Raw genomic sequence first — 72,089 nt, forward strand, 5'->3', positions numbered from 1 at the left:
TCAGATGGATGTTTTTGATGACAGGGGTTTTGAAGTCTGAGTGGCCTTCCGGGGTCTTGCCGCTTTTCCACCTCTTCTTGCGTCATCTACAGGTGCGTCTGGACTCATGAAGTCAGGAGAGAACCAGATGGTTTCCTTGGTGTGTTGCTTACCTGAGGCTTTCTTAAGGCGAGCCAGTGTTTTGGTGTGTCTCGGTAGTGGTTGCATGCTGAGGTATTGGCTTCTGTGGATGTCGTTGGTGAGGTTTTGCTGTGGAAGGCGGTGAGCTATTCTTCAGTGACCTTGATCCAACTTCTGCAAGGGTCGCAGTGGGTATGGTGGTATACTGTGGGTTTGGTAAAGGAGAAGGGAATGCAACAGTGGAAGGGCCAAAGGGGCTCAAAGGTATGGCTGAAGATGATGTTGTTGATGGCGAAGTAGATAGGGTCCAGCATTTGTCCTGCTTAGTGGGTTGGGGGAAAGCGCCAGTTTTGTGAGTCCGACGGTGGCGAGGTTCTTCAGCAGGGAAGAGGTGTACTTATCATTGGGGTTGTCCAGTTGAAAGTTGAGGTCACTGAAGAGGATGAAGTTTGTCTAGGTGAGATTATGGGATGTGATGAAGTTAATGATGGAGACGTTGAGGGGTGGGCGAGCTCCAGGGCATCTGAAGATAAGTGTGCTGCAGAGGGTGGTGTTCGGGTTACTCTGGATCTGGAAGTGGAGGTGCTCCATGTTGGTTGAGTGGTTTTCCATTTGGGTGGTGAGGCGGAGGGTATTTTATATACGGGAGTGATGATTTCACCTGGTTTGTTGATGTGTTCCTTGTGAATGATCTTATAGCCGTCTAGATGGAGGTGAGGATGTCCGGGGCAGAGGTGGATTTCATCCAGGTTTCCATGAGGTAGGCGATGTCAGGGTGGACAGAGTCGAGTAGGTCCCAGATCTCCACAGAGGGTTTGTAGAGTGAAGGGAGAGTGTATTAAGCAGGATACAGCTGAGGTGGTCTGGTCAGGTGTTTGTTGGTTGTGCGGTAGGTGGGGCTGGTGTGAGCTGGCAAGCGAAGGAGTAGCTGCAGTTTTAGCAGGAAAAAAGGGTCCTGGGTGTCGTTTGGCCAGGTGAGGCGTCAGGCTGTCTGGTGACTGGTGTTGAGGGCATGTAGGCTGCTGGCGTTGTAGTGGTGGATGGTGTGAGGCCCAGGGTCTGTAATGCTAAGAGCAGTCCAGGCACAGATGGGTTTGCCTTTGGTGCGCCTTTGGCAATCCGGTTGAGCAGCCGCACAGTGGCTGCAATTAGGTAGAGTGAGGGGGAAGGCTGGAAAGCTGAGAGGCAGGAAAGTGGTGCTAGAGGGGGACAGCAGGACAAAATTAGACCGAAAGGGCCTAGATGGATTGCCTCCTGCGTATTTTAGTACATATTAGGTTATATAAGTGTGTGTGTGTGTAACTGCTTCCATTAGCGCTAGATACATATCAGTTCTGCCTGTCTCTGTGAGTAAATGTTAGGTGGTTCTCGTACTATCTTACTGGCTGTTTTATCATCTTTCTGCTTTTGTTTTTAAGTATGTCAAATGTTACATTCAAAGTGACACTGCCAGTAAGACTCCACAGGGGCAGCCTGCAATGGTAAACCTGACCGATGTCTAACACCTTGACCGCAGCGCGAATTCAACCGAGGTGCTGGAGAATTATTGAGTGGGTGGTGTTCGGACGGCCCCCGGCCGTCCTCCTGACATTCCCACTGTGACGTTGGATGGCCGGGGGCCGTCCCACGCATGGAATGGGTTTAACAGTGCATGTGTAACTTTGCCGAGAAGCCTCATACTACACATGTGACTTAAAGAACATAGGCCAACTGCCTAGCATACACAAACCTGTTTTATAATTTAGAAACAGCTTCACTAAATATTATTGAATATTTAGCTAGCAAGTTCCATAGGTTAATCTTTCAGATTAACCTACAGTACATTTATTCCTCTTTCAATTCTAAGTGTTTGTGTCCTCTTTTACAATAGAAAAAATAGGACTACAAGTCCCAGAATGCAAACAAAAACAAAAAGACCATCACATCATGCCAACACAATCTCAACATCATCTCCTACGCGGATGACACTCAACTGATCCTTTCACTCACCAAAGACCCTAACACCGCCAAAACCAACCTACATGAAGGAATGAAAGATGTAGCTGAGTGGATGAAGCACAGCCGTCTGAAACTTAACTCAGACAAAACAGAAGTCCTTATCTTAGGTACCTCCCCCTCCACCTGGGATGACTCTTGGTGGCCAGAAGCCCTTGGAAAAGCACCCATCCCGACGGACCACGCACGGAACCTGGGCGTCATCCTGGACTCCTGACTCTCTATGAACAGACAAGTCAACGCCGTTTCATCATCTTGCTTCAACATTCTTCGCATGCTCAAAAAAACATTTCGCTGGATCCCCACCGAAACCAGAAAAACGGTCACCCATGCACTGGTCACCAGCCGCCTGGACTACGGAAACACCCTATACGCCTGTATCACTGCAAAACTCCAGAAAAAACTCCAACGCATCCAGAACGCATCAGCCAGACTCATACTAGACATCCCACATAAAGACCACATCTCTAGTCACCTGAAAAACCTCCACTGGCTCCCCGTCAATAAGAGGATTACTTTCCGCCTCCTAACCCACGCACACAAAACACTTTACGAACTTGGACCCGAATGCCTCAACACACGACTTTCCTTCTACACCCCCTCCCGCCAACTACGATCCTCCAACCAAGCGCTTGCTACCGTACCTCGCATCAATAAAACCACCATGGGAGGTAGATCCTTCTCCTACCTCGCAGCTAAAACCTGGAACTCACTCCCCACTCACCTTCGTCTCACTCAGAACCACCTGGCATTCAGAAAGCAACTTAAAACTTGGATATTCGACAAGTAATTCCCCACCCTTTTTCAAGCGCCTTGAGACCCTCCGGGTATGTAGCACGCTATATAAATCTTTGACTCTCTTTGACTCTTTGACAATTACATACAACTTTAAACATGGGAGTATAGTGTTTTTTTCTATCAATTGCAAAATACAGTAAAGCAGCACAGGGGAGTATGGAACTCCAAAGCAACACATTGTGAACTAACTTCACAGACAACTACTTTGCACCTGACACAAACTGTATCTTTCTCTCCTATTATATAAAAGCATTCATACTACCAGTCATCAACCATTTTATGTACTTTAAATACTTTTATATCAATGTCACATGGTACAGGAGCTGGTAAGAAGGCAGACTTTGTGCTGTCTAGTTCCTGAAACTTTAAAAGTGTTTTTCCTCTACTTGTGACTTTCTTATTTCATTACAAGAACGGAGGCTGACTTTATGCATATTTCTTTAAATGCAGTCCAAGCAGCCGCATACATCACAGTATTAAACGTTTCCAGAACAGAACATTAGAAACACATAAAAGGCATGAGCCATCAATAATCTGCCTCTTTTAAATGCGGCTCTGAGCAGATAAATTGAACTTTACTTTCTACCAATAACTGTCCCTTTGTCACCATCTTAAAGACCTCTGTATGTGGCTTATCTCCACCCCCCTTCCCTCTGCCTCCATACCGATCTCCAATTTACGGTGATCTCCTCCTCACCTCTACCCTAGTCCCACCCCTGCGTGAGCATTCCCCCCGTAAATCTATCTGTTAATCTGTTTATCTGTTAATTGTACCTATTGTTCAACATTTATAGTTTTTTTTTGCCAGATGACTTCTTTATACCGATGCTCCTTTTTCACTAAGTGTTAATTTTTCATTGTACGGTTTGCCTTTTCTGAATTACCGCCATGCGCGTACCTCGCAGTATTGTACCCCCCTTTTACCCTCGTGACGTTTTAGGAACCCAAATCTCATCTCCCACAATGCAGGCCGTGGGCTCTAGAGCGGCCCTGCATTGTGTCGGGGATTAGAGGAACGCTCCTTGGCAATGGGGACACCACGTTTATCCATGGTCATGAAACTTTCTTCTGCATTTTCTCCCCGCCTTCACCTGATCACTTTGGCGATCACGCTCAAGGCTGGACTTCACCATGCAAACGTCGCTGACCGCGAGCAGACTAGTGTCAGTTTCTCGTTTCAACCGCGATCAGCTGTTACTGCTCCAGATTACCGCAAGTCATTGTTTTAATTCTTGCATAATTTTTTTTTAAACAGAATTAAGGAAGAAAGGTTCTCTAGCTGTGCTTTACCTTACTACACCCCCGCCTTTTAACGGCATTATCACTACCTTTAAAGGGTATTTGCCTAACTTGGCATAACTTTAATCCTGCTCCACTTTGGCATAACTTTAATTAACCATATGTCATTCTAAGGCTCTACTACTGATCTAAAAAGGCATACCTGTCCTACTCTAACAACTTGATTTTTAAAGGGGGGCTCTTGCTAAATTACAACGTAATCTCCCTATCTGCGCCATGTCTGACCCTGACTCAGATGACGTTTTCACCCCTACTCCTAATATTGATAATAAAGCCCTTATTAAAATCTTACATAAGAAAATGAGATCCTGTATGATTGAGACCTTCACTCAGGTCATGTCCTCAAAAGGATCAATCCCATTGAGGAGGACGAGATCACAGCAATTTTGAACCCACACTACTCTGATGATATCACCAAATTAAGGGGCAAAAGATTAATGAAAAATAAAAATGTTGATAAAGTGACCCCTAAGAGCACAATGGGAGGTCCTAGTACCTCATCAAGTTGGGGCGGTCTTAGCACCTCAACTACTATTGGAGGTCCCCACATCTCAAACTCCCTGGGTGTCCCTAGTGGCACGACTTACTCCGGTGTCCTTGGTGGCACAATACATTTGGGTGTCCCTAGCATCACAAAATATCACAGTGCTCACTACAATATATGACACAACACGTTTAATGATGATGAGTCCTCAGACATTCCTGATGAGTATGTCCTTGGGCTTGATGAGGACGATCAAGAATTTTACATTTCCGAGGAAGAACTCCCATCCTCCTTAAAGGACATTATCTTGACTGCTTGGGGGAAGAAATGGCTTCCCAATTAAACATCAAACATCGCAGAAGTTCAGAGTGGTGACCACAAGACCACTTTGCAAAATTCATCAAAAAATGGCTAAGAAACCTCTTAGAGAGGGACACTTGAACATTCTTAGAGCTGAATGCTCTAGACCATCTACTGAGGACAAGACCTGCCATATCCCCAACTTGGACCCCAAGGTGATTAAATTCCTCTTCAAGCTCGTACAGGATCTTAGGAAAGGAATGGAAAGATCCCTGAAAGGGTGCCAGGACAGTCTTCTCGACGTCCTGGCACTGTTCACCAGAATCATAGATTCTGCTGTGGAAAGCCACATCAATAGCACTCTTCTTAACACCGAGGTGGAGCCAGAGGGAACTGATACTTCTGGGCAATGCAAACGCAAGCCTCAACGCAGAATGATGAAGAGTCATTCTGACTAAAATAAATCCCAAACTCAGTGATATGGCGGACAGAGAACCCTCACAAAACCTAAAAGGATTACTTTTTGGGGAAAATCTTATAAAATCCTTGGGGAAGTACGTGTCTACATTCACTGCCTTGGCTAAGGCCCAAATGTGCGCAGAGTGTTTAATCCTAACCTTTTTGACCGGGCATAAGAAGAGGCCCCTCTTCCAGCCGCTTTAATCAAAGGCCCTAGTCGAGAACCCATGGCTACAGAAGAGGATACCAGCAGTGCAACGCACCTCAATTCTACCCCCAGAGAGAGAGAGAACCCCGCAACAGAGGGTATAGATCCAGCTGAACCACCATCTCCAACAACCCTACAAATGAGTACTCTCCCCCCCCTCCTTCACCTTCTTTCCCTCAAAAATGTGAGGCAGACTCAAAACTTTTATCAGAATAGGAGATTGATCACTCAAGACCCTTGGGTTTTAAACACCGCCAGGGGATTTATGATAGATTTTACACAAACAACTACACAATGCTCTTTCCTGAGAGACATGCCTCTCTCTCTAGAGCAACAAAAAATTGTAGAGGAGGAGATCTCCTCCATGCTTCAGAAAGGAGCAATAACAGAGGTCCCCTTGGAAGCATTAAGATTCATAAACACATTCTTTCTTGTGGAAAAAAGACAAGGGTTTGAGAGCTGTGATAAACCTAAGAGAACTAAACAAATATTTGGTTTACAGACACTTCAAGATGGAGAACGTCCACCTCCTGAGGGATCTACTATTAGAGGGAGACTGGCTAGTCAAATTGGACCTAAAAGATGCTTATTTCACCATTTCTTTGGCCGAAATTCACCAACATTTTCTTCAATTCATGTGGAAAAACCACATTTACCAATTTCAGGCACTCCCCTTCGGACTATCTTCTGCCCCTTGGTATTTCTTCAAGGTCATGAGAACTATCGGCTCATCCCTGAAAGAAAGGGGTATTTATCTGATCATATACCTAGATGACATTCTCATTATGTCACACGACATCTCACAAACAGTCCAAAATCTGAAGACTGTAATGGATCTCCTAGAAAGCTTAGGATTCATCATAAAGAAAAATCAATCTTGACTCCTTCCAGAAGTCTTGAGTTCCTAGGTTTCACCATAGATACTTTGAGATGGCTCCTTTTTATCCTTCTAAGAAAATTGCCATAATCAGGAAGGAAATAAGACATGTCCTGAAACAACAAGATTTATCTCTGAGGGAATTACCCAGATTACTGGGTCTCCTCTCCTCCCCCATACAAAGCTATCTTTCCCGGCCCCCTAAACTATCAGGCCCTCCAAAGGGAAAAAGCGAGAACCCTAAGATCCGGCCTCCGTTATGGACATCAGATTACTTTGGATCATGAGGCCCAATTGGAACTAGCCTGGTGGCTCGAGAACCTAGAAGCGTGAAATGGCAAAGTGATTGTTGGGTCAAAACCAAACTTTGTTTTAGAGTCAGATACGAGCCTCCTTGGCTGTGGAGCTTGCCTTCCCGATCAGAACATGGGTGGTATCTGGTCTCAAGAGGAATCCTGTCACCACATACACTAATTGGATCTAACAGCTGGTCTTTACGCATTGATGAGCTACAAACACTCTCTCCAGGGCAGGTCAGTCATCTTAAAGATGGGCAACATGTCTGCGGTAGCCTATATAAATCGTCTCGGAGGCACCAAATCTGCGGACCTCTTGAATTTAGCCAAGAAATTCTGGATGTTCTGTCTGGAGCAGAAGATCGCTCGCAGAGCAGAACACCTCCCAGGGAAAACAAACATCTCTGCAGACTGAAAATCCAGATTTCTGTTACATCACAGCAATTGAAGATTCAATGTTTCTGTGTTCAGCACACTGAACAGGATTTGGGGTCCACTAGAGATAGACCTATTTGCGAGCAGACTAACATTTCAATTGGAAAAATATTTTAGCTGGATGCCCAACCCGGTGTTCTGGCAGTGAATGCCTTTCTCCAGTCCTGGAAAGGAGTCAAAGCGTTTGCCTTTCCTCCCTTTGACATGATCCAAAGAGTTTTACAGAGAGTGAGACAGGACCAGTTCTCCATTGTTCTAATAACTCCCACCTGGCCATATCAGGCCTGGTTTCCCACCACTCTGTAACAAGCTTGCAAACCCCTTCTTAAATCCTACCCAAGAGAATCTTCTAACAGACATAGATAGAGGAAGTCACCCCCTAACCCAGACAGGGAGTATGAACCTTCTTGCTTGGAGAGTGTCAGGAGATCCAATGAAATCTCTGGGCTTTAGTTGACAGCTTCAACTCTCCTTGGAGAGTCTTGGACCCCAGTCACTCACTATAGCTATAACAACATTTGGAGAAGCTGGGTTCATTGGTGCATGGAAAGGAACCTGATTCCTTGGAGGCACCTATGTTGACATTGTAAACTTCCTTGTTGAACAGTTTGAAAGGGGTCTCCGAATTATCACTTGCTATAGATTGGCTAGCTATGCTGGCCATGTCCTTTTCAATGGTAAAAAGGTAAGTAAAAATGTCATTGTTTGCAGAGTGATGAAAAGTATTCGTTTAGGAAGGCCTCCTAAACCCAAATACAAAAGTTTCTGCACGTTAAGCTAATTCTAGATCTTTTCAATCCCTGGCCGGATAATACTCTCCTGACTAGGAAAAACCTTTTCATTAAGCTTGCTACTTTGCTCGATCCGACAACTAGACTTGCAACTAAGAAATCAGTACAGTGGAAATTTGGGCTTTATAGTGTTGTTGTGTTTTCCTGGTAGCATAAGAGTGGCTTTCTTTTGTCTATGTGACGTTACAATACAGTCACCATGTATGTAGCCTATTTTGTGACACATTTTTATTGCATAATGCGTTTCAAAAACTAGTTGTGGTAGCGTGCTTTTAAATTAAACTGTGAAGCCTGCTTACGAGTTTGTTGAGTGTGGAAGTATATTTTTTTCTATTTTCTATTCTATTATAATTGTGCTGACTTTTCTCCTTTAGCATGCAGTACTATATTATTTTATAAAATGTATAAGTGTTGAAATCATCTTTGAAAGTAGAATGGAAGCATGTAAGCTGCTGTCTGTGACAAAAAGCAATGCCGGTTCCCGCAGGAAGTGGGGAGCCGGCTGGGACCCCGGAGACCTTGGGGCTCTTCCCACGGTCTGCAACGTTACATTTGAGCCCGGGGGATGGAGTCCTTGGGGATTATGAAAAATTAGTGATAAAGGCTATTTTTTTATGGTTGATTTATCGAACGCCTACCAAGCATGTATGGACGACGTATGGTGCGAAGATTGGAAGTTGTCCCATAAGCATACTGAAGGAAGAAAAATAAGAATATTTTTCAGATATTTATGAAGTGTATGTGTTTAGATGTTGGGTGGCTCTAAAAAGAGCCCTTGTGTTTATTGGGAGATTTTAGTACCTACAAGTAAGTACCAATACAGAGTCTAAAGTTCAAGAGTAATACTCTGTTTCCCTCATTTGTAAAATGTACACCGTCTCTCCTATAGATGCCATCCATATTGAAACGTAGCTTGTTGTGGTAGATGGACTCCATTCTATAGTCTCGGAGAAAGGCAGAAACAGATTTATTCACATGTTTCCTAGCTTTTTCAATCTGTGGACAATAGTGGTTGGACCACTTCCATTTCTGCCTTTGGCATATTTTAGAATATACAAAGGCTGTTTTGGGGAACAGTGTCATCAATTGTTAGAAGGTGTCCTTCATAAGCATTTCCAGACCTACCCCTGTCAAAGTGCCTAGGTCATTGCCACCACAGTGCACAATTATGAGGTCAGGGTGTAAGAGATGTAAAACGATTTTACCAATGGCATCAATTGATGGCACTTTAATCCTCTCTGTCCAATCCATTTAATGTCTACATTTGGTAAACGTAGGTCTTTGTGAATTCTTTTCTGTTGTGCGTACCTTTGGCTCCAGGAAATATTGCTGTGTCCCACAATCCACACTGTAAACATCTTTAAGAGAGATCTGGATGCACTCTGAAGGTCTCTGTAAATGAAATGGCAGTTTGAAAAGTAAGATTTTTCTAAAATGGTGGACAACATGTAGTTTACAAAAAAGAAAAGAAATGATTTGTTGTTCGACAATATTCTACACTTAGCTAGGATGCATGTTTCTGTTTTTTAAAAGCCTGATTCTTATTGGTTAAGAAAAACTGATAGAAAAGAACGTTACATAAGATAAGCTGGTATATTCTCAAGTCAAGCACAGTTGCTGTTTTAATTTGCAGCAATGTATGATGAACTTTTCACCTGTGTGCTAAGTTAGATGTTTTCTGAAGTGTTTCTATGGTAACTGGCAGATTGTGGAATGGGGAAGGGTTGACAGTTTTGTCAGTTGGAAAGGGTGCAAAGGTTCAAGCAATATAAAAGTGTGTTTCGTTTTGATTTAATGTGGGAATAAATGTGATTTTTTATTTATTTGTATATGTGTGTAGATTGAGTGTGTAGATTGACAGGAAAACTTTGCTTTTTGCTATAGGACTTCCTGTCCCCCTAGGACTGCTTAGGGGAGTTTACAATGATCTGCGAGGTCAAAGTCTTGGATGGACTTTGTTGAGCCTTTGATGGCCGTCGGGACTTCCACCTAACTGTGTTATTTGGTGCCTATCCCTGGACACTGCTGTTTGCTATGGTAGGGTGAGAGTTCTCTTTCAAGTAGGAAAGCAGATTGCTTTTCGTCTGAGAGAGCAGCATGTAAGCTGGTCTCTCTGACAAAAAGCAATGCTGGCTCCAGAACGACGCAGGGAGTCGGCTGGGACCGTGGGAGTTTTCGGGATCTCCCCACGGTGCTGGGAAGACATGGCTTGGCAGTTCGGGCTGGACTGTTTCCCTGAGGCACAGGGTCAGACTGATTTGCATATGGTCATGTTTGAACTGGGGTGGCGGAGTGAGCTAAAGAACAGTGATGGATTAAACCCGGATCAGTTGACTGGGGGTGAGTGTTTGTATTGTCAACGCTCCGTCCATCATCACCTTTGGTTTTTCTTTGTTCGCCCTAAGTTGGCAGGGTATGCTCAAACGTGTGTCCCTTGCTCACTTTGCCACTGGAGTCAAGCAAGCCCGGCTGAAGATGGCTGTAATGCCAGAAACCGGTCCTGGGAAGCTTGATTCCGGTCCAGGGAAGACATGTCTTGGCAGTTCGGGCTGGACTGTTCCCATGAGGCACAGGGTCAGACTGATTTGCATATGGCCATGTCTGAACGGGGGTGGCGGAGTGACCTAAAGAACGGTGATGGATTAAACCCAGATCAGTTGACTGGGGGTGAGTGTTTGTATTGTCAACACTCCGTCCATCATCACCTTTGGTTGAACTTTATATTTGAGCACCGGGGGATGGGGTCTCCGGGGATTGAAAAAAATTAGTGATAGAAGCTACTTTTTTTTACGGTGTATTTAGTGTACGTGCACTGTGCAAATTCTGAAAGTAATTTCACATAAGGGTACATAAGCAAGAAAAAATCAATAAAACATACATATTTTACAGATATCTATCTAGTTAATATGTCGGTTGCTTGTAATGAGACCTTTTCCCTTTATTGGTACTTATAAGTAAGTGCTTATGCATAGTCTAAAATTGTTGAGGAGCAGTGTTTCATACAGTGCTGAACTTTTGACCTCTGTTGACAGTTGACTTTTGCATGATCTGTTGGGGGTAGGGTGGAAAGTTATGTCATTTGGAAAGGTTTGCAATGTTAAAGCAATAGAAATGTGTGTTTCGTTTTGAATTAATCTGTGAAGGATGGTTATTGGTTGTTTATATGTATGTATGTGTAAAATGAGAGGGAAAATGTTCCATTTCATGGTTTTTTTTTTTTTTTTTTTTTTTTGGTGTTCAAATCTGCTTTATTGTGTAATTGGAGACATGTCACACAGCTTGTCGTGCCCACAACCCGGAGGCCGGCAGCAAGAAGAAACGGAAATGAACACAGCCTTGTTACCGGCATCCCGGGGGCCCGGTGGCAATGTACGGGGGAAATAAAGTGGGAGTAGCGCCACCAATGGTGCACAGTAAGGGAGAATGAACAGCAGCAGAACAGGTTTTCCATTGGAGAAGAAAGGAAACCCGTCCCTCTCCATTTTTTGGTGTTCAAAACAACTTAACAAAACATCCCAACAGTGTAGTAACGAAGAGGCAAGTCATGACTACATGGCAAATGAAGCGTCAGTGAGTCGGTGTGGCGCCCTGCGTGAGCGGGGACGTGCATAAGTGTGTGTACGAGTCATAGCCGTCCCAGCAAGAGGGCCCTCATAAGCCAGAGGCCAGGTCAGGTACGGAGCCCCAGAGAGTCAGCCATCCGAGGGCGCTGTGACATACTGCAGGTGGGGCATAGACAGATCGCGTGCAAGTAAGAAAGTGATGTGGTAATCTAAGAGAATAGCGCCATGGTGCGGGTATAGCTCGGGGTCCAGGGGGGTGGGGGGTTCGGCGAGTGTACAGTGGTCGAACCTAGGGGGGGGGCCAGCCAGGTCCAACCTTGGAGCAGTGTACTAATCTATGATGGGATGTGTATCTGTCGGGCCTGCATCATCTGAACGCGCGAGTAGGTAGCGTACCAGTGGATCCCAAATGTCGCCGGGGCGGCTCGACATGGGCAATAGTTCAGCAAATGTCGTGTGCTGGTCCTGGCAGTAAGTTAAGTCACCCAGCCAGTCCTTAAATTTGGGCGCTCTACCCCTTCCCCACCGGCACGCCACACGCCTCTTGGCCAGCAGAAGCGCAGTGTCAACGAATTTCCGACAGGATCTGGGAAACAATACAGAGTCTCCGAGGAGGGCCACCAGTGGGTCAAGGGGCACGGTCTCCTCAACCATCTCCGCAAGGGCGTCCAGTACTTGTTGCCAGTAATTCGCCACCTGAGGGCATGCCCACGCCAAGTGAAGGAAGTCGGCACCGGCGACACGGCAGCGTTCACAGTGGTCGTCATTCGCCAAGCCGAATCGCTTCTTCTTCGCCGGCGTGTAATACACTCGCTGCAAGAATTTATAATGAATGATCTTTAGTCTGCTGCTGGCAGATATGCGGGAGGTGAGTGCGCAGCAGCGGTGCCACTGCTCATCAGATATGTCGATATTGAGTTCGGTAGACCAACGCATGCGCGCACTGGATTCAGGTACCGGGGTAGCGCCCCTGAGTTGACGATAAAGGCCGGAGACCAGGTGGGCCCCATCCTGTGAATTCAATAAAAAATGTAGCGGTGGCAGTGTGTCGGGCTCGCTGGGAAAGTCTGGCAGGATGTCTCTCATCCCCGCCCGCAGCCGTACATAATAGAAGAGGTCAAGGGGAGTGCGGTCATGTTCAGCAAAGAACAGGTCCGCTGACTTGAAAGTGCCACTGGAGAATAGGTCTCCCCAGCAAGACACCCGTAGCTTCGCACAGAGGTTGCGAAAGCCCAGTTCCCCCAAAAGGGTGAGATTAGGGTGGTGTACGAGCGGTAACTTGGGCGAGTAGAGGAGTGCGCAAGCCAAGCTCTTGGTGATGCGGCGCCATGCATCTAATGTGCAGGAGACCGACGTATTTGGTGTGGTAATGGCAGATTCAGGACAGTGGAGTAAGCCATTAAGCGGGAGAGGATGCGCGATCCAATCTTCCACCGCTACTTGCGGCATAAAGGGAGTAGGGGCCATCCAGTGGTAAGCAAAATGTGCCTGCGCACACTGATAGTAGGCCTCGAAATCAGGGACATCAAAGCCACCCTTCTCGTAGGGGAGGGTAAGGACGGACCATTTGAGTCGGGGATTCTTGCCGCCCCAAAAAAGCCGTCGCAGCTCCGACCGCAATGTTCGAAAGAAATGAGTGCCAGGAAAATAAGGTATATTGAGGAATAGGTAAAGAAAGCGGGGGAGCACCACCATTTTTATGAGCGACGCTCTCCCGGCCATGGATAGCGGCAGGGTGATCCAGCGGTCCACTGAAGCAATCAGTTTGGTCACCGCAACCCCGTAGTTGGACCGTAGCGTCTCATCTCTGTCTCGCGAAATGCAGACCCCGAGATATCTGAGGTCAGACCGACACCACTCGAGGGGGTAATCGAGGGGGAATTCAGCCACCGCATCTGTCAGGGGGAAGAGCTGCGACTTGGACCAGTTGATATGGACACCTGACATCCCGCCGAACAGTACAAATTCCCTGAGTAACGGATTAAGATATATTTCGGGATGTTTGACATACAATGTGATGTCATCCGCGTAGAGGGACACATCAATCTGGCGCTGCAAGCATTGCACTGCGCCGCCGCGATGTAGCTGGCGTAATCGACAGGCGAGAGGCTCAACAGCTATGGCGAATAATAAGGGGGAAAGAGGGCACCCCTGCCTCGTACCTCTGGTCAGTGCAATGGGCTGAGATAAATGGCCATTGATCAATACTCGTGCCATAGGGCGAGTGTACAGCAGGTGAACCCAAGATATAAACAGTTTGGGGAATCCCATACCAGCCAGCACCGAGAACAGGTATGGCCATTCAACAGAGTCGAATGCCTTGGAAGCGTCAAGGAAAACGGCCGCCACGGGTGTGTCGGGGTGCACTGTGCGGAGCAGGGAAAACAGCGTGCGAAGGTTGTGGGAGGTGGACCTACCCGCCACAAAGCCCGATTGGTCGGGCAGTACAAGTCTGGTCATCAATAGCGACAGCCGGGTGGCCAAGACTTTGGCAAGTATCTTTACGTCACAATTTAGGAGGGAGAGCGGGCGATAAGAGTTACAGGATTTGGGGTCCTTATCGGGTTTAAGGAGCGATGTAATCACCACTTCGCGCATGGAACAGGGGAGCACCCCATCGCATAGGGACTCTGAGAAAACTTCGCTGAGTACCGGGGCCATAATGTCAATGTAAGCCTTGTAAAATTCGGCTGGTATGCCATCAAGTCCTGGGGCTTTGCCATTCTTGAGGGACATAATGGCCTCACGCACCTCATCAAGCTCGAATGGCGCTGCAAGGAATGCCCTATCGCCGTCACTAAGCCAGCACAGTGCGACGTCGCCAAGATAGTCAGTATAGGATACATCGGGCCCCACCGTGGAGGTATAGAGTGAGTGATAATGTGTCACGAAGGTAGCGAGGATCGCATCTGAGTCCCTAACAGTAGTGCCTGCGGCGTCGGTGAGTTCCAGAACAGTGGTGTGGGCTCGCGGTGGTTGTGTAAGCGCAGCAAGTGCCCTCCCGGGTCTGTCCCCTTCACAATATGTACGGGCCTGCCAGTGCTTGCCCCTGAATTTTGCTTCTCGCGCAGCCTCCTCCTCATATTGCGACAGCTTTTCCCTAAATGTGGCCTGCAGGTCGGGGCTGCGACTGGATACCATCCTCAGTTCCAAATCCCGCAGTTCTGTCTCCAATGTGCTAAGGGTTGCAAGGATAGCGCGTAGTACGCCATGGCCCTTGGAAATGCAACACCCCCTGATCGTTACCTTGAATGCCTCCCATATATGCTCAACAGAGTCCACCGACCCTTTATTTCTAGTGAAGAAATCAGCAATCTCCTCCCCCAGTTCAGTGTGAAATAGGTTATCTAGAAGGATATCGGGGCGAAGACGCCATTGCGGGCGAGGGCTGTCCCAACCTGGTGTGCGAAAATGAAGCAGTACAGGGCTGTGATCAGAGTATGTCCGTGGTAGGTGACGGACCCCCACCAGTTCGGCAGCAACAGCTCTTGTGATGAGAAAGTAGTCTAGGCGTGCCCAGGTCCCGGTATATGATGTAAAGTGTGTGCCCTCCCGTCCCAGGGGGTGCAAGTGTCGCCAGGCATCCATCAGACCGCCCTCCTCGACGATGCCCTCCAGCGCCTCACGTGCCCTGGACTTGTAGGTACAGACCCCGTCCGCTCTATCGAGATGTGGTTGCATAGCCAAGTTAAAGTCCCCTCCCCATACTACGTGTCTGGATGCAATAGAGAGGATTATGCCCCATAGAGTAGTGAAAAAAGCTGGGGTGTCGACATTAGGCGCATACACGGTTACAAATGTGAAGGTGTCGCGGCCTATCCTGCCCCATATCAGCGCATATCTGCCCTCCCCGTCAAGGAAGTCCCCATACTTTTGGAACGGGATCTTGCGGGCTATGAGGATAGCAACTCCCCTCGAATAGGTGGAATAGGAGGAGAAGACACGTTCTCCAGCCCACCTACTCGCGAAAGACGCCCCGCCCTGTGGTGACATATGTGTTTCCTGCAACATAGCGACCTGCACGTGGTGTCTATCAAGATAGGCAAGGACATTTCGACATTTTCTGGCATTATTCAACCCTCTTATATTCCAGGATAAACAAGTTAATTGCGTGGTGACTGCAGAGGTGGCCATGGACAGCACAACAAGAACCATAACAGTGCCATCATGGGCAGCATGGATAGATCACCTCCGCCCCACCAGCACCGGCGCTCACACCAAGGTAAAGTCCAAGCATACAGTCCAAGAAATGATTGCCTCGAAGAACAAGAAAAAGACCCAACCCTCCCCCCCACCCACCCCAGCATCCCAATCATGCCAGCAGCCAAGTGTTCCCACCCAGTAACCCACCCCCCTCCCTCCCTCCCCAACTCGAGCAACACGAACAGCTGAAACGCCAGCAAGTCAAAGGGGATCTCCCAGTGGGGGTGAGACATAGAGTACGCACAGCCACTTCCTAGGTCCCAGCTCCGTATCGGTACCGCCCTCGGCGGAGACTCAGGCCAGGAAAGTGGTCCTTGGGTTACATTACCACAGGGATGGGGAGTCCATGCGGGGTCGCTGCCCATCCGGTCTCACGGTTCTGTATACCAATGTTTGGGAAACCCACATGCTAAGGCAAGCAGGGTACAAAGTGCAGTGGTTGGCATCAGTCAGTCTTCATGTGGTGCCGGGGACAAGTCTGCATCGTCTTGGACTTCCTCCGCGTCTCGGTCCTCCCTGCGCGCTCTCCGGAGCGATTTGAGAAAGTCTTCTACTTTCTGTGGATTGGTGAAGAACCGTTGCTTGCCCTGGTGGGTGATTCGCAACTTTGCAGGATACAGAAGTGCATAGTCGATCTGGGCCTCTCGTAGCTTTTTCTTCACAGGAAGAAACTTGCGCCGCTCCTCCTGCACCATTGGCGTGAAGTCTGGGTAGATGGAGAAGGTGACTCCATTATATTGCAGTGATCTTTGAGACCGGGCCGCTCGGAGTGCAGTGTCCCGGTCGCGATAGTTCAGCAGACGAGCAATTATGGGGCGCGGCGGCAGTCCAGGTTTGGGCATAGGCGCCAAGGAGCGGTGCGCTCGTTCCACTATGAACTGCGGTGAGAAAGCGTCCTCGCCGATGGAACCCTTAAGCAGCTTCTCGACGTATAGCTCCATTCTGCCCGTATCTGTGGATTCCGGCACATTGGTGACCCGTATGTTATTCCGGCGACTACGGGCCTCCAAATCCTCATTTTTTGCTGCTATGATCCGGAGGAGGTTGTCCATCCTGGACAGTTGAGTGGTGTGAGACGTGGCAACGTCTGAGGTGTCAGAGATACGTTGCTCCGCAGCCGTGATGCGTTCCTCGTGGCGGTCTACCTTGTGTACCAGTGCGTCCAGCCGAGCGGTGACACCATCAACTTTCTCCACAACAGTGGCGAAGCCCTGACGTACCTCTTGTATCAGGCTGGCCAAGTCAGCATCCTTAGCTGAGGAGACGGTGGCCTTCGGGGACGATGTGCTAGGGTCCGGGTCTGGCTGCGTCGACTTTGTGCCTTTCTTCGCGGCATCGAAGCTGAGCTTGGTTTGGCGGTTCTCCGGCCGCACCATGATGGCGCCGGGGCGCGAAATCCCAGGATCGTGGGCTGGAGAGGCTCCGCGGAGCGTCAGGCAAAGATACTTTCGCCAGGAGGTAGGGCCACAGCGGGAGCTTGGCAGGGTAGCGTGTAAGTAGCCCAGCGAGGACCTAGGCGAGAAAGGCGTGGGGGCTTGGTGAGCCCATGCAGGTTCTGTGCGGCTTGGCAGCCGGGAGGGGGGCAGCAAATCTCAGGTAGCGATAATGGCGAGGTCCAGCCCTGCACCCCTTCAGTGTAAGGTAGCTGCACGACAAGCCCAGAGTAGTGGAAGCGGTGGGGCAGTCGAGCTTCAAAAAAGGCGTGCCCCGCAGGTTTGATGGTCAGTCCGGGGTAAGCACAGCATGTCCGTCCCGCTCAGCACAGCTGTTCATGAGAGGAGTGGTGCCAGGTGAGTCAATGGGGAGCAATGAGGGTACCAGCTTCCCGTACCTAGGAAGTGTGGCCAGTTGACAGCAAGGGACAGCTTCTCGATGGCAGGCACAATGCAGACGGCCGGGGCCGGCCAGAGCTCGAACCAGCAGCAGCTACGGGCTCGAGGGCTCAGATCCGACAAGCAGCCCTCCCGCCGAGCAGCTCATTCACCTGCGCCGCCACTCTCCAGCCAGGCCAGCGCTCCTCGGGGATCAAGCAGGCAGCGCGGCTCCCGCCCCCCGGCAGTCCGCCACACAGGACGATAACGGCCAGCAGCAACGTCTCTTCTTTAGGGTGGGCAGCGAGGACAGTGGGGGGGGGGGGGCCTCCGCAACGCCGGGCAGTCCGCCTCTCACCTCTGCCGTGCGTCCACCGGCGATGTCCTGTCAAGGGGTCTGCCAGCCGCACAGGGGAGAGGCCTATTCCCTCGTGGTCGTCCCCGGCCTGTCACAGCTTGTCACAGCCGGCCGCGCGCACTCCTCCGCTCCAGGTCAGGTGCCGGCAAATATTCACGGCGGGACAGCTCCGGCTCCGAGCCTCCCAGCGCCTCCAAACTTGGACCGAGTATAGGAACAGAAGCCCCGCTGCAGATCGTCAGGAATTCAGGTTAATATTGAACCCGTGGTGAAGGATAATGTCAGGATAGTGTCCCAAGGAGCGGGAGCTGCGAGACTATGCAGCCATTCCACTCGTGCGCCCTCTAGCGCCCCCTCCATTTCATGGTTTTGCTGGAAACACTGAACTAGAGAGATTCTGTATAAGAATATCTACTGTGTGAGTGGTATTCTTCTTTAATCTAGAAATCAATTTGAAAGGTGAGTTGATAATTTGTATGGGAATGTGTGTGGTGCATCTTTGTATATGTGAATAAAAAATCCTAGGCCGTAAAACTAATGAGATGAACAATCAACCAGCACCAGTTGTACAGGGAAGAGTCAAAGATATACAAATTTATATAAAAAACATGTTTTTAATTGGCATATTAAAAATCATATAGAAACTGAACACAAATCAGACTATATGATGAAGTTGCACATATATCATACATAAACCTATACAAAAAATAAGTAGCTACATGTAAACACAAGAAATACACAATATAATTTAAAATACATTTAGAGATAAAATCAATGCCAGAAATGCTGGAAAACACTAGAGAACTTTGTACAACTGGTGCTGGTTGATTGTTCATCTCATTAGTTTTACGGCCTATGATTTTTTATTCACATATGTTGTTACCCTGCCCTAGGAGTTTGGATTACTACCCAGGGGGTCCTTGTTTATTTCACATGTGGTGCATCTTTGTACATTAATGAATTATATGGCATATTATCAAGACAGGTGATAACATTTTTGATGCTTTATCAGCAGAAAACTGCTGATAAAGCGGCAATAATTGGCTTGATAATATGCTCTATGGAATTCCAATCGAAGCCATGTTAGATGTCCTTCACATCTAACATGGGCTTTGATTATATGCCTTGTGAATTCCCATGGAAGCACAGGTTATAGTGTTAACCTGGGCTTTAACAGGAATTCAGTAGTTTCCTGCTGATAAAAGCGGCAATAATGTGTCGCCCTTTCTTTATAATATGGCCCTATATTTGTCTCTTTTTCCATAATTTCAAGCCTTTCCTTTTATACTTCCCTCTCTTTTCCTACTCCTTTCTCTCTCTCTGTACTACTGTGTTTTCTTATATTGTCCTCTGTGGTCATATTGCCCTTGTTTGTCTTTATAATTTCCTGTTTCTTCTATTATTCGTTCTGTCTCCTCATTTTCTTCCCTTTCTCTTCATATTTAATTTTTTTCTTGATACTCCCGGTTCTGTCCTCTTTCTTGTTTCTTTCCCTCTGTATATAGTCTGTGTCGATTTACAAGCCTCTTATGCATCTTTGTTATTTTGTTGTGTTAGGGGCATATTATCAAGAACCAGTGTTAAAATTATCGTCATTTTATCGGCAGGAAACTGCCGATAAAATGGCGGTAATGGGTGTGATAATACGCTCTTGGTAATTTCCATAGAAGCCCATGTTCTGATGTTAACATGGGCTTCTATGGGAATTAACAAGGGCGTATTATCAACCTCTTTATCGCCATTTTATCAGCAGTTTCCTGTCGATAAAACAGCGATAATTTTAACACCGGTCCTTGATACTATGCTCCTTAGTTTTTTTGATGTAATAGTGGCAGACAAAATGTGTAAAATTGCATATGTATTTGGAAAATGAGTCAGTGCTGTTCACTGAAATGTTGTAAGTATATATATATATATATATGGAATATGTATAGTCCTTTAAACGTTTTTCAGTAGTAAATGGTAAAATGCATGGTCTAAGTTTTTGTGTCTAATATCACACTGTGCATGTGTGTATATTAAGGCATTATGGGCCATATTATCAAGCATGGGCAATAAAATTATCGTCTCTTTATCGGCAGAAAACTGCCACTAAAGTGGCAATAATGGGCTTGATTATAGGCTCTATGGAATTCCAATCGAAGCCCATGTTAGATGTGAAGGACATCTAACATGAGCTTCAATTGGAATTCCATAGAGCCTATTATCAAGCCCATTATCGCCACTTTAGCTGCAGTTTCCAACCGATGAACCGGCAATAATTGCATCGCCCAGGCTTGATATTGGAACGCCCATGGTCCGTTATTCGAAAAATTTAGCATATTTTCTACACTCTCTTGTTATACTCCCTCCTGTCTTGTCTTACTCCTTCCTCTATCATTATACTATCTTGTTTTTCTTATACTCTGCTCTCTTGTTATACTTTTTTTCATACTTGCTCCTCTTTTTGCATATTTGTCCTCCTCTTTATATTCTCTCTTGTCTTTATATTCATCACTGTTGTCATAGTTCTTACTGGCTTCCCGTAGTACTCCCTCTCTCCTTATATGGTAAGTCTTCCTTTATATTTGTCTTTTGTCCACATTTTTGTGTCTGTCTTTTTACAGTATTTCCTCTTTCTTCATATATACTCTTCTGTTCTTATATTCTCTGTTTCTTGTTATTCTCGCTGTTCTTTGTAGGTACTCTCTTTTGTTTTCTCACACTATTCTTTTTATTCTAATACTCTTCTCTCTGTACTCACATTTCTCCTCTCTTTTCTTATACTTTGCATTCTCTACTAATATTGCTGTCTTTTCTTATTGTCATATTCGTCTCCTCTTTTTTCCCCCTGTTCTTATACTCCCCCCTGTTTTCTTATTCTCCTCTCTTTTCTCTTACTTGTGCATGTCTCCTTGTAGTACTGAGTTTTTCTTATATTTCCTTTTGTCCTATACTCCTGCTCTCTGTGTTCATATTTTCCTCTTTTTCTTCATATTCCTTTTCTCTTTTCGTTTTCTGTCCTCTCTGTTTATACTTCTTAAATCTGTTGATAGTGTTTGCTCTCTTCTCTTACTCCTTCTTGATTCCCTGCATACACTCTGCAGCACTTTCCTCATATTCTTCGTGTTTTCATACTGATCTCTCTCTTATATTTGTTTCTCTAGTCATACTTCTTCCACTTTCCTCATACACTTTTCACTCTTCATAATATTCCATCTGTTTATACTCCTTTTTTCCTCAGACTGTATCCTCTGTTCTTGTACATCCCTTTTTTCCTTATGCTCCAATTTTCCCCACATTCTTCGTGCTCTCTTCTGGTACTGTTCTGTCTGTCCTTATACACACTGTCCTTTGCTAGTATTCGTTTTTTGTTGTTATAGTTGCGTGTCTTTTCACATATTCCTTCTTTTTTCTTTAGAGTGTTTCTCTGTCTTATTATAGTGCCCCCTCTGTCTTTTTGGTTTCTTTTTATCTCCTTATACTCTTTCCTCTCTCCTCATATTTCAATCTTTCTCTTCATAGTCTCACTTACCTATTGATACTTTCCAGTTTATTCATACTTCCTTTATCCCGTTATATTGCAGTATCTGTTTTTACTCCCCTTTTTTGTTATATTTTCCCTTGTTTCATACTTCTTCCTCTCTTGTTGTAAGTACTTTTATTTTCATAGTCTCACGCTTCTCGTCATAATCCTCCCTCTGTTCTTATAAGTAATATTATAGAATATTTCATATATTTATTTTTGTAATGTTATATATATAATAGATTCTGTTTATCAATACTGAAAAAACTGTAACATGACTACCAAATGTCAAAAGAAGAAACAACAAAAGAAAGGTGTTTATTTGAAGAGAAGTCATCCACAAGATTTACATGAAGAACCATGTGTTAAGAAAAAGAAAAAAAGTCCTGGTAAGAGAAGGAACATTTTTCTGAGGACAATATTAAAGACTAAGAATAGTTTGCACAAAGGAACAAATTGTAGTTGTGTGTCGGCAACGAAAAAGAAAAAGAAGAATAAAGAGAGCAATCATGGAAAGTCAACTGCAGAAAAAATAGTGTATAGTAAATGGAGGAAAACCCCAATTTATGGAAATTAGGAAAAAATGTTTTTTAATAGAGTTCTGTTAAATTTAATTAAAGAAATTAAGGGATGTAAAAAAACTGTTTTTTCATAAGAAGAAGAAAGGTATAGAAAATGTAGTTGAGAAAGCTTTCGAATTGACAACAAAATTGTTTATTTTAGTAATCAATAGAATTCGATCACTAGATAAACCAATCCATTTAATGAAGGCTAAAAGTAAGTGGAGAAGAGTAATTAACAGAAGTAATTTTTGTGAGGTTTTTTTGGTGAATGGAAACGTAGTTCAAGTTCTGAGCCTTTTTTTAATGAAGAAACTTATCTTCAGAGTAATGATTTGTTGCATGCAGTTGACACTAGTGGTCGTGCTTATGAGGTTAGAAATGGTTGTCCTATTGAGAAGGAGAAAATTGTTCCTAGAAATGCAGAAGAGGTGTTAGCTGATGAAGTTTTAAGAAAACATCCTAAAGCTCCAGTGTACACTTGGAATTGTAGTAGTATTTGTAGCGTACAGCAAGAATCTATTGATTTTTACGCAATTTCTTACGTAAGTATACAAAGAAAAGCGTAAAACAAAAGATTAAGATGTTGCAATGACTAGACCCTTGCAGAGTAAGAGAAAATACTGGTTTGCAAGGTCATTCTCTGGCTTGTGTTTCTAAAAAAGTATGTTGAAGTGTTTTTCACCATTTCAGGATGTTAGCAGTACATCATTCTGAAATGAGGAAATTAGTCAGAAGATTGTATTATGCAAAAAGTCTATCTATGCTGTTAAAAAAGTTGAACAGTGCTCTTTTGCATGAATCTGTATCAAATGTAAAGAACGTTTGTGATTAAATTCAGGTTAGTTATTTTGGTCTTGAGGAAGACAGTGCAGAAATTGAGATATTAATAGAAGGAAATGTAGAGGACAATGTAGACCATTGTAGTACAGATAATTTTGAGCAAGAAATACAAAGTTTAAGGTGATTTCAGGTGAAAGGCCAAATTATTGTTGTGTCTGTTGTCGACAAACTCATTATAAAAATCAGTTCAGGAGTGTTGATTTGTATTTAAAGAGTGAAAAGGAAAAAAATGAGTGGAAGGATTTTGCAACTTATTTGTTGGTGGAGAATTGTTTTAATTTGGGTTCTGATCAGCGTATTTATAAATATTGTTATAACAAATTCGACGAGAACAAAATGCCTGCTAGAGCTGTGCATAATAATCTTGGGTTGGTAAATATTCCTTCTGAACTGATGGATTTAAATACATATGAGTCAATTCTTATTCAATGTGTGCATCCATTTCAGGCTATTGTTCGTATGTAGCCTAATACAGGAAAATTGCCTACTTCTGATTTACAGAGGGGATTAAAGGGAATAGTTATATATTTGCCTCTAGATTTAAAGAAAATATTGAAACAATTGGTGTAGAAAATGTAGAGGATGAGCCTTTAGTTATTCTTGTTAATGGCGTTCCTACTAAGAGTAAGAAAATCTGGCAAGAATTAGTGGATGTTAGGAAAGTGAAAAAGGCAACATTGTATCTGGTAAAAAAAAATAATGAATATTACAGAAATGTGTATGTGAGAGAAGAAAAAATAACTGTAGAAGAAGATAGTGACTTGCCATCTGGACAAATTGAAAAAGTGGATGTGTCCAGAACTGAAGAAATCTACGAACATTACAGTGTTCATCCACTGGATTCTTAAGAAGTGATGGGGAATACTAAAGAGTTATTCCGAATGAAAGAAACAAAAGGAACTCCCATTAGTGTATGGGAAAAAAGCTTGGAAGCTCGTTGTTTCCCTCAATTGTTTCCCACAGGAAAAGGAGGACGATATGATGACCTACCTGTGCAGATTCCTGCATCTGAATACCGGATATCAAGATTATATGCAGAAGATCCAAGATTTCGACAATGTATTCTGTATTTGTTTCATCTTTTGTTTGAGAGTGATTTGTCTGGACTTTCTTATGCAGTAAACCATATATTGAAAACAGGTGTACATCTGCAAAATGTTTCGGCAAATGCAGAAAGATAATGTTTTAGAATCTCAGGTAATTAATCTCATTGCGTGTCAGCGTGGTACTAATGAGTACTGGTACCGTTGTCATGGAGAACTCAAATGTATGCTAAGGAACTCCTACATGGTTCCTTACTCTGAGCTGTGCTGAATATGCTTGGGATGATTTACTTAATTTCTTCGAGAGGCAAATCAAAATATACTAAATATTGATTACAAGACACCTGATGAATTGTGCTCTTTGGATCCAGTTAAAGTATGCAGGTTTTTCAATCATAGATTTGAAGCTATGATGTCTTTTATCACCAATAAAAAAATCCTCCACTTGACAGGCTTTGGACTTCTTTCGGAGAAAGGAGTATCAAGCAAGAGGTGCTCCTCACATACACATGATAATATGGATCAAATATGCTCCCAAATTAGGCACATACTCAGATGATACTGTGTTGTCTTTTATTGAAGAATATGCTACATGTGATATACCCAAAAGTACACAAGATAAGGACTTAAGACAACAAGTCCTACGATTACAAAGCCATCGTTGTGGGAAATACTGTTGTCGAAAGTACAAATCTAAGGACAAATTCTACACCAAATGTCATTTTGCATTTCCACGTCCAGTAATTTCGAAAGAAAGAGTGAACAGTTTTATTTCATCTTTGCGACATACTATCACAAGAAAGTCTCCAAAAAAAACCTACAACTTAAGAAGAAACGAAGAGTCAAAATACATAAATGACTATAACCCAGTCATTGTGTCCGTGTGGAATGCTAACATGGATATTTAATATGTTGTAGACAATTCCATTGATGTTGCTCAATATGTAACATCGTACATAACAAAATCAGAAAAGACGGAATTGTAGGAAATGTGGGAAGAGATTTCCCACGAGAAGAGTCTAAGTAAGAAATTATATACTTACAGTTTGAAGATGTTATCTCATCGAGAAATTGGAGCACATGAATGCTCAGATCGCTTATCATCAACAAGTCTGTACTCCAAATCAAGAAGAATCATTTGGGAGAGTCTAGGTCTTCCTGCAACACGTAACCGAGTTCTTAAATCTGTACAAGAAATTGAATATTTAGCTGAAAAAGAGCCAGAAAGTACAGATATTGTGAAAACAAATATGTTGGATACATATTATCCAAATAGAAGTCATCATCTTGAGAACATTTGTCTCCATGAACTGCTGCAAAACTATATTTTTAAACTAAATATTACAGAAAACATCAATAATGGTACATAGGCCGTGATTGGTTCCAAAGGATGTCTGGTGAAACAAAGAAAAGGACATTTGACTAATCAACGAAAACTGAGCTGCGAAACACCTGACAACAGGGAATTTTACTATTTAGCTCTTTTGCAACTTTTCAAGCCATGGCGTTCAGAATCTGAATTACTTGGAGATTTTAAGAGCTATGAAGATTCTTTCAATTCAACTAAAGATACTATACAATGTGCTGTTTTTGCTATTTAAGTGAAAATGTTGATTAACGAAATTGAGCAAGAAGCTACAATTGCAGCTGAGATTGCTAGAGACAGTTCTCAAGAGAGTCAAACTTCTGCTCCGTTGAGTCAGGACCCACTAGGAGAACCAATTGTTCAAAATGAAGCCGCAACTACTATGGAAGAGGTGGAAACAGCAATGTATCCAAGGTCAAGAAGATGTTAGAAACTTAGGAAATGTGGACGAACAACTAAATCTTGAGCAGAAAGAAATTTATGAGCAAGTGAGAGAACAGATTGACCATGGATTACTTCATGAGAAGAAAGAGTGCTCTTGCTCATCATTTGAACCTATCCGAATGTACGAGAGTGGACAAACTTGAACAGGCAAAAGTTTTGTAATTAAAGTAATTCGAAGTTTTCTACAGTAAACAACTGAGTCGCATTTGTCTTGTGTTGTTACTGCTCCAACTGGATTAGCAGCCCACAATATTAAAGGAATTACTTTACATTGTTTATTAATGCTACCAGTAGAGCATGAAAACAAATTTGAATACCGCAAGCTTCCTGGAAAAGCTTGTTGTGAAGTTTCAAGAGTTTTGAGGAAAATGAAACTTCTTATTATTGGTAAGGTAATCATGGTATCAAACTTAATGTTTGCTTTTGTGCATTTAAGAATCCTTGTATTCTCAGATAAGCGGCTGGCTAAGGCCTTCACCAAATAACATGCTTCATGTTTTCCTTCAACACCTTTGTATATTTTAGACACCTCCTTCAGCTCTTGCTCTAGCATGTACAACAATGGGATAGCTTGGCCCATAGTACAGTCCTCCCTGCTGACTGCATGCGTGAAGACCTCAAAAGGAAGTAGCATCTCTGTCAGGCATTTAATGAGGTCCCATTGCCACATCTCAACGGTCATGGCTTTAACAGTAGGGTCCCCTGATCTTCTTGTCATGACATAAGCATTAAGTGGTATGTACTGCTCAAACAGCCGATCAAGCATGTAATAAGTAGAGTTCCAACGTGTTGGGATCTCCTGGATGAGTGCTTTGACTGGCATTTTATAGTCACGTTGAATGAGCCGTAGCTGCTTCCGGGCTTTAAAAGAATGGTTGAAATGTGTGCAGATTCTTCTGCAAATGGTCAGTAAGTTGCTGACTTTGCTTTCATTTTTCAGAAAGTCCTGCACACAATGTTAATGCAGTGTGCCAAACACGGGACCCTGAAATAGCGACCATCTTACATGGACTTAACTACATTACGGCCATTGTCGGTGGCAACAAAACCAATGTCAAGGCCTCTTGGTCGCAGCCATTCAAAGACCTTGCTGTTAAACTCAGCCAAAATGTTTGCAGCAGTATGCGATTTCTCCATAGCAAACATGGCTACAGTTGAATGTCTGCGAGTATCTTTAAAAATCTCAGCAGTGTCAATGCCTGCAGATACCTAGTCTCTTACACCTAAAAAAGAGATCCAGTGTGCAGTGATTCACATGTAATCAGTGGCTTGGCAACTGGTCCACATGTCTGTTGTCAGGTGGATACTATGAACAGCACACTGCTGCAAGGCTTTTCCAAGCAATTCCAGCATGTCGTGGTATAGTGCTGGAACAGCAACTCTGGCAAAATAGTAGCAGCTGGGAACATTCCATTTTGGGCAGAGGGTTGTCACAAATTCCAGGAAACCCACCCCCTTCAACAAAAGAAAAAGGGAGAATGTTCAGTGCTAACATTTTAGCAAGATTAGCATTGTACAAACGTGCTATTGGGTGGTTGCGCTCGTACTTTCCATCCTGCCTAAACATGCTAAGAATGGTACGCTGCTTGGTATTTCCTTCAGTTATGCTCGATGCAGTACTTCGCGTCGCAGACTTCGCACCCGTACTCCTTGGTGTCTCCGGGTTACTCTTACTCTGGTGCCACTGAGATGTTGCTGATGCGGAGGATGTGGGCTCTACCACTGCAGTGCTGGGGAGAGGGGTACTTTGTGTACCACTACCAGATAGAATGTCTCCCTCTTCTTCCTGTTCGACCGTGAGTGGACCTTTTACTACTTCCCCACCAACATTAATGGTTCCTGCTTTCATGCTACGTAGGTGGTCCTCCCACTGGATTGTGTGGTGTTTTTCTGAATGGGTCATTTGGTCTCTGGTACCATAGTTTGTACCAAGCTTACCACGACTAACAGAGGAATGACAAATGGAGCATATAGCAATGTTGTCCTCATTTGCGCTAACTGTAAAGAAGTCCCACACTGGGGAGCTTAACTTTTGTCTGCTAAAGGTGCCACTTCCAATGCCGGATGAACTGGAGGTTGTGTGTTGAAATTCACTATGTGGCTGCGCAGTAGTACCACAACCTACTTCTGCTGAGGTGGGACTTCTGCTGAATGTAGGACGCTACCGGCCCTGTGCAAATGTAAAAATGGAAGCTGGAGGTAGTTTAGCTTTTGGTGTGGCCTGTGTTGGAGGTATGCGTGCTACATCCCTACTAGTCGCAGCCATTCTCGCTAGGGCTAAAATGTTTGTCTCCATGTTCTCAGGCCCAGGAGTAATGCTTGTGATGACTGGGTCTGACTCGTCATAACCATCATTATCACCAGTTGCTGAGAATGATGTCTGGTCAGGTGAGTCACACCACACGTGACGTAGTACAGAAGGGCGTCCGTCTGGCAGTAGAACAGGCAATGAATGATGACGGACACCTCCTCTCAGTCTTCAGTCTTTTGTGCACCTACAATCAAAAAAGGCAGAATAAAATCAGTCGAATGTGGAATTTTTTAGCTTTAATTTTAATTAGTACTAGAAGTATTAGTACACTCAGTAAGAGTAAGAAAAGCAAATAACTAAAAAGCAAATGTAGTGGAAGTGGAACTTGTTTATCCTTATTTTGTGCATCATTTAGGATGGATGCAGCATCAGTGACCTGCAGCAAATAGCAATGGGGATGTGAACAGTAGTAAGCCAACAGGAACAATGGCAAGACACAGGCCAATTTGTCAAAAACAAAACAGCATAATACCACCACAGCTCCCAGCTACATGGGCACATATCACAGGTACATGGTTAAAGGCCAGAAAACAATAAACTCAAGCAGGCCTATATACCTATATGGCCAGAAAAAGGAGGATGCCTGTTACACATCACAGCTTAATGCACAAAAAAGAAAATCCCCATGGATAAAAGGTTTGAAAGTTACACAACAACAACAACGCAAACAACAAAGGCATTTACAGTTTTTTTACACATACCCAAACAGTTAACTACACCCCAAACACCACATTTGGGAATTCAATGTATTGCCATCCATGCCCTAAATGATGGTAAATTCAACATACAAAATGGAAACTGCTACATCAAGCACCCCCGCTGCGCTGACTACCTCTGGGACTCTAGGCCTACTGGCAGAAGAAATCACAAGTTTGCGACAAAACTGAAGCACGATGGATGGTCACAAAAAATGGCCGCCCCCACATGGCCTGGCCATCCCCAACAACATGAAAAGAAAGAGAAGACAGATAATACATGCCTACAGCAAAAGGACAATGCTTGGCTTCACAAAATGGCAGCCCCGCCACCCACAAGTTCAGGCCACCTTCAAACAACAAAGTACATAGAGGACAAAAACAGTAAGTGGTCCATGCTCCAAAAACTACAACCAAATGACAACCTGAGGAGTTTCTTTAGCAAAATGAACAGCATCAACATTTTTGAGAAGGTCTTATGCAACTCGAGACATATTGCTCGCGAGATTGCAAAATGGGCGTGTTCGGCAGCGCAAATTGTACAAAACGTCGTTATCGCGTGCCCGAGCACACACATTGAGCGCGCGAAGAAGACAAAAACTGTAAGGTCGCATTGTCACACTGTGCAAAGTTACCAAAACTACGCGAGCTGAATTCTAGGGTTACCTAGTGCGCAGAAAAAGCCATATTATTCAACACGCACCCAAAACCTGCAATTCAACACCAAACACATATTTTGCTAATCAATCCAAAGCCATCCATAACCTACATGATTTTACACTTACAACTTAAACACCACAATAACAGTTGAACAACTTTCATGCACCCATGATGATGACTCTAGTGGTACCCTTGGGCCTACTGGCAGAGTAGGCCACAAGCTTGGAGGCCTGTGGCAAAAAGACAGTGGCAACTAGCACCAGAAAATGGCCACCACCACATGGACAGGCAATCACAAAAAAAATAAGAAAAGGAATCAAAAAAATAAGGAAGGAATAAGAAACAGACAAAGCAGGCCTATGGGAAAAGCAAAATGCATGGCTTCACCTAATGGAAATGGGCACCAGCCCCATGGTCAGCCCGCCAACAAGAAAGTACATACAATTTAAATAAACTCAAGCAGGCCTATATAACTCTATGGCCAGAAAAAGGAGGATGCCTGTTACACATCACAGCTTAATGCACAAAAAAGAAATTCCACTTGGCTAAAAGGTTTGAAAGTTCCACAACAACAAAAACAACAAAGGCATTTACAGTTTTTTTACACATACCCAAACAGTTAACTGCACCCCAAACACCATATTTGGGAATTCAATGTATAGCCATCCACGCCCTAAATGATGTTAAATTCAACAGACAAAATGGAAACCGCTACATCAAGCACCCCCGCTGTGCTGACTACCTCTGGGACTCTAGGTCTACTGGCAGAAGAAATCACAAGTTTTAGGCCAGCGACAAAACTAAAGCACGATGTAAGGTCACACAAAATGGCCGCCCCCACATGGCTTGGCCGTCCCCAACAACATGAAAAGAAAGAGAAGACAGACAATACATGCCTACGGCAAAAGGACAATGCTTGGCTTCACAAAATGGCCACCCTGCCACCCACATGGTCAGGCCACCCACAAACAACAAAGTACATAGAGGACAGAAACAGTAAGTGGTCCATGCTCCTAAAACTACAACCAAATGACAACCTGAGGAGTTTCTTTAGCAAAAGGAACAGCATCAACATTTTCGAGAAGGTTTTATGCAACTCGAGACATATTGCTCGCGAGATTGCAAAATCGGTGAGTTCGGCAGCGCGAATTGTACAAAACGTCGTTATCACGTGCCCGAGCATGCACATTGAGCGCACGAAGAAGACAAAAACTGTAAGGTCGCATTGTCACACTGTGCAAAGTTACCAAAAGTACGTGAGCTGAATTCTAGGGTTACCTAGTGCGCAGAAAAAGCCATATTATTCAACACACACCCAAAACCTGCAATTCAACACCAAACACACATTTTGCTAATCAATCCAAAGCCATCCATGACCTACATGATGTTACACTTACAACTTAAACACCACAATAACAGTTGAACAACGTTCATGCACCCAATATGATGACTCTAGTAGTACCCTTGGGCTTACTGGCAGAGTAGGCCACAAGCTTGGAGGCCTATGGCAAAAACACAGTGGCTTAAAACACAAAATGGCGGCCACCACCTGGCCAAGCCACCCACAGAAAGTAAATGAACTCAAGCAGGCCTACACTAACTACATGAACTACTAGGGTTACTTCAACCGAGTTTGCAATTGAATCCAATGCCATCCATGATGTTTTACAGACCCCACAGAAACATGGTTGGACCCGTGGGTACCTCTAGGCCTACTGGATGAAATTTCAAAGACATACAACTTGGCCCCTCATAAAAGTACAGGCCTCTCTCAATAATAATTTTTAAGAAAGATTGAGAAGCACAGAAAACTGTAGTTAAAAAAAACCCAAACCAAACAAACATTTACAGTACACCAATTCTCAAACTTACTTGTAAAAGAAAAGTTCAAATCCAAAATTCCTCAATAAATCCAATCAAATGCTATGATGCAGCAGACATACACAAAGAGTGATCCTTCCAGCTCCAAATCCAAATGAAAGTGAAAAGCACATGGACAAAGCACTGGGAGGAGCCTGGTGGACAGGAAGAGGAAGTTGGAGACGCAGGGGCACTTCCTTTCTCTTGAAAAAAAAGTAGAAACAAAAAGAGGACTCCTTGCCCAAAAAAATACAGCCAAATCCCAATCTGAAGGGTTTTCCTGAGCAAAATGATCTTTTTTGAGCAGGTTTTAACATGCTCGAGAGATATTCTGTGCCAGATTGCAGTTTCTGCGTGTTCGGAAACGCGATCTTACCTACATGGTGCTGCAAGGAAGATCGCGCGTCCTAATGATGTGTTTGCGCGTCCGAATGACGTTATCGAGTTCTCACAGTCGGGTGGGATTATGCGGCCGGATTCCAAACATTGTAGCGAACATGACCGGGAGAGAAAAGCGAGAAAGCGAAAGCAGAACCACGGTAAGTCATTACCGTGCACGCGAGAATGCTATTGAGCGCGCGAGGAAGAAAAACTGCTACGCTACACTGTAGATTGCAAAGTAGTCGACACCTTTGCGCTCGCAGCGAATTGAGAAGTTGCCGAAAATTCGCAAACTCCGTGAACGGAGTGTAGTTCCCCACCCAGGGTTCATATTTACTCATCACTACAACCATAGAGACATTCTTTTCCCCAAACAACTGTTTACACATGCAGTCTTAACCTTATATACCTACTAAATCAACTATTTACACATCTTTGGACAGTTACACACCTCCACCCCAACCACACACACATTCACTCTCCCATACAAATACTCCCTTAACAAAGTAAAAACTAATATAGAGTTTCAAATAGCTAGTAACCAACTTATGCAGTAGTTTACACAGGAGACAGTGATCCATATATTCACACAGTTAAATCACTATCCCATATATTCAGTGAGACACTTTAAATTAGTCACTTAGGCAGTCAATGACAGTGCTACTAAATCCTCCATCCAGACACTTATACATCCACTCAGTCTTCAATGCAGATTCCTATATATATAATACTTATTTAAATATGGAACCAAGCCACATTAACTGGATGATGTCATCAGTGATGTCATTTGAGATGTCATCAGTGATGTCACTGACCATGCCATGAATGATGTAATATGTGACTTCATCAGCAGTGGATTGCGAGCGCGCAAGTTATAGTTAGTACAACTAACTATAATGGAGGAATTTCAATGGTTTTGTACGAGTGAAATGCCCAGCTATGGTTTTTCAGTGAATTTCTAAGATTTTTTAAAAGCTAATTCCTAACTATAACATGTCTGAAACCTATGTTTTTTTTCAGTGAAAAAAAATATGTATATTAATTTTTTCTTCCACAAGAGAAACAGAGCCCAGTCTGCACACCGACGTGTTTCAAAAAAATATACATATACATATATATATATTGTCTCAAAAGTCAAAGTTCTGGAGCTTTGAATTGCTGCGGTCCGAGTTGCGCTCCAGTAGCCACATGCATATAACACAGCACAAAACCCTGTTACAAAGGATAACTCAAACTCTCCTTGATTCGAAATGCGGGTTTATTATGACAAGTAGGTCCGCTACAATGCATTTCAGCCTGACCCTTGTTCATAGTAAGTTATTGAAACTAACATGACCATTACATACACATGGTCAACAAAATAGATAAAGGACAACATTAATACACAAGTGATACAAACAAGGCAAGAGAGCCTGCCATTTTAACAAGTCAAGCCATCCTCAGATGTATATGGCTGTGAACTAGAAAAACATTGCACCAGCCTTGTCTATGTGAAATTGCACGATTGCACATTTTGGAAATAGCCTTATTAGATACATCTTGGTGTTGATATCAGTAAGGCACAATACCAAAACATCCAGTTACATTTCATCAATGCTGCATGGTACACATTTGTATTTTAAGTTGCAAAAGACTAAGGAAAGTACAAAAAATAAAATTGAAAGGAACGTAAGTGAAGCATGCATAGTCTCGGAATTCAAAGGTAAAATAAGAAGATAAATAGTTTCATGTCAACAATATCAACAATGTCAACAAATGTTGCATAATCGCAAGCAGGTCATTTGAATCAACATACCACCAAATACCAGAGGTGGTTACTGTGAGTTGTACAGAATGAAAAAACATGATAAAAATATATATCACAACTTTCAAGACACAAAGGAGCATAGTGAGCAGTTCATAAGCATTATTACCCACCTGTGTGAAAAGATAAGAACATAAATAAAAATAAGTGATTAAAATAAGTTCAATGGTCCATAGTACCTCACAAATCTAATAGGAAGGAAAACATGCTGAGGAAAACTAGCACTTCAACAAATAAACTCAACCTAGGTGTACAGACATTTCTTTACTACAATTTAGACAACCAAGTGGTGCTAATGTCTCAAATTTCAAAATGTATTTGGATTCCAATTCCCTTAGTTAGTGTACTCTGCTGCTGCCGCCCCTTAACTTCAGGAAGGATGGCATTATTACCACCAATGTGAGAAGTTTTTCATTTCAGAAATGCAGTTCAGTGAAGTGTCTAGCTACTGGGTACTGGTGGTCATTGTGTCGTATTGCACATTTGTGTTCCAGTATCCATTTCTTAGCCCTGTCAATAGTGCTGCCTTTACATAGTATAATGCTTGGGCATATGAAGCAATGCACACAATACTCTGTATTGCATCTAAAGTTTCCCCTGATTGTGTATTCCCTCTCGTTGTTAAGGATAATGATTTTAGTGCAGTTCGAGCTGTTGCCACAGGCTTTGCATTTCATTCAACAAAAACACCTGTAGCATTACCAATGTGTCTCCTGCTGGTTGTGTCCTGGGTAACCATGTTGGATCTTAGGTTGTCCCTTGAGGGCCTACTTTTCCTGAACATGATCTGTGGAATATCATGGAAGTATTTATGGGGTATTTGGTCAGTCTTGAGTATGTGCCAGTTTTTACCAAATACCTTTCAAACTTGGTATGCTTGGTTAGACTAGGTGGTAATGAACCTCACTTGGTCTTGTTCGTTCTCTGTTGGGTCCCTTTTATGATGTAAGAGATTTGTTATAGGGTTCTTGCCGGTGCAATAACTTTGTTGCTCTACCCCTATATCTAAATATATCCACCATGATTGCTCTCTCCCTCTCAAAACCTCGTTAGTACTGCAATTACAGTCTGTTAATTCTTATTTTTTTTTATTTTTTTTATTGAAGTTCATGGTGCATTTGACAAAACAAATAATTAATCACAAGCAAGGTATAAGAACATCTGATACAAATAAATTAACCCTCATATATAAACAGCTAAAAACACATTACATGACGTGGGGATAAAACAGATGCAGAAGATCTACCAATAAATATAACAATACAGTACATTTCAAGTTCTTATTCTGTCCTCCAACCATTTCTTAACCGGGGCGATTCCGTACAGGGAATTGCTATGAACAGAATGTAATATGCAATTATATTCTGTTCATAGCAATTCCCTGTACGGGATGCTGTAAATCAAGTTTGATGAGTAGGCACTGCAAGCGTTCAGTAGGCTGCTACCTGCTGTGGGTTTGTGGTGTGGCCTAGTGTTTATCTGCCCATTGCTGACCTCAATCTCCACATCTAAGAATACAATACTGCTTCTGCTGGTTCGACGTGTGAGTTGGATGTTTCTGGTCTTATCGTTATTAGAGGAGACAAAGATATTTGCAGATCTCTCATCCCATTTCCAGATGACAAATATTTCATCAATAAATCTTGTCCACATGATTACCTTGTTGACAAAGCTTTCTAACTGCATGGAACCCTGCTCTTCCCACCTGCCCATAAATATGTTTGCATAGCTGGGGACAAATCAGGTGCCCATGGTGGGCCCCTTTGGCTGCCTCTACACTTGTTAGTCAAATAAAAAGAAAATATTGGTGAGGCAGTATAGAATCATATCCAGTAGAATCTTAGTGTGGAGCAGTAAAGCGATTGATCTAGTTTTTAAGAAGTGTCTAGTGGCCTGAATACCCAAAACCTGCAGAATTCTGGTATAGAGACTGCTAAAGACAAACGTTAGCAATGAGTAATCATCCTTACTGTATACATTCTCAATGAGGGTGAGAAAATATGTGGTGACTTTTATATATGCTAAGAGTGCAGTAACAAATGGTCTAAGGTAATGGTCTATGTACTTTGATGTATTTTTTCCCACTGGATGACACAAAGGGTTTGCCCACTGGTTTGAGAGCATCCTTATGTAGCTTGGGCAAAAGGTCCAGAACCAGAGGTGTGGTGCAACGGCCAGGGCGCCTGAGTCCCACACACAGGGGCTCAAGCTTCTATCCCCAGCACCAGTGGCAGGTTAGCCCAGTACCAGGTGACTCTGGGCAATAGCTTAATCTTTCCAACGGTCCTATTTGTCAGATTGGCGAATGACAATGGAAGAATCATTTTTAAGGCTTTCCAGTGCTTTAATTTGGTTGACGGAAAGTTTGTTTTTCATGTTACCTTTGGTTTTGTACCTAATTTTTTTCAACTCCTTGATTAAACCCCTTTCAAAAACCTCAACTGCATTGCAGCTTCTTGGTGGTATAAAGGTAGATGTTGGTTTCAAAGTACTGGGACATGACAGATCAACCTCAATATCAAGATTATAGAAATTAATAAAAGGATCATTATGAGTCACTGTACCTTATTGAGTGCGGCGGGAGAAAATAGAGCCTTTTATTGTCATCAATGCAAATTTAATGCAGGTGAGGAAACAATATTCTGAACTCTAGTAGGTTTTAAATTAAACAACTTTTCAATTTGAGTTTGCCTAAAAACCAAAAAAAAGATCAATTCTAGTTTGGTCACAGTCAAATTACTTGAGGGCCAAGAAAGAGTCTTAGCGATAAATGGTTAGTTTCATCTTTGGACAATTCACAAATGGATAAACATTTTTGCGGTTGTCTGGCCCTCATTGTTACTCCCATGGGCATTGCTTAAAAAAATTATTTCTGTTGATGTTGTTACCTGTTTGTATCCACAATTGACGGTTGTCTAGGAGAAGTCTGACAAGTTGCTGTCCGAAACACCACTTTCCTCCGGATCTGTGTTTATCTGATTACTGATACATTTCTTGGGGTTTTGGTGGTCTGTTGGTCCTTTGATGAATACCTGCTCATATCTAATAATCTGAGTTCACACGCAGAGTCAATAGAAAAAACAAACTAGATAGAGTAAAAATTAAAATAATATTAAAATAAATGTTGTGAAGGCCTAAATCCCACAGTGATAATCTGTTGAAGTGAATTCCCATTGACTGTCCTGGGACAAACAATCATGTGTTGGACATCTCTACAGAGACAACAAAGTGATAAGGTATCAGTCATAGCCACTATACTGTATAATATAAACTGAAATGTTACCCCACTGGGCAGAACTGTCATGACATTGGAAAACTCTCACCGGTTCCATTGACATGGTTCAGAGACAACATCAGCAGCCACATTCTTCAACCTGCTTCAACCTAGGAAGCCCAGTATACACACCACTGACCAAATTCAAAATGTAGATGACCTCTTCAAGACTCTGCAACTTGATCCTCTTAGCCTTGTAAAGAGCCGATAGAGGAAAAAGTACAAGAAAAACACAAAGGAGACAACATTGGAATGTTATTATCACACTAGAGCATTAAAACCAATTCAAATCAAGCAGTTTCAGGCAAAGTTGTCAACATTTACAGTAGGACTAAGTAATAAGATCATAACCTCATCAAGACCGTTCTCTCAAATATGCATTCAACTCCTCATTGGAGTTGAAACCCATTGGTACCTTGAAATTCAGCTCCACAATATATTTGGGTTATAACTTACTAGGGGCCAGTTCCCTATTACCCTCTCTAGCTCTGGGGTTGATCCTTTCAATGGCCATGAAACTTTAGACTCTTGCTTCACTACTGTGGAAGAGGGTAAAGTGTATTGCTACAGGGTAGTGTTTATCTTCATGTGTAATAGCCCTAATGTGCTCCAGAATTACCAGATGGATAGTGCTTCCTACATGCCACTTGTTGTATGGGCACATATACTGCAAAGTCTGTGGTACATGTCAAATATTTGTCAATATGGGGATCTTCGTTAAAAAGAGGAGAATGATATTTGCCAACATTCTTTCTACTTCTGGAGGCTTTGAATTTTTGTCACACAAAGAAACCCTTCCTCCTACAGGATTACTGCATTGTATTGTTTTAATACAGTGCTTGCTACCCCTGATGAGGCATCAAAGTGCTAATTGGTGAGTAGCAGGCTACTCGGGAACCTTAAATGATTAGTGGTGGATTAGTATAGTGAAATTTGAGGTACTTTGAGAGGTGGGCATGGGGGTCTGTTAGTTGGATTGAAAAGGATAATGGGGGATAAAAGGAAGAGTCTTGAAAGTGTTTACTGGGAGATCATATTAGTAAGATGAGGTTTGGGATGGGTATGAGGAGAGATTGAGGAGGGAAGAATCTCCAGAAATGGATTAGGGAGATCCTAGTAGAAAAATGAGTTTTGGGATGGCTCAAAGGAGAGATTGGTGAGAGAAGAATTTAGATGAGTTGTTTGGGAGATTATAGTTTTAAAATGAGCTTTGGAGGGATCCCAGTAGGGATAGGGGAGGGATGAGTCTAAAAAGGAATATTTTGGTGATCATAGTAGTAGAATGAGGTTTGGGATAAGCCAGAGAGTGGAAGTTGAGTATATGTTGAGAGAGGTATAGGGTGAAATACGGGTAGTGCATTGGAGACCACATGGCTAAAACACATTCGCAAAAGCAATATCTCTTGCATAGGTGAGAACTACTGGCTTTGCCAATGCTGGTTTCATTTACTATATATATATACCACTTCTTCCTGCTTCTCCAGGCTCGGCATGCAGGACACAAGGACCACCACACAGCTTTTCCAGTTTTAGAGGGTCAGTTTATTATCTCCTCTCATTCTCTCTGGCATGACGTGTTTCGGGTAGAAACCTTGACCCTATATATCTGCAATACCTCGCAGCGCTCCACCTCTCAGGCGAAAAAACAAGGCATGGACCACTTCTTTGTAGCTTGTAATTTATTCACGCCAACAGCTAGTCATGACGCTTTTCGGCCGTCCCTGCGGCCTTGGTCACATCTATATATATATATATATATATATATTTACTGAAAAAACATAGGTTTTTTTAGGGTGTTATAGTTAGCTGGAAATTTCACTCATACAAAACCATTGAAATTCCTCTGTTATAGTTGGTTGTACTAACTGTAACTCTCGCGCCCGCAATCCACTGGTGATGATGTCACATTTTACATCATTCATGACATGGTCAGTGACATCACTGATTACATCACTGATGACAGCACTGATGACATCATCCAGTGAATGTGGTTTGATTTGATATTTAAATAAGTATTATTATATAAATAGCAATCTGCATTTAAGAATCAGTGAATATATTCCTATCTTATTTATTTATTTATTTATTTTTGGAGTTTTCTATAGTGCTGGCCAGACCTGAAGGTATCAGAGTGCTTTACATTGGGAGTAATAAGTGTGAAATTGTACAGTAAAAAAATTTCACCGGATTCATACAAGCTCAGTGTTTAACAAAGTGTTCTCCTGCCTGAGGGGCGGTTATGAGGTAGTGTTTTTGAGGTAGTCATGGTTCCAGGATGTGCAATTGAGGTAGAGTTTGGGAACGCAAAGTTGAGGTAGAGCGTTTTTAGACGTTTCTTGAATTCAGGAAAGGACGGGGTAGTTCTGATGTCCACTGGGATGCAGTTCCAGATTTTTGGGGCGTTGCCAGCAAAAGAGCGGCAGGCAGTTTTTTGTTTCCTCGTTTTCAGGGGGATCAGTAGTAGGGAATTAGAACTTCTGAGGTTTCTGGATTGACCCGCTTTTTTGAGCTTGGAGACTAGATATTCCGGTTTCCCTGTGTGTAGGGCTTTGTGTGTAAGGCAGGCCGTTCTGAATTTTGCGCGCATTTCCACTGGTAGACATTTAAGATCTTTGAGTGCGGGGATATGTGGTCAAATTTCCTAGCACCTGAGACTGTTCTGGCTGCTGCATTCAGGGTGGTTTTCAGTGGCACTAGGTGGGATATGGCTGTGCCGGTTAGGGTTGCGATCCCGTAGTCCAGTCTGGACAGAACCAGTGCTTGGGTGGCTTGTTGGAGATCCTTTTATAGGGATGTGTGGTTTGATTTTGTTGAGGAGCTTCAGGTTGAGGAAGGCGCTTTTCGCTGAGTTCTTGATGTGGTTAGACATAGTTCGTTTTTTATCAAGGGTGATTCCAAGAGATTTTACTGAGTTGGACAGGGTGAGATTTCCTTCGCGGGCGTCAATGGCTTTCACCCACTCAGTGTTAGACGGGGACCGGGAGGGTCGGCCGAGGACAAGGGGAGAGGCCTCCGTGAGGGCCGTCTCCAGCGATCGTACAGACAAGTAACTTCCCCCCCACAGATGGACACTACACAAGGATAAGGTTCACGTTCTTTATAAGCAATTCTTGAAGTACGGTGATACGATACAATGGAAGCAGGACACGATGATCCTCTTAATTCTAGTCTCTTGACAGGGAAAGGGGTAGCGGGACAGTCTTGGTTACCAATCTGGTACTGCGATGCGATGATGGTAGCTCACAATCCTCGAGCTCGGCGTTCGAGAGGGACGGGCCGCGGCAGCGCCAGCAGGTCCCGAGGTGGTCGTAGATAGGAACGGGCCGCGGCAGCGCCAGCAGGTCCCGGCGAGGACGAAGGTTGCAAGAAGACCGCGGCAGCGCCAGCAGGTCCAACGAGGATGAAGGTTGCAGAAGGCTGCGGCAGCGCCAGCAGGCAGGACGATAGTTCACAAGGCAGGGCTGCGGCAGCGCCAGCAGTCCGTCAAGGATGAGTTCTTCACGGTGTCTCTCGACTCCAAGATACAACTGCCTTCCTGCTCTGGAGCTGCCTCAGTTATAGGTCTGGCCCCCTTTGATGTCCGGACCCTCGCACTTGGAGGTCGGGAGGTCCGGGATGAGGGAGTCCAGACACCCAGCAGGGGGGTGGAGCCAGCGCCCGGGGAGGCTGGGGGCGATCGGCACCTGGCGGGGGAGAGCCATCGACACTTCTTCCTCCCATTGACTTGCCAAGTGGTCCGTTCACCTCCTCGGTGGATGGTGGTGCCGGAATGTCGGGGCCTGGCCAGGCCCAGGGCTGGGGTCGAGCTGAGGCCATGCGGCCTCGTGGTGCAGTGTCTAAGATGGCGGCTGGACCGGGCAATGGTGTTGACGGTGGCCCGGGCCAGTGATACAGAGATGTCCGGGAGCAGGAGTCCCGTAGGGGACGGTTTGCGGGTTGCTTCTGTGGGTAGCACCTGGAGAGCCGGTGTCCGGGCCCTGTCATGCGGGGAGGGAGCGAGCCCTTCATGTGGCCTGTCCAACATGCGTCCCCCCCAGCTGAAGGCGGAAAGAGTCACCCATCCTCTTGGGGACTTTCCTCGTCGAGGCGGAAAAAGCGTGACAGGCCATCCGCGTTGGCGTGATCCTGGCCAGGGCGGTGCTCCACAGTGAAGTCCATCCCCTGCAGGGAGATGGACCATCGCAATAGTTTGGGATTTTCCCCCCGCATCTGCATTAGCCATTGCAGGGGGCGATGATCTGTTTGCACCCGAAAGTGGGTACCGAAGAGGTAGGGCCGGAGCTTCTTCAGGGCCCACACTACTGCGAAGGCCTCCCTCTCGATGGTGCTCCAGCGCTGTTCCCGGGTCAGCAGGCGTCTGCTGATGGAGGCCACTGGTTGGTCGACTCCCTCAGGGTTCGGTTGGGAGAGGACGGCCCCAATGCCATGGTCGGAGGCATCAGTCTGGACGATGAACTCCCGGCTGTAGTCGGGAGCCTGGAGTACAGGGGCGGTGCACATGGCGGCCTTCAGCTTCTCGAAGGCCGCTTGACAGTCGGGAGTCCAGTCGACTCTTTTTGGCTGGTTTTTGGATGTAAGTGCCGTGAGGGGCCCCACAAGGCTGCCATAGTCCTTCACAAACCGCCGGTAGTATCCGGTGAGCCCCAAGAAAGCTCGGACCTCGGTTTGGGTTAAGGGGGGCTGCCAGGACTGGATGGCAGCGATCTTGAGCTGAAGGGGGGCCACCAGACCGCTTCCCACTTGGTGTCCGAGGTAGGTCACGGACCTCTGGCCAATCTGGCATTTGCTGGCCTTGATTGTGAGGCCGGCTTGTTGGAGGGCCTGCAGGACCTCCCGGAGGTGGCGGAGGTGGTCTGACCAGTGGCGGCTATACACAGCAATATCGTCCAGGTAGGCGGCGCTGAACTCTTCGAGGCCCGCCAATACCTGGTTCACAAGTCGTTGAAAGGTTGCTGGAGCGTTTTTCATGCCGAATGGCATCACTTTGAAATGGTAGTGGCCATCCGGGGTGGAGAAAGCGGATCGTTCTTGGGCCCTGGGGGTGAGGCCGATCTGCCAGTAGCCCGCTGTCAAGTCGAAGATGCTGAGGTAGCGGGCAGCCCCCATGCGGTCGATCAGTTCATCTGCTCGGGGAATGGGGTGAGCGTCGGTTCGGGTGACAGCGTTCAGACCCCGATAGTCGACGCAGATTCGTAGCTCAGGGGTGGTACCTGGGGCAGCAGCCTTGGGGACCAGCACGACTGGGCTGGCCCAGGGGCTGTCCGAGGGTTCGATGACTCCTAGTGTGAGCATTTTCAACACTTCTTCTTGGATGCAGGCACGTACCCGATCTGGTACGCGGTACGCCCGATGTCTGATATGGGGACTGTCTCCAGTGTCCATGTCATGCAAGCACCGGGGGGTGACCCCTGGGGTGAGGGAAAATAGGGTTGCAAATTGCAGCAGGAGGGCCCGACAGTCTTGGCGCTGCTCCGGGGTTAGGGCATCTGAGAGTCGGACCCCGTCTACTGAGCCATCTTTTTCACGGGTCCTCAGTAGGTCAGGGAGGGGCTCGGAGTCTTTTTCCGCCCCACTGTCTGTAGCCATCAGTAGGCTGAGCTCCGAGCGCACAAAGTGGGGTTTGAGTCTGTTGGTGTGGAGGACCCGGAGGGGGTTCCGGGGAGATTCCATGTCGATGAGATAGGTGACGGGGCTTTTGCGCTCGACCACTTTGAAGGGCCCCGTCCACTTGTCCTGCAAGCACAAGGTTCGGTGGGGGACATCACCCATACCTGCTGGCCAGGTTCAAACTCTATGGAGGAGGCGTTCTGATCGTACCATTTCTTCATGTCCTCCTGACTGGCCTCAAGATTGGCTTTGGCGATCTCTCTGAATCGTCTGGTCTGATTGCGTAGGGTCAGGAGGTACTTGTAGACGTCTGGAGGGGTTTTCAGGGGGGCCATCACCCAACCTTCTTTGACTAGGCTGAGGGGCCCTCGAACAGGGTGTCCGTACAAGAGTTCGAAGGGGCTGAAGCCGAGGGACTTCTGAGGGACTTCTCGGTAGGCGAAGAGGAGGCACGGGAGTAGCACATCCCACTGGCGGCGGAGGGGTTCTTCCAACCCCATAATCATTCCCTTGAGTGTGCGGTTGAACCGCTCAACCAGTCCGTTTCCTTGCGGGTGGTAGGGGGTTGTGAATCGGTAGGTGACCCCGCACTGCTGCCAGAGGGATTTCATATATTTTGAAATAAAGTTCGTGCCTCTGTCGCTGACGACTTCCCGGGGGAAGCCCACCCGGGAGAAGATCCCCATTAAGGCTCGGCCGACCACCGGTGCTGTTACAGTTCGAAGGGGGACGGCCTCGGGATAGCGGGTGGCGTGGTCCACCAGTACCAGGATGAATCGATGCCCTTGTGCTGTTCGGGGGTCCAGGGGCCCCACAATGTCTATTCCCACCTTTTCGAACGGGGTGGTAACAACCGGGAAGGGTTGCAGGGGTGCTTTGGGTTTGCGGCCGCTCTTCCCGCTGGCCTGACAAGTGGGGCAGGACCGGCAGTGGTTGAGGACGTCATTTCTCATTTTTGGCCAGTAAAAGTGGGTCACCAGGCGGTTGTAGGTTTTGTCCTGTCCCAAGTGTCCAGCCAGGGGGACATCGTGGGCCAAGTTCAACAGGAAGTCTCTAAAGCGGAGGGGCACCACCAACACTCGACTGGCCCCCAACTCCGTGATTCTTTGTTCGCTGTACAATAGGTCATTGTCCCAATAGATCCAGTGGGCCCCGGCGGTATCTCCAGCGCTCTGGGTGAGGGCTTGCTGTCGTAGTCCCTCGAGGGAGGGACAGGTCTTTTGCTCTTGACGGAATTGTTCCTGGGTGGGTCCCCCTTCCTTACGCCACTGAGCCAGGTCTGGAAGGTCCTGGGGCTGAGCGAGCCCTTCTTGGGTTTGTCCCGGGGGGTCGGCGTGGTCGGCGTCCCCCACTGGAGCGATCGGAGGAGGAGGTGCTGGCCATTCGGGTTCTTTGGGTTGGGGGATGGCGCGGGCTGCCATGGACCGGGTGGTTACGCACGCCCAGTCCGGGAGGCCCAACATCCCCAGGTGCTCTCTTCTTTCCACGGCGGCCCACGGGGAACTCTCGAGATCGTTCCCCAGGAGACAGTCCACGGGGGCATCATCGCGGACCGTCACCTTCAGCATGCCGGATACTCCTCCCCATCCGACACAGGCTCTCGGAATTGTCGGCTGAACGGACGGGGCAGAGAACGTTCGGTAGGATTTGTTCCGGGGTCACCAGGTGACAGCGGACGGCCGTCACACTGGCCCCCGTGTCACGTAGGGCTTCAGCCTTGCGCCCATTTATGTTCACCCACTGACTGTATTTTCTGGTGTTGGCGGGTAGGGGAGCCCGCGGGATCATGTCTCTTCCCCCTAGGCACGCCAGGACCATGGCGGCCGGTTCCCACTCTTGTTGCTCCTGTTCGTATTCTTCATGCTCTTCGGAGACTTGCTCTTCTCCTAGGGCGGCGGCAGCTACCTGGCGGGGCCCCGGAGTCTGGTTCTTTGGGCAGTTCGGGTCATTGGCGTAGTGACCGACTCGCTGGCATCGGTGACAAGTGACATTGGCTCTGAATCCCGGGCGCATCGGGGGATTGCCCCGGCCGGCCGGGGGCAGGGTGCTGATAGCGGGAGCGGCCGGGACGGCGTCTTTCCCCCGGCCCTGGCCTCCTCCTCGGGGACGGTGATGACCTTGGTTGTTCCTGTTCTGCTCGTTCAGCCCACCCCGGCCCACTCGGGTGCTTTCCCATCGGTCAGCCTCGGCGGCGAGCTGCCGTCGATCAGTCAATTTACTGTCGAGGAGGTGCTGCCTGAGCTCGACGAAGTAGTTGTTGGAGAGGTGCTCCCACACGATGAGGTTAAAAAGCTGCTCGTAGGTCGTTACGTGGCTCCCCTTTATCCATCCCTCGAAGGCTCGGCTGAAATAGTTTACATATTCTACCCAAGTTATACCCGGGATTCGGGTGCAGTCGCGGAACCTCTGGCGGTACATTTCGGGTGTCAGCCCATATCGAGTGAGGAGGGCGGCCTTCATGTGGTCATAGGACGTCATTTGATGGTCCGGGAGCTGTAACAGGGCATCGCGGCCTTCATTGACGAACCTCCCCCATAGACCGGCTCCCCAGTCACTTCGATCGATCCGGTGGGAGGTCATGGCGATCTCGTAGGCCTTGAACCACTGTTGTATGTCGTCGTTTCGGTAATACTCTCTCGGACGACATCTTTGGGAATGTGGACCTTTGGTTCTGTAGCTCCTGGGGTGCGCGGTGGCTCGGGCACCCCCAGGTCTTTGTTTTGCTTCCGTAGTTCTATCTCTGCCAGTTTGCGCTCGTGTTAGTATGCCAGTCTTTTTTCTTCGAGCTCTCTTTGTCTTTGCTTTTCTTCCCGCTCTTCTCGGAGCCGTAAGTGTTCTAGGTTCATTTTTTGTTCCGCTAGTTCTAGTTCTCCATCCAACTTGAGCCGTGCCAACTCTAATTCGTGCAGTCTGCTTTTTTCTCGCTCTTCCTGGGAGAGACCCGCTCTCCTTTCTTTGGAAGGAGCGGTGCTCGTCTCCGGTGCTTCGATGTGTTGGTCCCGGGGACCGGCGGTATTTGCTTCCGCCCACGATTCTAGGGCGTGTTTAAAGTCATCTTTTGTGCTCAGACCGGTGGTAGCAATGCCCAGTTCCATCCAAAATTGTTTTAATTCTCGATGGCTGTACTCCTCCAGTTTTTCCATTTGGAATTTCTCTGTAGATCCGCTCTCTTGGGTCTACATTGTGGTTTAGTCGTGGGGTGAGTTGCTTTCTGTACGATTACGCGTTGGTTCGGATCGCGCCGCTGGCCACCAATGTGAGACGGGGACCGGGAGGGTCGGCCGAGGACAAGGGGAGAGGCCTCCGGTGAGGGCCGTCCCCAGCGATCGTACAGACAAGTAACTTCCCTCCCACAGATGGACACCACACAAGGATAAGGTTCACGTTCTTTATAAGCAATTCTTGAAGTACGGTGATACGATACAATGGAAGCAGGACACGATGATCCTCTTAATTCTAGTCTCTTGACAGGGAAAGGGGTAGCGGGACAGTCTTGGTTACCAATCTGGTACTGCGATGCGATGATGGTAGCTCACAATCCTCGAGCTCGGCGTTCGAGAGGGACGGGCCGCGGCAGCGCCAGCAGGTCCCGAGGTGGTCGTAGATAGGAACGGGCCGCGGCAGCACCAGCAGGTCCCGGCGAGGACGAAGGTTCCAAGAAGGCCGCGGCAGCGCCAGCAGGTCCAACGAGGATGAAGGTTGCAGAAGGCTGCAGCAGCGCCAGCAGGCAGGACGATAGTTCACAAGGCAGGGCTGTGGCAGCGCCAGCAGTCCGTCAAGGATGAGTTCTTCACGGTGTCTCTCGACTCCAAGATACAACTGCCTTCCTGCTCTGGAGCTGCCTCAGTTAAAGGTCTGGCACCCTTTGATGTCCGGACCCTCGCACTTGGAGGTCGGGAGGTCTGGGATGAGGGAGTCCAGACACCCATCAGGGGGGTGGAGCCAGCGCCCAGGGAGGCTGGGGGCGATCGGCACCTGGCGGGGGAGAGCCATCGACACTTCTTCCTCCCATTGACCTGCCAAGTGGTCCGTTCACCTCCTGGGTGGATGGTGGTGCCGGGATGTCGGGATGTAGCTCCGGTGCTGGAATCTGGGGAAAGCCAGTCGTCCGCTCTTCTCCCCTGTGTTTCCTGGAGGTATGTGGAATTTCTGGGCATTATTGTAGCGATGTCCTGTTGGGCGCCATTTTGGAGCCAGGCTGGGGGGGAGATCGTTATGATCCGCGATTTTTAGAGATTATCGCCGTTTTAGGATTAATCATCAGTGGCTGGGCCGAATCGGTTCAGCAGCGTTTTCCCTCCAATTGGATCCGGTTTGAATGTCCTGGTGTCGTGTGGGACTGCAGGAGGTGCCGATCATCTGTGTTAGAGTATGATTGACTGTTTACTTGACTATATTATAGTGTCCCACTAAATATATTGGATAGTGTAGTTCCTATATTCCAAATAGGCGCTGCGCATTGGAATAACATAAACTATAGTTCAGACGTAGGACTGAAGTCGACTAGGTCTCTATTGAATATGTTAGACTTAATTGTGAATGGCAGTTAGCTCAGAGGTCACTAGAAACTTTCTTCTTTCTCATTCAAGAGAAGTGAATTGCTACAATCGTAATACTTGCTATGAAGTAAAGTGCGTACAGTAAAAAGAGTATTATGAAATAATACTGTAAAACCATGATATGGTTTCTAAGCCATAAGATACATAAAATAGATAAAATACATACAATGATAAATAATGTCTAAAAGTACTCAACTGGTGCATCTAAAATACGCCTACCCCGGTGTACCTAACCTAAGTCTAGTAGAAGGGAAGAAGTGAGGTGTAGCTTGAGTTAAAGAGTTTCTGCCAAGAATCTATCCAAGAATTCTCTAAGGGTCTAATCAGCTCCGTACCTTGGTTGTAGAATCAAGGAGGTCTTGTATCTCTCTTTCAGGACTCGATCTCCCAGTAACCCGCAAAGGTAGCAGGGAAACACTGGAGCTGGATTTCTCGGCAGGAGAAAAGACAGGTGTCTCTCTGTGCGTCAGCTGGATGGTTTTGTATGAGTGAAATGTCCAGCTAACTATAACACCCCCACAAACATATGGTTTTTTCAGTGAATTTCTAAGGTTTTTAAATGATAATTCCTAATTATACCCTGCTTGAAATCTATGTTTTTTTCAATGAATTTGAATTTTTTTTAAATGATAATTCCTAACTATAACCTGCTTGAAACCTATCGTTTTTTCATTGAATTTCAAAGGTTTTTTAAATGATAATTGTAAAGTATAACCTGCCTGAAACCCAAGGTTTTTTTTCAGTGATTTTGAAAAATGTATTCAATAACAATTTTTTAAATCTATTAATTGTTATATTTATTTCTTTAATACTGGTTTACAAATTTATTTTAAATATATTCATTTTTAGATATAAAGATATTTTATATTTTTGGAAATATTTTTATAATATTTTCTCTTTTCTATTAAAAATTTTTTTTTTTAGCAGTCCTGCACCCAAATCGTACCCGTCTCAATAGCTGCGCAGAACATAGCCGCCATTATACATTTGTTCTGTAGGATGCGCGTAGGGTATGCGATGGGTACATATTTTCATGCTCGATTGCTATGTGACCCGAACGTGACTTCAAGCGCATACGCAAAATATGCGTTTCATACCACACACCGCGTGCGCGTTTCCGCATGAAGTCATGTACGTGTTCAACACGGTGAGCGCGCGACTGCCGCGAACTGTTTTGATACAAAAATATATATATATATGTAATTAATATAAATATTAAGGGGAACAAATAATATTCTTTTAGTTTTAATAAACTTTTATTCCTTTTAAATGCAATTTGGAGACGTTGCGCTAGATGTTGCTGCGTGTACGCACCCAACGCGGTTCCCATGTGACCAAAACTAAGAGATTTCATTGGTTTATAACACTTACTGTTCTTACTATTGAAGAACCCCAGCCATTTCAATTACTCTCCTTAGACCTTCCTTAAAAGAAGACGTATCCTGAAAAGAAAGTCACTTTTTGTTCATTGGAAACCTGAACTTCATTTTTGGATTAAAAAATGGCTACACCACTGCAAGAATCATCTGATTTCTGATGATTTAGTTACTAAACAATTTGTACCAGAACCTCACCCCCCCCAGAAGATACACATCCATCGTATGGAATTTTTTTTACTTTTCCAGAGGGGCAAAAGAAATGTAACGCCACCAAAGTAACATGCAAGATTTGCCGGCAGCACAGTCCAGAGGAGATCCAAAGAAGAAATACTCCTGGGGCACTGCTAGTATGCGCAAGCACCTCCAATCCATGCATCCTGTCAACTATGCTCACGAAGAATGTAGAAGACTGTGCCAAAATGTACCTCCTCCACCAGCAATACCAAGTACCTCTGCAGCATCACCTTCAACATCACAACCAGACCTACGTCCCCAATTCGTGAAAGTTAGAGTGCACTGCGTGAAGTGCAATTGTTTAGTTTGTTATGGGGAGCAATCAGTAGACCTAGTTTGCAGAGCAATTGATAACCATCAATGTTAGTTGCTTTTTTAATTCCCTCAAAGGTCATGGTTTTGTTCATCCTGTAAAAAAGTGTATTTAAAATTACAAAAAACTAAAAAGAATTGTTATTTTCAGAACTAACTAATCTGGTTAAAGAAAGAGTTAAATGTATATGCTAGTGTATATGAAAGTGTACATAAATGTATATATACTGCATAATTGAGTAAAGAATACATTGGTATATATGGTGAATGTATAACTGCAGAACTATAAGGAAGTGCTGTAGCATGACACTGTAAGCTCTTAATCTACAGCATGCTGAGCTACTTCCGAAGGACAGAGATGCAACATGTATACATTAGTATATGTTGGAAGTCTGTCCTTCCCTCTGCACTGCTGTTTAAACTGCAGGCATGTGGTGATACACGCACCCTTGCACCATGGTGCAACAATATCTGTGTCGTGTAGTGTTTGTTTTTGTGCAGGAACACACACCTTCCTGCACACAAACAATCAGTGAAGGCATTTGTCTCCTACAATGTATGCTGTGCATTGTAGCGTATTTTGTAAGAAAAAAATGAGGAGAAATGAAAAAAATTGTACGGTAGATTTACAAGCTCTCTGCACCACCAGTACGTCACTTTTTGTGATGTACTGGTTGCGCAGGTGGCTCCTCCATATTTACAAGGAGAGATAAAGTTACCCTGCATATAGGGGGTCGTGCTGGGGGTAGTGTTTTAAGGTTTAGGATAGTGCAGTGGTGTTTGTGTACTGTAAGGGAGTGTTTTAGGGTTCAAGTTAGTGCAGTGGTTTTTATGTACTGGAGAGGTACATGCTGGGGGTAGTGTTTTAGGGTTTAGGGTAGTGTAGTGGTATTTGTGAAGTGTAGGGGTTGTGCTGGGGGTATGTATTAACATTACACTATGACCACCGTAAGCACAAATATCAGTAGTAACCACCAAAAGATTTCAGGTGAAGTTATCAGCAGAATGCTAGGAAAACGTTTATCAATATTAAATGCTTCTAATCAAGTAAAATTAAAATCATGACATGCAGTGTGCCACAAATGGTATTACCACAGCACTAAATCTCTCCAAGGTACATTTAAAGTGGATAAACATGTTTCATGTGACAGTCCCATAGGCCAACGCTGCAGCTTCCAACATGCTTCAACACCCTCCACATACTCAGCAAGACCTTCAAATAGACCCACCCCTAGAATCAAGAAAGACATCACCCAAGCACTCGGCACCAGCAGTCTGGACTATGGGAACGCCCATTTATGCCGGAATCAACAAATCTCTGCTCCACAAACTTCAGACTGTCCAGAACACTGCTGCCAGGCTCATCCTCAGCATCCCACGACAAGACCACATTACCCAGCATAAATGAGCACTCCACTTGCTTCCCGTCGAAAAAAGAGTGACCTTCAAGATGCTCACACACATCTATGAAGCCCTCCAAAACACCAGACTCCAATACCCCAGTCTCCTACTACACCCCCAAAAGAAACCTCCACTCCGCTGACAAAGGCTTGGCTGAAATCCTCTGTATCCACAGAAACAGACAGGAGGCACACCTTTCTCCTACATCATGGCCAAGACCTGGAATGAACTCCCCCTCAGCATCAGATGAACCCTCACACTGAAAGCATTCAGGAAGACCCATAAGACATAGCTTTTCGAGTAACCAAAGTTGCACAACTCCCCCCACATAGTCCCTCAGCGCCTTTAAACCTGCACAGGTGAGTACTGCGTTCTATACATCCCTAATTGATTAATTGATACGCCACCACAGTGTTCTGTTTGAGTGTTATCAACAGGCCCTGCCATTCGTTTGGCTGTCTGTAACTCTTAAAGGTAGTGAAATAAGCAGTACCACCTACTTTAAAATCCACAATCTCTTAGCTTGGCTTGGTTTGGCTTCACCTCTGAGAGCTACTTTCAGAGTGCTGGTGAGCTACCAGTAGCTCCCGAGCTACTAGTTGCAGACCCCTGGTATGTATAGAGAGGGGGGAATTGCAGTCCTGAAGCACAAATGTGAGGGTTATTACACCACTAAATGCATAATACATAGCACTTTGAATCACTCCATTCCCTAAAGCCTGGCTCACTGCATGAGTACATTCTTACTGACTGAATGATTAGTGTTGTAAATGAAGCCAGTAGACAGAAGTAAAGCTTAATACTTATTTATTAAGCACCATAGAGAATAGCTGGTGTTCCCATCAGAAAGCAGGGAGCTAACTGACAGGGCAGAACACAGGAGAAGATGACATCAGGGAAAATGGAATGCAGGACTTAAAGAGGTACAGGGAAACATAAGTGCAGAGAATACAACATATCCTCTTCCCTTCATATGAAGGAACACAAAAAAAACGAAAGTGAGTCAAAGAAAAAACATGATAAGACCATGCTCTTCGTTACAGAGAGAGACCTTACTCACAAACAAAGTCACGTAAATATCATCGTCGCCATGTGTTGTAAATGAAGCCAGTAGACAGAAGTAAAGCTTAATACTTATTTATTAAGCACCATAGAGAATAGCTGGTGTTCCCATCAGAAAGCAGGGAGCGAACTGACAGGGCAGAACACAGGAGAAGATGACATCAGGGAAAATGGAATGCAGGACTTAAAGAGGTACAGGGAAACATAAGTGCAGAGAATACAACAATTACATTAATATAAGTAAAGATACTGGGTGAATTCCTAATTGGTTGGTTTTTACTTTAGTGAATGAATTACTACATGGTACTGAAAGACTCATTTTGAAATTGCAACAGCAGTCACACTGTGTTTGCTGGAGTACATAGATAGTGACTGGAGAATTGTAGGCCTAAAGCACAAGTGTGAAGGTAGTTACCCCACTACATGAATAATGCATATTAGTTTGAAAGATTGCATACCCTAAAGCCTGGCTTACTGCAAGAGTGTACGTACTTATGTAACTGCAAACACATCAACCAACCAAATCATTCTCTCTCATTTTTGCCAAATGGACACTGATTCATAGTGTGATTCTAGACAAATAACAGTATCCCTTGCAGTGTATAAAGAAAGATTACAAATATTAGATAAATAAATGTATTAAAACTCGCAGTAATGGAATTAAATACATTAATACTCAAAGTTTAATAGAGAGTATCTCTGGCACGGGATGCAGGGAAAATATGGGTTTAGGGTAATAAAGAATAATAAAAAAAAGTTTTACAAAAAAAGGCAAGTTACTCGAATGATAAGTCGAAAAAAAAGGGGGATGAATATTATTACTCGTATTACAAGAAAAGTAACCTATAGAAATGCTTTAATAAGAAAAACAAATTTAAATAAAGCATTTTAGAAATTATATGAAAGTTAAAAAGTATGCAAAGAGGCACATCTACATAAACACGTGACACACTAAAACAGTGGAAATGAGAACACCTGTCAACTAAAAAACGTGACTTAAAAGTGGGAGGAGCAATACAATTGATCCCATAGACAGTTATATAACCAAAAAGTATATAAACCACACCCTTGGGATGATTAGTTTTGTTTCAGAGAATCAATACGAGCGAAGAAACTACGAGCAAGGTAATGATTCGGGGCTGTGGAAGCATCTTGAGAATATCTTTCATTTCCTCAGAGGGAACATATTGTTAATGTATAATGTATATTTAAAAATACATAACACATTATGTCCCCTCCAGAGGAGTTGGATGAATTTCAAAGCAGGAAGGAAAGAATATCGAACAGAGGTAAATTATATAAATGGGTATATGTTTGATATTTTTAAAAAAGAAAGCAAAAATATTTAAATGATTATAAAATGTAGTATGTTTAAGTTGAAATGGAATATAATAACAAGTTAACGAAAGAACTATTACAAGAATTATAAGTTAATTAAGGAATTACTATGTGCAAGTTAATAATTATGAACAATGTAACCATCTTCACTTTATCTTTCATTTCCACAGAAGGATCATATTGTTAATGTATATTTTAATTTACATTCAACTTTATGATTTTTCAAGTGGAGTTGGATCACTTTCAACAGAGGATTTTTTTTTTTTACTATGCAAGTATTTCTTAATGATTGAAAAATGTAGTATAAAAAAGCTTTCAACACAAATAGAAAATACTTTGCAATAAAGGGGAATACTCTTTATCTTCTAGAGTGAAAATGGGTTAAAAGTATTTATATTGAGGAGTGCTTTTACCAACTTTCACTCGTGAAGAACAGGAGGATTATCTTCGCAATCACGTTTTTTCAACAAAATATAATTGTATCTTCAAATGTTCATGCTAATATTAATTCTTTCAATTTTTAAAAATGATTGTAAAATGTAATAATGACATGAAATGTACATAAAAAAAGAAAGATGAAGTATTGAGGGAGTGTTTGTCGTAGCACTTTTATTCTACTTTATCTGAAAGTATAAAAAGCCCTAACAATAAAAAAAAGATGATGGGGCAACACTTATATAATGTAAACTTAAGAAATGAGCGCTTATGATAAAATAAAAGTAATGTGGTCCAATGCGTGATACTAATGAATGAAAAAAATTGCATTTCACCCATGTGGTGTATATAAAAGACTCAATAAAAATATTTTGAAAACTTGTGCATTTTTCTTTCAAGGATTCTTTGAAGAATTATACATTTAATGTTAAAGGAAAACATTCAGCACAATAAGGATACAATAGAAAATAGAATAATATTTTTAAATACCTTTACAGTGAATAAACTCGTAAGAAGAGTACACAGCTTAAGTTAAAAAACACCCTACCACAACTTGTTTTTGAAAGGCATTATAAAATGAAGTGCATCACAAAATGGGCCACGTACATGATGAGGGTATCATAACATCTCATAGAAAAAAAAAAAACAATCAACATTAGTATCAGGATGGTAGAGTTAACCATTCAAATGTTTTTCAAAATCTGCGCAAGGTAAGGGATCGGTAATACGTTCTTACAATGCTTCACAACCAATGAAAAAGAGGTGTAGAAAGTTTCTGTTTTTAACATACGAGCAAATCAGATGACCTTGCAAGTACCCGCAGCAGGAGACAATTATTAAAGATGACTTGCTTTTGCAAGACCCCAAAAGGCTTCTTTCAGAATAACTACGCACTTATCTGCCAGACCTAATTTAATGATTAACCAGGCTCCCAAGCCTAAACACGTTGGAAATCATCTCTCCTCACTTTCTCTTCTTCCAGGTTCACCATGAAAGTGAGTGTCTCCTTCTCTTTTAACTCCTTTCTTTTTCATAGTAATTCTTACTCATATACTATCCAGCAAATACCCCACAGATGAAACCCCCTGGATTTGCAATAGTGATTGTTACTCATACACTATCCAACACATACCCTACCGATACACCCTCGTGCAGTTAGAATAGTAATTGTTACCCCTACACTAACATGCTCTTACCCTGCAGATGCACCCCCCTGAACTTAGAATAGTAATTGTTACCCCTACAGTGACCTGCACTTAGTCTACAGATGCACCCTGCTCTCTCTTTCAAAATCCAAACCAGATTTACAGCACCCTTGCACCTTTTTTGCATCACTTTTCTCATCCTAAAAGTAATGCGGGGAGCCGGCAAGACCGTGGAGACATTTGCGGTTCCCCCCACGGTCCCCAACATTGTTTATAAGACCCGGGGGATAGAGACCCCAGGGATATTAGAAATTACTGATAGGGGCTATTTTTACAAAAAAATTAAATTAGAGCACCCAGCGCAGTGCTCAGTGCGGCCTCCTGGTGTACACAGGCTGGATTCACGAATCATAATCTGTAGGGTGCACAACTCTACCGCCTTTGGTGCACAACTTCTACTCGTTTGGGACCCAGCATTGCTTTTCCACATGGTGAGCTACTAACATGCATCCATGTGGAAAACTAATCTGATTTACATTTTGAAAGAGAAAACAGATTTCCTTGCTATGGGAGGGCAGGATGGACACCCCGGAACACTGCAGGAACCGGCACTCCCACAATACATAAAGCCCCTGGGAGTGGTGGTCCCGAGGCTTTGGAGACCTTGCAGCCCCCCTCCCACACCAATTTTTTTAATCCCTGGGGGTAACGCGGCCCTCCAGGGCTTCAGGAGGGGGCTATGCAGTCCCCCTGCCACAATACATAAAGCCCCGGGGGTGGTTGGACTCTATGGCTTTGGGGACCTTAGACCCTCCCCCCACCCTTTTTTTCTTTTTAAGCCCGGGGGGTGATGATCCCCGGGGCTCGTCCCCACATAAAATTTAATAATTTTGCCCCCAGTATTTATCCCCCCGGGGACTAATTATAAAAAAAACTTTTTCAGTTCAGCCGTTCAAGTTGTAGCTGTGGCTAAAGGTCCTATGGGAAATTGCATGGGGAAAACACGTTTTGGGACCCCCTTTTTTCTCGACCCCCACTTGACTTGGAAAATTTCGCAAAGATTGATCAATCGGTGCCAAAGATATTGGGAATAGAATGTTGCGGATTTCCTATGCATAATAGGTTCTAACTATAACTACCCACTGGCGACTGCCAGTAGGATATATATATATTGCAGGTAAGCCCCCAAGGATTCAACCACCAGAAGTCCACTTTGTTCTTACTATTTTAATTTGAAAACTTGCAAGCAGGCATTTAAACAGGAAAATGGCACATTGTCATAACATTGCCATACGCCTTTCAGGAATTCAAACTGTTCCCTTCGTCAGTGGCAACACGGCAGCAAAGTTCCTTGCGCGCTTCTTAAATCCTAACACCTGCTCCGATGGGCGTGGCCTCCCAGAGAGCCTTCTGGTGCTTGAAGTGCGCAATAGTAATCCCATGTGGGTATGTTCTGTCACTTTGTGTAGATTAAAGTTAAAATAAATATCCCAGTGGGTTAGTGCTCAGTCCGACGAAAATTACTGCCTCGCTTTGTAGAATTCAAACGGGAAGATAAGCTGACACCGATCCTGACTCGGCGTCAGCTTCTTCTCTCCGTTCTCTGCAACACTCAGTGGCGTTGCATGGACCCGCAAAAGCAGTGGGTTGAAATCTATATATATATATATAGCGTGATCAAGGGCTTTCCGCCCGAAACGCGTCGCTGGTTCTGTTTTAATCAATAAATTACCATCTTGCTGACTTTGCCGGTCCGGTCCTCGTTCTTTGCTGGCGTGGAGGCGGTGTCTGCGAGCGAGGTGCAGGCTGAGGAGGAATCTCTTTTTTCATATATATATATATATATATATATATATATATATATATATAGAGAGAGAGAGAGAGAGAGAGAGAGAGAGAGAGAGAGAGAGATAGAGAGAGATAGATAGATAGTTAGATAGATAGATAGATAGATAGATAGAGATAGAGATAGAGATAGCGATATAGATATAGATATAGATATAGATATAGATAGATAGATAGATAGATAGATCATTTGAACAATACTCAAAAAATTGTCAAAACTAGTTTGAGACTCAATTCATCTGCTGTCTTAAACATTTTTGCGTGATCCGTGAAGTCGAGCTGAGAAAAAGAGGGTCCCCAAAATGGCTGAAAAGTAGCTGTTGGTCCGCACAGTGCCCTTTTAGTGATTTTGTGTAAATCCGAACAGTAGAGGATCCGCTACCCCTCCCAATCTGGAGCTGAGATCTGATTGGCTGCCAATACTTCAAACCAGGAAGTATTACCAACCTTCTTGTGACTTGGCTTGAACCGAGTCACAGAAAAATACCCAAAAAAAAGAAAAGGAGGCAGAGTAGAAACAAACACCAGGACCCCTAGGACTCTTGCAGTGGTCCCACAGGGACCCTGTATGGCTAAAAAAGCATTTACATGTTTTATTTTCAGTTTGGGTCGCACTGTTTCTGCATATCCCACCGAAATGTAAATAAAACAGCACTGGCACCTGTGCTTCATTACTAAATACTCCCTGGGTAGGCCAGGTCCATGGGGCATTTAAATAATACAGTAGGGGGGCACAAAGGCCCCTCCTCCTGGGGTCAACTGATACCCTAGGATCCACCACCTCCCCTGGGCTTGTTTGTCAAACAATGTGGTGGCGGTCCATATGGCTTCCCCAGCTGCCCCAGAGACCTCCATGTCCGGGTCTTCTTTATTTTGTACATGGGGGCTGTGGACCCCCCGCAGCCCCGGGCCGTCACTGACCTGGGGCTTTAATTTTACTTAAAGCAGGGGCTGCCCGGCCCACCTGCAGCCCCGCAGACCATCACCTCTCCAGGGTACAATTGAAGGGAGGGGTACTGTGCGGCCCCCTCCTGGGACCACAGATGGCCTTGTAGACTGCCACGCCCCGGAGCCAGCTCCTGCTATGCCACAAGGTGCCAACCCTGGGACAGAGCTGTTTCCTATGGCTTGACCGGAGTTTTACAGCTCCCGCCAAGCTATAACAAACTGTGCTCCGCTTCCGGCAAACAAGAGCACAAAAATGCGCTGCTTGCTAGAAGCGGGACACAATTGATTTGACAGGGAAGGAGCTGCATGTTCAGCAGCTCCCTTTCTGTCAAAGCAATGTTAACTTTTGCAGGAAGTAGGTAGCCAGCAGGGACCACGGGGCCCTTGAGCCTCCCCCGTGGTCCTGAACAGAGCGGGCACCTTGAGTGGGACTAGGGCATCACAAATGAAGCCGTGCCCAGAGGAATGGGGTACCCTGGGTCACAATTGGCCTTGTAGGAGGGCCGCTTGGCCCCCAACTCATTAATAATATTTTTATTTAGAAAAGAGGCCAAGACCCAGGGGATGGGTACCCTAGGGTTGAAATGGGCCCAGGAGGGGGCTGCTTGACACCCCTCTCTGTTAGTTTATAAATGTTTTTTTTTAAGGCCAGGCTCATGGGGTTGGGTCCCATGGGTGACATTGTCCCAGGGAAGAGGGCCATGCAGCCTTGTTCCCCAAATATTAGCAACCATCTTGTGACTAGGCTTGAACCGAGTCACAGAAAAATACCTAAAAAAAAGAAAAGGAGGCAGAGTAGAAACAAATACCAGGACCCCTAGGACTCTTGGGATGGTCCCACAGGGACCCTGTAGGGCCAAAAAAGCATTTAAAATTTTTATTTTCAGTTTGGGTCGCACTGTTTCTGCATATCCCACCAGAAATGTAAAAAAAACAGCACTGGCACCTGTGCTTCATTGCTAAACACTCTGGGTAGGCCAGGTCCATGGGGCATTTAAATAATAAAGTAGGGGGGCACAAAGGCCCTTCCTCCTGGGGCCAACTGACACCATAGGATCCACCACCTCCCCTGGGCTTGTTTATCAAACAATGCGGTCGCGGTCCATATGGCTTCCCCAGCTGCCCCAGAGACCTCCATGTCCCGGGTCTTGTTTATTTTGTACATGGGGGCTGTGGACCCCCGTAGTCCTGGAGGCCGTCACTGACCTGGGGCTTTAATTTCACTTAAAGCAGGGGCTGCCCAGCCCACCTGCAGCCCTGCGGATCATCACCTCTCCAGGGTACAATTGAAGGGAGGGGGGCTGTGCGGCCCCCTCCTGGGGCCACAGATGGCCTTGTTGACTGCCACGCCCCGGAGCCAGCTCCTGCTATGCCACAAGGTGCCTACCCCTGGACCTAGCTGTTTCCTATGGCTTGACCAGAGTTTTACAGCTCCCGCCAAGCTATGACAAACTGTGTTCCGCTTCTGGCAAACAAGAGCACAAAAATGCGCTGCTTACTAGAAGCGGGACACAATTGATTTGACAGGGAAGGAGCTGCATGTTCAGCAGCTCCCTCTCTGTCAAAGCAATGCTGACTTTTGCAGGAAGTAGGTAGCCAGCAGGGACCAGGGGGCCCTTGAGGCTCCCCTGTGGTCCTGAACAGAGTGGGCACCTTGAGTGGGACTAGGGCGTCACAAATGAAGCCGTGCCCAGAGGAATAGGGTCCCCTGGGTCACAATTGGCCCTGTAGGAGAGCCGCTTGGCCCCCATCTCATTAATTTTATTTTTATTTCGAAAAGAGGCCAAGACCCAGGGGATGGGTACCCTAGGGTTGAAATGGGCCCAGGAGGGGGCTGCTTGACACCCCTCTTTGTTAGTTTATAAAAAAGAAATTTAAGGCCAGGCTCATGGGGTTGGGGTCCCATGGGTGACATTGTCGCAGGAAAGAGGGCCATGCAGCCTTCTTCCCCAAATAAATGATAAAAAAGACCAGCAATTTCCCATATGCCCTGCCTGCTTGCACCACCACTGTGCAGATGTGCCTCCTGGCACACAACTGGTTGTGGGATGAAGTCCCCGTGGCTGCAGAGGATCCGTGAGGGCCAAAAATTCCTCCTGTTAATTCCAGTAAGTCCTAAAGAGTCAGAATGTTGAGAGGTCTTTAGAGGCCCACTCCCTTTCACCTCTCTGCAAACATTCCTCCTGGTGCACTATTGGTTGGGGGATGAAGTCCCCTTGGCTGCTGGAGGTCCTTAGGGGCCAAAAACCATTCCTGTTTCCTCCAGTAAGCCCCACACAGCATAATTGCTGTGAGGACTTTGGGGGCCATGCCCCCTTTCTACACCACTCTAAAAAAGTGCCTCCTGGCACCCTGATGGTTGGAGGATGAAGTCTCTTTGGATGCTGAGGGTCCTTGGAGGCAAACAAGCCCCCCTGTTACATCCAGTAAGTTTCACACAGTGTGATTGCTGAGAGGACTTCAAAGGCCATGCCTCCTTTTTCCACCACTCTGCAAACGCACCACCTGGCACACTTCTGGTTGAGGGATGAAGTTCCCTTGGCTCTAGTGTGTCCTAGGGGGTCAAAAAGCCCTCCCGTTATCTCCAGTAAGTCCCACACAGCAAGATTGCTAAGAGGTCTTTGGAGGTCATGCCCCTTTTCCCCACCACTCTGCAAAGCACCTCTTGGCGCACTGCTTGTTGGGGGATGCAGTCTCTTTGGCTTTAGAGTGTCATTTGAAACCATGAAGCCCTCTTGTTACCTGCAGTAAGTCCCACACAGAGAAATTGGTAAGAGGTCTTTGGAGGCCACACCACTTTTCTCCACCACTCTGCAACTGTGCCTCCTGGTGCTGTGCTCTGCTGATTGAGGGGTGATGTTGTCTTGAATGCAGAGGATTGAGCCAGAAGCCCTTCTGTACCTCCAGTAAGTCTGACACAACAGGATTCCTGTGAGCTGGTCAGAGGCCCGCCCCCTTTCTCCACCAGTTTAAAATGCAATTACTAGTTACAAAAACGTAGAAGTTCACTTAAAACACCAAACGTTACAGGGTTATTATTGTTATGATATGTAATTTAAAAGCCTAAGAAAATCGCTGAAAAAACAAAAGTTATAGGGAAATTATAGTTAGGCTCAGATTTCACTTGTACAAAATCATAAAAATTTCAGCAGTTATAGTTACCTGAACTAATGATAACTTATGCCTCCACAATGCACGGCTTATGACCTCACTTATTACATCACTCATGACATGGTCAGTGACATGAGAGACATCACTGATGAAATCTCAAATGATATCACTGATGACAACATCCATAGAGCCACTCACACACCCACTCACACACCCTTACAACCTCTTGTATGCCCTCTCACATACCCACACAACCACTCACATACCTATTCACAGACCTATACCATTACTCACACATCCACTCACACCTCCATTGGAACTCTCACATACTCACTCACTGGTACAGCCACTCTCCGGATCACTGAAATAATATCGAGGGACAAAATATTGACTTGCAAAAATATCGTGGAAAAAATATCGACAGACAAAATATCGAGTTTGTATCTACAAACAGGTAAGTACAAAAATATCGAGTAGTAAATATCGTTTCCAAAAATATAGTTTTAAAAAATATCGACTTTATTAAAAACAGTGTTAAATTAAATTAATATTAAAATTGAATTACTAAAATATACTTAAAAATACTTAAATTTAATTATAATAATTAAATAATAAATGAAATTAATAAAATAAAATGTTTACAATCATATTTGTTAAAACATATATATATAGTAACATACTATAATTAAATAAGATACTATTATATTACCGTACAATAGCAGAAGTGTAAAAAATACTATTCCCACTCCAAAGAGTGCAAACGTAGGGAAAGCATTGGATAGCGTAGGGGTTAAAATTACTATTCCCACTCCAGTGGGTGCAACAGTAGGGAAAGCGTTGGATAGCGTAGGGGTTAAACTTACTATTCCCACTCCAGTGAGTGCAACAGTAGGGAAAGGGTTGGATAGCGTAGGGGTTTAAATTACTATTCCCACTCCAGTGGGTGCAACAGTAGGGAAAGCGTTGGATAGCGTAGGAGTTAAAATTACTATTCCCACTCCAAAGAGTGCAACAGTAGGGAAAGCGTTGGATAGCGTAGGGGTAAAAATGACTATTCACACTCCAGTGGGTGCAACAGTAGTGAAAGCGTGGATAGCGTAGGGGTAAAAATTACTATTCCCACTCCAGTGGGTGCAACAGTAGGGAAAGCGTTGGATAGCGTAGGGGTTAAAATTACTATTCCCACTCCAGTGGGTGCAACAGTAGGGAAAGCGTTGGATAGCGTAGGGTTTAAAATTACTATTCCCACTCGTGTGGGTGCAATAGTAGGGAAAGTGTTGGATAGCGTAGGGGTTAAAATTACTATTCCCACTCCAGTGGGTGGAACAGTAGGGAAAAAGTTGGATAGCGTAGGGGTTAAAATTACTATTCCCACTCCAGAGAATACAAAATTAGGGAAAGTAAATACTTCATAAATAAATATAAAATGTATTATTAAATATCTATTAATAATTAATTAAAAATAAATATTATTTGTATATGATTTAATAATGAATATATATAATTTACTAATTAACAATAATTATTTCTATTGATCACCTATTAATACTAATTAATAAAAATATTTACTATTAATTATTTAATAATGAAAAAGTATTTAACAATTATTTGAAATTAAATAAATATAAATAAATGTAATTAATTAATTATTTATAATTTAATCACTTCCCACCCAATTCCCCTATAAACTCACAACCCGCTACAAAAATGATTTAGTTACATTTACATAATTACCAATTATTCAATTAATTATAATTAATTACCAATTAAAATGTAATTACTTAACTATTATACATTAATTAACTATTAATTTAAATTTACTATCAATAAATACATTTATATATTTAATTAATTATAATTAAAATACTTACCACCCTATTCCCCTATAAACCCACAACCCGCTACAGAATTAAATTACGCAATAATTATAACAACAAAAATCATTAATAAAAATTAATTATAACATAAATACACACTTTTCACACATATTATACCATAAAAATACACTATAAAAAATTTGAAATTATTAAAAAATCGATATTTTTTACTATCTATATTTTTAACAGTCGATATTATATCACTTACCTTAAAAACAATATTTTGGTTATCTATATTCTGTCCTGTCGATATTTTGTCCAGTCTATATTTAAAAGTCGATATTATGTCCAGTCGATATTTTGGAGTCGATATTATGTCTGTGCACCCCACTCACACACACATTCTCACCCATACAGCCATTCACAGTCACATATCCACACCCTCACCCATACATCTACTTAGAGATCCACTTTTTTTCCTAAACAGTCCTTCAGAAAGACACACTCACTCACTCACCTATACAACCTCTCAACTCTGCCAATCTGTAACCCATACAAAAATGGACTCACTGACATTCACACACCCACACAACAACTAGCCCATTCACGCTTTCATACAAACACTCATATATCAACTTGCTTACCCATACAGTCACTACACACCTACTTACTCACACATTGAGCAACTCACATTGACAATCACTCACCCATACACCCACTTATACACCCATACAGCCACTGACACAACCATACACACAAGGATATATACAGTTAAACAGCCACTCGCATAATCTATGTTAGAAGTTGTATTACTCATTAGTAACACACCTAGTGCACTAATTTAACATTTGTAGTAGGTTAGTATATATGTTTAACAATCATTAACTCTTAGAATATACTTACACTCACTAGATAATGTCATTAGAGTGGTGGAGAAAAGGGCAAGTCCATCAGAAGACCCCTTAGCAATTCCAGTGTGTGAGACTTACTGCAGTTAACAGGAGGGCTTGTTCACCATACAATGCATTCCCATAGTCCGGACATGACAATATCATTGCCGCTACCACTGTGCGCATAGCTGAAAATGAAAGAACTGGGACCAGTTTCTGTAGTTGTCTGAAAAGAGCTGTGCAACTCCCACATACCGTTACCATTTGCTTGGACATTGACAGACTACTGTTTAGCTTAATGCCAGGACATTTTACTACTGACAAGGAACATGTGTGCAAACTCTAGTGGCCAAAAACTGCCCAACAAGGGATTCCACGTCGTAGTGATTGTCAGCATTTTGGTATTTTCTGGATTGATCTTCTGAGTGTGCTATCATCCAGTTAAAAGTGAACCACAAGATATTCTATTCTGCACGTTACGCTGTGACTGTGTAGAGCTCTCAATCTGCAGGACCAGCTGAGGGTCATCTGCATAATTGAACAGTTTGCAATCCAGCTGTGCCAGAGCTGCAATCAAAAGATGTACATAGATGTTAAACAGCAGGAGGGATATGGCAGATCCTTGAGGGATCCCACAGGTTATTTATTCTTAATTGCTCTTATTTGTTGCAGGACTCCTTTGTGCACTGGTAAAATCGTGCTGCCATGTATACACATTTACAAGGACACTTTAAAATGTGTACTGTATACTCCATTTTACAGTGATATTATCCTTTTATTTTCTTCTTAATCTTAAGAAAGGGTGACTCATACTCTTTGGTATTGACTCTGCATTGCCAGGCTTTCCATTTGATACATTTTCTAAAACCTAATTTTCTTCAAATGATCTCTTTTGGCTCACACATTCTGGACTGTTCTTTATGAATCATCCATGCTTAATCTTCTGAAAGTCACACCTGGCTTCTTTGGAGCTAATTTACTACCCACTGGATACGTTTTTTACTAGATGCTATTGTTTTTTGTATCATCTTACCTATTGCTCCTTCTTGTTTTCTGTACTTTATTTAACCTACACTGAGAGGTTGTTTTAGTGCCGTAATTCTTTCTTCTTTTAACTAGCACTTGCTCTCTTCCCATTTTTGCATTTCTCCTTGCTTTTTTCTATACACATGTGGAAATATGCCCTCTAATAAAAGCTTTCAGAGTTTCAGAGAGTCCTACTAGGGCTTAATCTGTCTCCTGTTGTTCACCACAATTTCTCCTTACTCGAATGCTTTCCCCATAAGGTATACTCCTCAGTAGGTTTTGAGGATGGAAGCTTGTCTCATGGAATGTATGGCCAGTTGTTGGCTACCTAAATAGTTTAGTCTCTAATGTATTGTTCTGAACATATTTTGTCACGACTTGTAGTGGGCTTACCTGTTCTGGTGTGTTGAAGAGATTCTCCTCTCCGGTTCTTGAGGGTTCTGGTCTGTCCGAGGTAAGGGTGACCCCTTCTGATAGCCACGGTGCTGCTGACAAAGAAAAAAGGTCAAGTAGACTGTGCCTTCCAAAAGGAGTCGCAAAAGGAAACAAGCATTTGAAATGTAATTGGTCTCACCCTTTGGAACCTTTATATATATTTAGCTATGCAGCACATAAGCCTGGGTGCTGAAACAGCTACTGTTCTTTAACATGGAGGGAAAGTAAGCACGAAACTGCGAGACACATCAGGTATGGGAGCACATGGATAGAAATATTGACTTTCAGCGTGAAATGGTATAGTCCAAAGCTTTCTTTTTAATATAAAATCAGGGCCTTCTGTGGTCATATCCCTGAAAATACAAGATTTAAAAAAAATATTATTGTCTACGGGTGCTCGTGGAAGACAATTTTAATGGACTGGAATCTAGAGAATGCTGAAGTGATTTTGGTTTTTTATCAAGACAGTTAAATAGAGACAGTTGAACTGAAAAAAAGTACCTAAGAGGAAGCAGGCAAGTGCTAGGGCCGATCTTCAGAGCCCACAAATTAAATACACATATAAGTATATACTAAACTCCAGGAATGAAAAGGAAGGAAAGAAGCTACCAGTAAGGAGGAAATAGAAGGCAAGAAATCCAAACCTGAATAGAAGACTATAATCAGGAAGGTGGTACACCAGCAGGAATCACAGATACACTAGGCAGAAGCAAAGGATAGAAACAGAAGCAAAGACACACCAGCAGGAGCAAAGAGTGTCCCAACACAAGGAAATGAAGGCAAAGCTCTTTAAATACGCCTGAATAGGAAGTGACCAAACAGGAACAGTAAGTTACCAAACAGAAACGGGAAGTGGCCAAACAGGAAGTAAGAAACCACCATCTTGAATAAGGAAAAGGATATTGAACGGGATAGTGGACGGATAGTGGACGCCATCTTGCATTAGTAGAATAGATACTTCCCAAGGCCTTCTGGGAAGAAGTCTATGGAATCATGAGAGGCAGGCCCCAAGAAAAAATGAAGAAAGGAATATATATTCAGTGAGAGGAAGGTAGGTATATAGTGCCCCAACATGTGAAAATAGGAAGCCGCAGTTTCAAAACCGGAGCTGCGGCATTCCTGTCATGCAAATTTTCAGATATTGATCCGCCATGTAGGTATGCCGCATGCCTGACACAGAGAGCAGGTGTCGCGGGATGCACCCACGATGCCAAAACCGCAACAGCGGGCCGCCGCGGAACACTGTTGCACCAGAATGAAAGAAGGAGACGGCGCGGACTGTATCGTAGCCAGCAAGGTAGAAGGGAACAGCACCGCGGGCCGAATCAAGGTCCACAGTGCAACATATTCAGTTATGCCTAGCTATAACTGATTGTACCTATGAAGTGTATATTTAGCTTGTTATTGTTGATTTTTTCTACAAACGACTTTGCCCTCTTCATTGACCCCTTCCAGATCACGTGATCCTTGATAAATCTACAGAAGAGCATCACACATTCTGTCCATTCAGTCTAATATTGGTTTGGGGACACCTGCTCCTCCGACCAGCCCATATGCAAATTAGTATAGCTAGGGTGAAGACAATTGCTGTATCTCTAACTTAAAGGAAAAGCTCCTTATTAAACAGAAAGCATTTATTTTCTAAGCATCCTCCAATCATGATGAGTAACATTCAGGTGTGTTCCCACAATTTAAGTGGCCTGGAGCTTAAACAATATGCTACTCCTTTTAACCCATCTTCATGTTTCTGCTGATATATAATGCCACTACATCAATGGTCATTAGTGTATACTTACTGCCCCAAGGTATATCAAAAATGTGTTGTAGACTTTTCTTCTGTATCCTGTATATAACAGGGGAGATTTCTAACACAATCTCGGAAATTGATCCAAATATCTCAAAGTATTCTCAAAAGCTCGCTCCAAATCAGCAATTATTGGTTGACCTGGTGGGTTGTCTCTATTGTTATGAATGTTTGGAATTAAATGATAAAATACAGATGTCTTATGGTGTTCAATACGCAAGAACTGATATTCATCTAGACTCAAAGGCCCTTGAGTACATCAATTCAATAATTCCTTGTTGTATTCAGTTTTTAAAGTCAACATTGCATTACTAGAAATTATTATATAGCATGATTCATCATTGAGTTGTTTATCTGCTTCATCCAAATACTTGTCCATTGGTCAAAGTATTAGATCACCACACTTGTCAGAATTTCTTATAAGCAGTTTATTATATTCCTGTTGTCCAATATTTCCACTTTTTTGATTCCTTCCTGTTTATACATACAATTTTTTTTAACTCCTGAGTCTTTAGTTTACTCAATATATCAAGTACATCTTTAGGCATTGCTGACAATAATTTTGAAGCTTCTCTGTACACGTCTAGTCCTAATTTGATGATTACTTCCACCTCAGTCAGTCTATCTATTAAACCTATGATCTAAGATTCCAGTTCTTGAAAATTCTTCATTAATCGAACACCAGCTACCAATAGCTGATGTTGTCAGTGTTCAAAATATTTTATTGAGTTTGAAAATATGCAAACATATGACATGCAATACAAGCACAGGGTTGTAATAAATCCTAGAAATAGATGATATACAATATCATACTGGTGTTACAAGAATTCATACTTCCACAATTAAAACTGTAGCTCAGGTGACATAGGATATAAATGGAAGGTTTATTGGAGGGATCAACCTCCACAGGGAAGTATGTGGGGACAGACAGAAAGAGGTAATTTATACCCAAAACTTCCACACCATGTTATGCAAGTAATTGAAAATGGATATCATCTTAGAGTATCGCCTATGAAACCTGAGGTGTGAAAGGGGTGAAAACGGAGGGTGTGGGGTTTAATTGAGCCATGGTTCAGTGAAACTATCTAAAGAGTAGCATATTGGTGTCCCAAGGGGCTTTTGGGGTTGTTCCAGAAATGCCCAATACCCCTAGATGGCTGTAGACAAAACAAAGCATGTATTCTCCCTTCAGTACATGTTCTATCATGACAAAGTTGAGGCTCACCATGCCTCACTCCCAACAGGGATATCACCAAAGCTTATTCATAAGTCCTGATAGGCCTCGTTGTGGCATAATCCTAAAACTAAAACTGAACTTGAGAGTAAGGTTGACAAGGCATGGGGTATCAGGGCATCACACTGATCAGAGATTTATATGACAACAATGGCGAAAAGCTTCCCTTGCCAATAGATTTGGCCACTCTAATAGTGTTTTTTATTGTTTCCTTGAAATTAAGGTGAGACTTTCTAAGCTCACTCACACCAAACATGCCTCTCTACCATTAAATGTTGCCAGTTGGCAGCACTCAGGGCATATTACTTCTACAGTTTATAAATTGTTATTCGAACAGTACACAGCACAACCCTTAAGTCTATGTACTAAATGGGCTAAGCATTTTAATTCTGAAGTGTTTAAACACATTACAGCTGTGCAATGACGTATCATTGGTAAAGCTGCTCCATGCAACAATATTGCTCCCACCCTTGTACAATCCAAATTCTTATCAATGTACCTTCTTCATGGGATCCCAGCTAGACTTCACAAACTAAACTTACGTGAGACTGACAAATGTTGGAACTGCAACAGGGCTGGACTGGCCGTAGTGGGCACTGGGCATTTCCCTGGGTGGGGGCCGATCTTTGCCTTCTGGGGAGCAGTTTTTTACCGGGGCTCAGCAATATCAGCCCCCTGTAACAAAATCAGTTGAAACCGCTCCTTCTTGTTTTCTGTACTTTATTTAACCTACACTGAGAGGTTGTTTTAGTGCCGTAATTCTTTCTTCTTTTAACTAGCACTTGCTCTCTTCCCATTTTTGCATTTCTCCTTGCTTTTTTCTATACACATGTGGAAATATGCCCTCTAATAAAAGCTTTCAGAGTTTCAGAGAGTCCTACTAGGGCTTAATCTGTCTCCTGTTGTTCACCACAATTTCTCCTTACTCGAATGCTTTCCCCATAAGGTATACTCCTCAGTAGGTTTTGAGGATGGAAGCTTGTCTCATGGAATGTATGGCCAGTTGTTGGCTACCTAAATAGTTTAGTCTCTAATGTATTGTTCTGAACATATTTTGTCACGACTTGTAGTGGGCTTACCTGTTCTGGTGTGTTGAAGAGATTCTCATCTCCGGTTCTTGAGGGTTCTGGTCTGTCCGAGGTAAGGGTGACCCCTTCTGATAGCCACGGTGCTGCTGACAAAGAAAAAAGGTCAAGTAGACTGTGCCTTCCAAAAGGAGTCGCAAAAGGAAACAAGCATTTGAAATGTAATTGGTCTCACCCTTTGGAACCTTTATATATATTTAGCTATGCAGCACATAAGCCTGGGTGCTGAAACAGCTACTGTTCTTTAACATGGAGGGAAAGTAAGCATGAAACTGCGAGACACATCAGGTATGGGAGCACATGGATAGAAATATTGACTTTCAGCGTGAAATGGTATAGTCCAAAGCTTTCTTTTTAATATAAAATCAGGGCCTTCTGTGGTCATATCCCTGAAAATACAAGATTTAAAAAAAATATTATTGTCTACGGGTGCTCGTGGAAGACAATTTTAATGGACTGGAATCTAGAGAATGCTGAAGTGATTTTGGTTTTTTATCAAGACAGTTAAATAGAGACAGTTGAACTGAAAAAAAGTACCTAAGAGGAAGCAGGCAAGTGCTAGGGCCGATCTTCAGAGCCCACAAATTAAATACACATATAAGTATATACTAAACTCCAGGAATGAAAAGGAAGGAAAGAAGCTACCAGTAAGGAGGAAATAGAAGGCAAAAAATCCAAACCTGAATAGAAGACTATAATCAGGAAGGTGGTACACCAGCAGGAATCACAGATACACTAGGCAGAAGCAAAGGATAGAAACAGAAGCAAAGACACACCAGCAGGAGCAAAGAGTGTCCCAACACAAGGAAATGAAGGCAAAGCTCTTTAAATACGCCTGAATAGGAAGTGACCAAACAGGAACAGTAAGTTACCAAACAGAAACGGGAAGTGGCCAAACAGGAAGTAAGAAACCACCATCTTGAATAAGGAAAAGGATATTGAACGGGATAGTGGACGGATAGTGGACGCCATCTTGCATTAGTAGAATAGATACTTCCCAAGGCCTTCTGGGAAGAAGTCTATGGAATCATGAGAGGCAGGCCCCAAGAAAAAATGAAGAAAGGAATATATATTCAGTGAGAGGAAGGTAGGTATATAGTGCCCCAACATGTGAAAATAGGAAGCCGCAGTTTCAAAACCGGAGCTGCGGCATTCCTGTCATGCAAATTTTCAGATATTGATCCGCCATGTAGGTATGCCGCATGCCTGACACAGAGAGCAGGTGTTGCGGGATGCACCCACGATGCCAAAACCGCAACAGCGGGCCGCCGCGGAACACTGTTGCACCAGAATGAAAGAAGGAGACGGCGCGGACTGTATCGTAGCCAGCAAGGTAGAAGGGAACAGCACCGCGGGCCGAATCAAGGTCCACAGTGCAACATATTCAGTTATGCCTAGCTATAACTGATTGTACCTATGAAGTGTATATTTAGCTTGTTATTGTTGATTTTTTCTACAAACGACTTTGCCCTCTTCATTGACCCCTTCCAGATCACGTGATCCTTGATAAATCTACAGAAGAGCATCACACATTCTGTCCATTCAGTCTAATATTGGTTTGGGGACACCTGCTCCATGCAACAATATTGCTCCCACCCTTGTACAATCCAAATTCTTATCAATGTACCTTCTTCATGGGATCCCAGCTAGACTTCACAAACTAAACTTACGTGAGACTGACAAATGTTGGAACTGCAACAGGGCTGGACTGGCCGTAGTGGGCAATGGGCATTTCCCTGGGTGGGGGCCGATCTTTACCTTCTGGGGAGCAGTTTTTTACCGGGGCTCAGCAATATCAGCCACCTGTAACAAAATCAGTTGAAACCAGCCCCTGCAAACAGCTCAGTTGCATCCCCCTCACCCCTCTCCTCCAGGGGTGTGGGGGCAGCCGAGCAGTTTGCCAGGGCCGGTTTCCGTTCCCAGTCTGGCCACGAACTGCAAACAAGACTCACACCAACACATGTTCTTTGATTGCCCACTTCTGGAACCATATTGGTGCTCAATTCAGGACACAATATCAGACAGATTTGAAATCTCCATAACCCTAAGCTTTCCCATGATATCTTTAGGTCCTTGGGCCTCAGAGCACTTCCTAAATCTGAATGCCAACGATATGTCCCTCTTAGACATACTTCTTACTACTGCAGTGAAAGTCATTCTCTCAGAAGGGAAATCTTTCAATCATCTATCTCACCACACCTGGTGGGCATGGGTCTCATACCTCAGTAAGGCAGACTCTTTGCAATCTCAATAGCTGATGTTGTTGAATGTGTCATTCATCTCCTGACACTTTGCCTTTCTCGTATTTTGCATAATATAAAAAATGTTTTTAACTTCTTTGAGCTTACACATTTTAGGACGTCTATCCTTGTTTGAGTATAGTTCATAGTCCATTATGGGCAATAAAAAAACCCAAATGACATAGGATTCTCTTCCTTTTCTGGTAAAGTTAAATAAGTGACATTTGTGATTGTATTTCTGCCACATTATACTGTTTCTTTCTCCATTTTGTTTGTTTCACAGTAGTCTCTTTTTCTCTTTCTCCTTCTGGCTTATCACTTTCTCTCTTTTCTCCTCCTTTTTGGAATGATTATTTTTGCTCACTGGGATGTAGATTGAGCTGGATGTCGATTTGCAAATAATAAAGCTTATCTAATACAGTGGGGACTGAAGACGAGTCAATTTTGTACGAATCAACTGACACCTCAATCAATGACAAAGAAGTCAAATATGTTTAAACCCTAGAAGTGGAGACAGAAGGCATGAGTCCAGATATATTCTTGAACTGAATAAAAGAAAATCTGTTGGGTTACATATGGAGGAATATCTGCGTGCGCCCATGCACATGGGTGCCTCTATGAGCCTGATCTCCTTCCTCTGTGGTGGCTTTTTAGTTCTTTAGTTTTTTTTGTTTTGCATTTGTTGTTTTTTTTACTCTGGGGTTGCGAATACCTACTTGGACTCCATTTCATACTGCCAATATGGGCTGAATTCCAGGTTGCGGACGATAACTAGTGGCAAATCTTGGTCATACTACAATTGAGAGAACTTTGCTGTTCATTTGATATTATGAATTCAGGTTTTAAGACGGTTCAACACCTTTTATTTCCCCCCAGATTTTATTAAATTATAGTGATTATTTTAGCTTTGATGCAATGAATTAAGGTCATTCAATTTTGATATAACATTGCAATTATGACAAGTGTAGAGTGTTCTTTTTTTATCCTGATAATATGAATTCAATGCATTCATGTATGATCTTGGTTTATTTCCCGACCCTTCATTTCATACTACCGCCATGAACAAATTCGGAGAAAATGTAATGAACTATGAGGATTTATTCAGCATGTATGTTCAAAATATGTAATGTAGCTGATTTGTGGGCGTTATAAACACTTACCGACTATTAGTATCATTGGTTGCACTTAGCACAGTATTTTTGGTTCTGTTTGACACTTGAATTAACACATGCGCACTTTAAATAGGCTACCTAAAGCGGCACTCCAGGATGTGACCACGACTGTGTGGTCAGCCAAAACGCATAAAGGTGGACATGGCGGTCAAGTGTGATCAAATGTGTCCACGGAGTTTGGTGGAGTATTATTGAGAGCTGCGGCTGTGCTATTTTCTTGGCAATCTGAAAGCTAAAGCATTTGTGTCCCATTTGTTGTTTCTTGAT

Source organism: Lissotriton vulgaris, chromosome 1_1 (genome assembly GCF_964263255.1).
Source record: "Lissotriton vulgaris chromosome 1_1, aLisVul1.2, whole genome shotgun sequence".
Taxonomy (NCBI): domain Eukaryota; kingdom Metazoa; phylum Chordata; class Amphibia; order Caudata; family Salamandridae; genus Lissotriton; species Lissotriton vulgaris.